Source organism: Takifugu flavidus, chromosome 22 (genome assembly GCF_003711565.1).
Source record: "Takifugu flavidus isolate HTHZ2018 chromosome 22, ASM371156v2, whole genome shotgun sequence".
NCBI lineage: Eukaryota > Metazoa > Chordata > Actinopteri > Tetraodontiformes > Tetraodontidae > Takifugu > Takifugu flavidus.
This window is the reverse complement of record NC_079541.1, coordinates 9,838,626-9,905,519: the sequence shown is the minus strand read 5'-3', so window position 1 is coordinate 9,905,519 and position 66,894 is coordinate 9,838,626. Positions and strand designations below refer to the sequence as shown.

Sequence of the window (66,894 nt, the reverse complement as noted above, 5' to 3'; positions counted from 1 at the left end):
TTGTGGCTGCCTGTTTTTGCTGTGGGAGAAAATAAGTGTTGTAAGGAAAAGCGCAATTAAAAATTAATCAGCTTAAAACAGGAGCACATTTCATTAACGTCAAGGTAGAATTTCAAGCCGATTTCAAGTACTTTTGAGTCAAAAATGAAAGTGGCTCACGAAAGCAGCAGATTTCGTGTCTCACAAAATTAAACGACTTGAGACAAACACTTTTAGACACAAGTGTTGAAGTATCAGCTCGTTCTCAGGACTGTCAGGGCTCCTTTAACATGGACCACAGTAATGAAGCTCTGGTCCATGTCTGGTCCTGCTCAAGTGTTCAGGAAGTACAGGTTGCTCTGAACCTTCAGCTCCTGTCGTTTTCCCTCATCTTCCTCTTCACCACGGGCTCTCAAGGGTTCAGGTTGGACCAGCTCACCAGTCAAATTCAGGGATCCTGCTGGCAGTGTGGCCAGGAACCAAGCCCTCAAGTCTACTGCTGGAGGGTGAAACCAGAGTCTGACGCTGCTCTGCAATCGGAAACAAAGCGCTCCACAATCTCCTGACAGACTGTGCTGACCTATGACCTGATGAAACACTGGCTCCAAACTATCACTGACTGGAACCTTCAGAATGGAGCTCCAGCAGCTTGAACTCTTCTCCCTTCTCCAGGCTGAGACCTCAATCTGTCATTTGTCCCGAGGCCCATGACTTAATTGCCGGTCGATGCCAAGGTTGTGACAATTATATCCAGGTCCTGGAGTCTGCTGAAGCGCCGACTTGGGCTGGTGTCCAGTCCTAGTGGATCTTGGTTTCTGGATATTCTGCAGGTTATGCAGAACATCTTCCCTTCCATCCATTCCTCCATGACGCTTCTTGGATTCCACAACCTTTGCAGATGTTGAGCTATTTAGAGTCCAACAGCAGGTCCCCAAATGACATTTACCAGGATTATGTTTCAAGACAAAGTTTGATTAATTAGCTTTAATAATCATGACAACTCAAAGAAGAAAAAAAACAACATTTGAAGCATATGAGTCTGTGGAATGAATTGAAATGGTATGATCTAGTACAATTTGAATTTACAGTGGCAGCAATGGATTATTTTAGTATGCTGATAATTCCTTTAATCAAGTGATTGGATAAAACCGTTCCGAGTTTGTGAAAAAGGGGACCTGTCAAGCAGGTGCAGCTCTGGTAAACAAACGCAACACAAATCACCTCCGTTTGCAGGGGTGACAAAATAATGTCCTTTGATCTTCAAGTTTCAATAAACAATTACTCAAGACAGAGAAAATTCCTCATTCATTTGTAATTCTGGTACTCAAATTAGTCAAGGAATTGTTTCACCCCGGTTTGAATTACCGAATGACTCTTTGGTAGTGGAGCATCTCAATACTGAAGATATTGAGATGCTCCTCTATTAAGGCTGTCATGGGACTAAAACTGACCCAGTTCAGTTTCCCTCCAGACTCACTATAACCCAGATTATGAGTCTTAATATGCTGAACGCGTACTGCGTGCAATACAGTCAGAGGAAAATCACTTGCATGTTTGAAGGGCGCCGGTTGTTTCTTGGAATTGCCTCTAGGAACTAAAGTTGCGGCCCCTCTCCATGTTTTGGATACTGTAGCATTATGCGAGGTGGATCCATTTGAAAGCTTCATATCCCAGCAGTCAGGCGGCTCTTGCTCTGTCGTTTCCAGAACATTCAGCGTCCAGTTCTTAGTGGGAGACACTTTTCTTTCAGTCTGCTGGCATCTGTAAGTAACAGTGGGCCAGGCAGAGGGCTGCTCTGAAACAGAGCTCAAAGACAACTTACCTTCTTGGAAATGTCTTTTGAAGGGGCTGTTAAAAGAATACATCTTTATTTCACCAAAATAAACTCATTTCACTGATTTTATTAAGAGTAAAATTTGTACATGAATGCATCATCTTACTTCTGTGGCAGGTGGAGCTCAACAAATCCAGATACTTGGTAAATGGAGGTGAAAGACAGTTGAAATACTTGAAGTTTAGCAAGCCCATAAGCTCCTCTTTCAGACACTTAACTGAAACAACATGAATTGTTAAAAATCCACATTCACCAAGGAGAGATGTAGAACACAGTCCTTTTGGCTGCAGTGTTAAAAATACATTTTATATAAAAGCCAGCACATCAGTAGCTTATACAAACATTAATTCATGTAATTAGATACAATTAATTAATGTTGCCTTTAGTGGGTGCAAGCTAGTACCCTCCTTGGGCCACTCCCAAGCCTGAATAAATGTAAAGGACCAGGGTCCAGGGGCATCTGGCATGACCTACAAGAGTAATTGATTCCATGACTCAAAACCCAGACAGGCCTAGGCCCTGCCTCAACAATCTCCACCGGTGCCATTGACCTACAGGGTGCTGTGGAAATTGTGCTACTTTGGGGAAAAATGTGTCTGTAGGCACAGAGGAGGAAAGCCATTCTAAAATAGAGGGTGGGGACTAACTGTTGGAATCATCTTGGGTGGAGCCACTGCAGATACCTTCAGGAGGCAGGAAACCCAATGCACTAGTCAATACTGAGCAACAGAACATTGGGAACCAAACAGAGGAGACCAGAAGAAACGTTGCCTGTCCTGAAACATGCAGAGTTGTGGCAACTACATTTGATGGGCCACTTAATGAAGTAATCATAATGAGTAGATGAGGCCAGAAGTGAGCATTTGAGTACAGCAGCAGTAAGGAAGGGGTCTACCAATGCAGATGTGTATTCACTCCCTGAATTATCAGGGCATACTCATGATAAAACCAGGGAGCTCCTCCTGTTGACATGCCATTTCACACAACATTTCAGCTTAATTTGAATTTCACCTTATTAGAATATATTGCGGTAAGGCAGCAATACTTACATGTTGACCCAACCACTGGTTTGTCTTTGCCCTCGAGCAGGTCAGAATAGGCCAGAGCTGCTTCTTCCATCTGCTCCTTTAGACTAAATCATGAAGACAGGGTGTTGGTTTGACAGGCTATGCCAACACTGTAATCCTAACAAATGAGGACTTGACCAGTTGCACTTTAGGAACTAAACCATTTCCATTGTGTGGTTTTAGGATTTCAGAACTTTTTCCATCAAAAGATTCCATCACAATAAAGACTCTCATGTGTCCAATTCATTATATGAACAGCTGAAAGATCAGTTTTTCTTCATGTTACCAATAATCAATGACCACAAATGCTTTAAACAACTTTAAAAGTATCTTCAACCTTTTTTCTAAGGCAGCATATAATTTCAGTGTTTCCAAGACTCCTCTGGTTTAACCTGCGTTCCATAAACATGTGTCTATTAAGGTAGCTGAAAGAAACATGTTCATAGACATTTACCCAGTATTGTTAGCCAACAAGCTAACCAACTTATCCTGTGGGAAACACTGAAAGTTACAAGGTGAATTTTATACAAAAATATTTCAGGCTTGTCAATAGTGACAAACTTTACCACCTAAAAATTCTGACCGTTCCGACACCCCAAACAAGTCATCTCAACCCCAGAGCTGTAAGAAATGAAGGTTGAGAGGTAATCACTGTAAATCAGTAGTACTGGTGACTTGTTAAACCCATCATTACTCTGACCCTGAGGCCCTTTCCGTTCATGCAAGTCCATTTTCCCAGTTTTCAGGGAGCACCTTTAAAACACGACATTAGGGAGGACAGGGATGGGCACAAGGCTGGCCAAGTCCTTTCTGTCCTTGCACACCAAGAGTTAATAAAGTGCACTACTGAAACTTCCCAGTCAGCAATAACCCAAGAGAAGCAGTTGTTTCCATTTTCACCCCCCCATCGTGGTTCTCTGTCCAAACCTATATAGCAAACCGTCAGCAAGTGGACGATATGCATAATCTCCACTTGACAAGAGCTTGCAGGGCCCACCAGCTCATCTGCAGGGCAGGCAAGCACCAACCGCTAGAGTGGCACTCACCTTAGTCTGGGATCCCGCTCAACTCCCAACAAATTGGCCAGTTGATTTAGGTTGTGGAGCTTTTCAGCTGAAAGTTGAGGTGCCTGGTTTTTTCCAGCCAGCAGGTCTCTCTTCACATGCTCCTGCCGCAGACCTTGAAGAAGGTGCTGAACCTGGAGCACGAGGCTTAGATGCTTCCTCTCCAGCTCCACTTTTGCCAGCTGTTCCTTCTTTGCTGCCTTCTTCTGGGCTCTGAGTAACTGCAGCAGAAGGATAAACCGAACCTTTAAACTGTGCAGAAAAACACCAATCATCTCAGAAAGGTGAACCATAATCAAAGAACTTCAGCACACAGACTGGCTCCTCCTCCTGGAACTGCACTGCACTTCCAACCCAACCACTTGTGTTTGTAACTGAAGTTAATCTGATCAATGGTGAAGAGTAAACAAAAATGCTGCAGCCTATATTTCAATCCTACTGCTCATTTCATTTTAACGCATTAGCTTTTAATACAGTTCCCTTATGACCAATGAAAGGCCTCTGGGGGTTTGACCCGAGCACTTTGGTGTTGATACAGTTACGGTTCAACCACAAAAAGCTGCCTCTAGCAGGTGGAAGTGGCCAGAACATTAGAGTACGTATAGACCAGGGGTCGGTAACCCAAAATGTTGAAAGAGCCATTTTGGACCAAAAAAAAATCTGTCTGGAGCCGCAAAAAAAATAAAGCCTTATAAGCCTTATTATAAAGGCAACACATGCTGCAGGTGTCTATATTAGCCTACTTTCAAAATTATCAGTAGGCTACAAATACATAATGAGTATTCATGATTAAATGTTTGTTCCCTGCAGCGCATCCTGGAGAGAATGACGCATCACATGACTACTCTGTTGTACGATGGTCCTTTAAGTTTAACTTACATTGTAATGAGATGTTAAAATTAAATATTTATTAGACACATTTTTACAGCATTGGAAAACTTTAAGAATGTTTGTCATGTTTTTCTTCCTACAGAAATTACATTTAAAAAATATATATATTCACACCATCTTTTTCCATTTTCATATTTTTGAAAAAGCTCCAGGGAGCCACTAGGGTGGAGCCACGGGTTGCCGACCCCTGGTATGGACTCTTAATGCAAGGATGATATGGACACGACAGCGGTGCTTCCATGCCAAGTGTTGCTCATCTTCAATCCAAGGTTGCAGTCATAGATCCACAACCATTTTGTGTTTGATGCGCACACACACGCACCTCAGTCTGGCTCCTTTTGATTAGGGTGGCAAAAGGTTTAGAAACCAGGTGAAAAGCTACTGTCAAAGGCTTACATTCATGGTCAACCCATCAAGGGTTTTGCACAACTCCTGAGCAAACTGGAGATGATGCAGGACCTCCTCATACTTCTCCACCGCCACCTGGAAAAATCAAAAAGACATTTATGAGACGAGAACAAGCACAGACAAGGAACATTTTCACGAGTTCCATGGCATTACAAGGCCGTACCATCTGATCGGGGTTCAGGGTCTCGCCCCTCCTTAGCCTGTTCTTGTAGCCTTCTAGTTTCAGCTGTGGGAGGACAACTAGTGACTGGCTGCAGCTCTGCTTCTACAACCATATGTCTTCATCTCCTTACCTTTTTCTTCTCTAGGTTTCTGACTTTGTGCTTGAGACAGATGAGCCCATTTTCGATATAGGCGTCATAGCCGTGATAGATGGTGGAGGTTTCCAGATGGAGGGGCTGGATAATCGTTTCAGAGGAGCCCACCTTTGGGCTGTCCACCAGCACTAATCCATTCTCCATGGTTTCATATGATCCCTCAGAAAGAGGGCTAACGTCCAGATTAGTGGAAGGAAACAGTTGTACCATTTTGATCTCCTTGCTGGAAAAATGACTGTTTAAGAAAAATTTTAAAAGGAAAACAAAACAAAGGTAGACAGAGCAGCTGTAACCCATGTTGATATCCATTGTATGCAACTATAAATGCATGTATGCCTTTAGAGTGATTTGGCAGTCCTTTAAGATTTTGTTTGTGTTTGTTAATTTCTGAAGAAGTGATTCAAGTAAAGAGCTGTTCTCTCAGCATGAGGAGAGTTCTGCTTCTCAGACCCACAGAAACATGGAGGAACCAAACAATACACAAAGCCAACAAATCCTGATTTTAAGAATGCGATGATGAAACCACAGCATCCATGCTGGCTGTTGAAATCCCATTCTGTACTGGTCCAGCTCTTACCGTGGCGCTGGTAGATTACCTGCTGTAACGTCCTCTGGGAGTCCTCTTCAGAGAGCCGCCACGTCCGCTGTCAGGCCACGATCTTACCGTCCGAAGGGAAAGGCCGGGCCCCGCTCCCGCCATTATATATGCTGGCGCTCTTTAAGGGGCCAATCCCGACCAAACCTGGCACCTGGTGCCGCCCCTCCCTGATACCTGTGCTTGATTTTCTTTTTCACAGTCAAGAAACGTCCAGCGCCCAGTTGACGGACTGAAATGTTTGCCACTTTGAGGACAATCTGGGAAAAGGTGATGGTAAAGGAATCGGACTTTTGTCCCGTGGACCTTCCAAGACACCTTGTCCAGGACTCTTTAGTCATTTGAAATGGCGCCACGGACACTTGGTCACTTTTGACCTGGAAAAGCCTCAAATGAGCCGCTTTTCATATTTCAGTGCGCGAATAGTCTGTGCAGTACGGTAGGATCGCTGAGCTCACTCCTATAACTGAAGATATATTAAAATCTTTTGGGCAATGGACCAAAAGTTGCTGATGTAATCTGTATAGAGTAGATCACTACCACAAATACTGTGAAGGACTTTTACTGTGGATTTTTTGAGGAATCCTCTCTTGACTTAAAAAAAAAAAGCTTCTGCTTTATTTCAAGAGAGATTAAGAAAATGTTATTTACCCTGAGTTCCAGACCAAACTGATGTAGGTATAATCAGTACATGGTACGCTACCACCACCAATGCTAACCCTCAGTATATAGCATGAGTGTGAGTCTTCTGCTTAATATAAAGTTGAATAAAAATCTTTTTTTTTCATAAACTCCAGCCCAAACTGCTGGTCTAATCGATACGTAGTAACCTAGGACTACATAGGACTTTTACTCTGTAGTTGTTCAGTTTTCTGCTTTTAAAGTACCTTCCCAGCCAACGTGCACACGTTTGCTCCTGCCCAGCTGGATCCTCAGGCCAGCTCTGGCTCATATAGTGTTGCTAAGCTGCGTTCAGCAGCAAATGTTTAGGCACAAGCAGTTCCATATTAAACACCAAAGAAAAATCCCCCATGAACCACACAGAGCAGCACATTAACGCTGACTCCAACATGATAGACTGCAAGAAAAATGAAGCCTCTAAATTTAAACACTTCACGTTTCCTCATCAAGAACAGAGTGAAACCTAGGATCAACTGGAATCAATGAAAACGTTGTGAGGCAGCATATAAATAAGAGTGCAAGAATAGACGAGATGAAGTAGTGCAAGAAAGGCAAGGTCCCACATGACAAGGAAATGACAACCTGTGTGTGTGTGTGTGTGTGTGTGTGTGTGTGTGTGTGTGTGTGAGGTGGCAGCTTTCAAGTTCAACGGTGTATTTATAGATAAAGTCAGAGTGGACAGGGGACTCCATCTCTGAGAGCAGAGCCTGGAACCTCTAATGGCATGGAAATACTTGCACAGTAACACAAGAAATATAGCTTCGGTTGTAAGCGGCAACAAGGTGTGTTGTACTTCCACTTTAGATAGCATGTTTTGCCAAGTTTCCATAAATGGCAAATATGGGAATGTCTGATCCATCACAAATGATGAGACAGAAGATTACTGTGCAACTTTTAACCTCTCAATACTTTTGATGATTGTACAATATTCAGGGCAGTGGAAAATACACTTCTGGCCATCATTCTGTCTTCTAATCACATTGTGTCCTATTTTAATCAGCCATATCTTCAATAATCAGGGACTTCTCCACAGTAATGCAGAATTTTTCAAGTATAAAAGTAATTATTGTGACAATAATGTGCAATGTTTGGGATATAAACCCTGAAACCCTGAATAAAGAAACCTCAAACCTTGAAACTAACATTTCTTTTGCATATCAACTTAATTATCTATTTTCTTTTAATTATTTATTTTGTCAAGTTTATGTTTTTTACTTTGTAAATATATAATCTCAATATTCTTTGATGTGTTTTGTCTTACTCATTGTTTTGATAAAAGAAACTATCTAAACTATCTGAAAAACTCTGTGGAGACACAAACCCCCGAGAACAGTGGTCGGCAACCAAAATTGTTTTAATATAATTTCTGAAGGAGGAAAAACGTGACAAACATTCTTAAAGTTTTCCAATACTGTATAAATGTGTATAATAGTGTATTTTTGTGTGTGTTTCTGTGCCTCTCCTCTCCTTCTCCTTCTCCTCCCCTCCTCTTCCCCCTCCTTCTCCTCTCCTCTCTCTTTACCCAGCAGGTCATCAGCAGGAGGTTCCCCCTACATGAGCCTGGTCCTGCTCAAGGTTTCTTCCTGTTAAAGGGGAGTTTTTCCTTGCCACTGTTGCTTGTCTGGGGTTAGGCCCTGGGTTTCTGGAAAGCGCCTTGAAACAATTTTGATTGTATAAGACGCTATATAAATAAAGATTGATTTGATTTGATTTATAATAAATATTTAATTTTAACATCTCATTATAATGGAAGTTAAACTTAAAGCGCCATCGTACAGCAGAGTGGCCACGTAGTGCGTCATTCTCTCCAGGATGCGCTGCAGGGAAAATAAACATTTCATCATGAATGCTCATTATGTATTTGTAGCCTACTGATCATTTGGAAAGTAGGCTAATATAGACACTTACAGCATGTGTTGCCTTCATTATAAGCCCTATATAAGGCTTTTAATCTTTTGCGGCTCCAGACAGATTTTCTTCTTGTTTTTTCGGTCCAATATGACTCTTCCAACATTTTGGGTTGCCGACCCCTGCCCTAGAATAATTCTGGCTTTTTCTAGGGGGTTTGTGTCTACAAAGATGGGGTAAGTAAAAAGTTGTTTTGAAACAAACCCAAAAATCCCCAAACACTTTTCTTTAAGGAAGATTTTGAACATTGTGCCTCTCAATATGATTAAACCTTCTTTTGGCATCGAATGCAAGTATATCAAGATCAGCGGCTGTTAGCCAGTACTTGTTATCGCTTCACTTTCCCAGCAACATTCTTGAGCAATGGCACTTACAGTACTTCCTGTGGGCTTTCTTGTGAATTTTTCTCATTTCTACATAATTCTCCATGAAGTCCATCATGACCTGCTTTCATTGAGGTGATGGCAGTCTAAAGCTTCACCCTCTACCTTGTGTATTATCCTGATCTTTCCCTTTTTCTAAACCCGCTGAGGTACCTTTATGTGGCTTATCTCCAATCTAAAAGGAGCTCCTTCTGGTCTACAGGAATGCTTTACTTAGACTTGCAGACATAATTCAATTGTGTAAATTCATTGTTGCTATTTTCTGTGTGGCAATGTAGAGGATGAAGAGGATTGAGCTTTTTCATTATTTCCTTAAGTGCTTTCCACAGCAAACCTGTTGAGAACAAACCACCTTTGACAGCTTGCTGAAGTTCTCTAGCACGGAGAAGAAAGCCTCCAAGGAAACCAGAAGCTTCCAAGGAAACTCAATTCCTTTGGAGTAGACGGGACCGTCGCTTGGACATTCTACTGCCCCTTTATTGAAGCATTCTCACCTTCTGTGTCTCCTGCTGGTTTCATTTAATTACCCTCCAGAACAGAAACTACCAGCTGAGCACTGCCTCTCAGACCTCTGACAGCACTCTGCGAACACCTGATACAAACATGAGCTCAGCGGATCATTGAAGGCCCCTCACAGTGTCAGCTCTGCATTCCAATGGCTTCAGTTGTCCTGTTGACCCTGTCCTGCATGCAGGTCGCAGAGAGGAGGGACTGTTTTGGAACAGGTGAATCACATGAGGGTTATGACCGGTGGGGGGGGCAGGACAAAGCACAGAGCAGACGGATCCTCACAGAAATGTCCTCATGGTTGTCAGAGTTTCCCCTGCAGCTGTGATAATGGGACAGACTCTCTTGAGGAAATAATGACAATGAGAAGAAAAAAGATATTAGTATATGAGTTTTTTTGACATCATTGTTTTATTTTTTCTGACAAAGCATGAAGAAACTGTGTAGCATGATTGTACATTGAATGATATGGATCATGAAAGGTGTTTTCTGGGTGGTCAAGCGTGCTTCGTGCTCAGACATAACTTTAACATAACATACTAAGTTTTGTATGAATATTAAGTGCGAGCATGTGGAACAGCCATAATGAAATGATTTTTGGGACCTTTTTTCAGAGGTCTGATTTGTCATCAGCCAGTGAAGCCCCTGGGTTGTCTGCTTCAGAACAGGAGGTCACAGTGACCTCCTGCTTGGGCTGGAAAGACAACGAGGCTGAGTTAATGCAGTAGCGACTTCCTGTGGGCTTGGGTCCATCATCAAACAGGTGGCCCAGATGAGCTCCACACTGAAACACAGTGGAAAATGTGAGCATCTTTTAACTCAGTGGACACAACTACACAACAGTTACACTATATGACTGTACATGGAGTCATATAGGGGCAAGAGTGCAGATGTAAACACAAATGCTTCCCAATAAACACAGGGTCTTATTTGATGAAATGGAATCATTGAAAAGGAGAAAAAGATGTATTGAGAGTGTTGGTTTTGGTTCCCCAGCCGAATTATAGGTGCAATAAATGAGGAGGAGCAGAGAATAAATCTCACAGTGAATGTAACTATAGGAAGGAATAAAGCATCTTAATGTTATAGTTTACCCGGCTACATGCAACCTCCAGTCTGTGCATCCCGGCGGAGAAATCGTCAGATTCGGTGATGGAGTCCTCCTTCATTAGGTCAAAGAAAGATGGCCAGCCTAAACATACGGCAGAATTGTGTTATCTTTCATACTCCAGAGATTACTTGTAAAAGATGGAACATCAACTGCTGTGCAATAACATGAGGGTAAGGGGTAAGAGAAGGGTTAGTGTTGGAAGAAGCAGTAGGGTTGGAAGAAGGGTTAGGGTTAGGAGTAGATTTAGGGTTGAGGTTAGAGAAAGAGGATTAGTGTTAGGGTTAGGAGTGGACTTAGGGTTAGGGCTAGGGTTAGGGGTGAGAGAAGGGCTAGGGTTAGGGTTGGAAGAAGCAGTAGGGTTGGAAGAAGGGTTAGGAGTGGATTTAGGGTTAGAGAAAGAGGTTGGGTTAGGGTTAAGATTAGGAGTGGAATGGAGTTATGGTTAGAGTTAGGAATAAAGATTGGATTGCGGATTGTGGGGTTGGGGTGAAGAGGGTCAAGAGGTTCAGGATGTTTGAGGGCGAGTCCCAGTCCAGATCTTTACTTGGGACTGGTTTTGTTTTAGGGGGGTGTAATAGATTCAGTTGTGCACACCAGTTGTCAAAGGTAAGTTTTGCTGTTGTGAGGCTCCAATGGATGTATGGTTAGGGTTAGGGCTAAGGGGTCAGGGTTTGGGGTAGGGGTTAGGGTTAGGTTTACAATTAGGGTTATGGTTAGGGTTAGTGTTGGGTGTGACGCTGTCGAATCAGGGTTGGGTTAAGGTTAGGGTAAGGGTTAGGGGTTAGGTTTAGTTTAGTTTTAGGGTCAGGGTTAGGGGATAGGGTTACAGTTAGGTTTAGGGGTTAGGGTTAGGGCACGTTGGCGAGCACCTGGTGGCCGGACCTCTGTCCATGGAGTCCGGCCAGGCACAGCCCGAAGAGGCAACATGGGACCCCCTTCCCGTGGAGAGTGCTCCTTCTGGGGGCTCCCTCGTCCTCCTGGGTGACTTCAATGCTCACGTTGGCAGCGACAGTGTGACCTGGAGAGGTGTGATTGGGAAGAACGGCCCCCATGATCTGAACCCGAGTGGTGTTTTGTTATTGGACTTCTGTGCTCGTCTCAGATTGTCAATAACAAACACCTTGTTCAGGCATAAAGGGGTCCACATGTGCACTTGGCACCAGGACACCCTAGGCCACAGATCGATGATCGACTTTGTGGTTGTGTCATCGGATTTGCAGCCGCATGTTCTGGACACTCGGGTGAAGAGAGGGGCGGAGCTGTCAACTGATCACCACCTGGTGGTGAGTTGGCTCCGATGGTGGGGAAGGATGCCGGACAGACCCGGCAGACCCAAACATATTGTGAGGGTCAGCTGGGAACGCCTGGCAGAGTCTCCTGTCAGAAGGAGCTTCAACTCACACCTCCGGGAGAGCTTTGACCATGTCCCGGGGGAGGCGGGGGACATTGAGTCCGAGTGGACCATGTTCTGTGCCTCCATTGTTGAGGCGGCTGACTGGTGCTGTGGCCGCAAGGTGGTTGGTGCCTGTCGTGGCGGCAATGCCCAAACCCGCTGGTGGACACCAGCAGTGAGGGATGCCGTCAGGCTGAAGAAGGAGTCGTATCGGGCCTTATTGGCCTGTGGGACTCCTGAGGCAGCAGATAGGTACCGGCAGGCCAAGCGGAGCTCAGCCACGGCGGTTGCCGAGGCAAAGACCCGGCCTGGGAAGAGTTCGGTGAGGCCATGGAGAACGACTTCTGGATGGCTTCGAAAAGGTTCTGGACCACCATCTGGCGTCTGAGGAAGGGGAAGCAGTGCACTGTCAACACTGTGTATAGTGGCGATGGTGTGCTGCTGACCTCAACTCGGGATGTTGTGGATCGGTGGAAGGAATACTTCGAAGACCTCCTTCGAAGGCCCCCGGGAAGACCCAGGACACGTTGGAGAGACTATGTCTCTCCAATGGTCTGGGAACACCTGGGGATCCCCCCAAACGAGCTGGAAGAAGTAGCTGGGGAGAGGGAAGTCTGGGCCTCTTTGCTTATGCTGCTGCCCCCGCGACCCGACCCCGGATAAGCGGTAGAGGATGGATGGATGGTTAGGGTTAGGTTTGGATTAGGGGTTGGAGTTTGGGTTTTGGTTAGGGTTGCGTGTGATGCTGTCGTATCAGGGTTAGGGTTAGGGGTTATGGGTTATGGGTTGAGGTTAGGGTTACGTTTACGGTTAGGGGTTAGGGTTGGGTGTGAAGCTGTCGTATCAGGTTTAGGGTTAGAGTCAGGATCAGGGTTAGGTTTAGGATTAGGGTTGTGTGTGACACTATCATATCAGGGTTAGGATTTAGGGTTAGAGTGAGGGTTGGTTAAGGTTAGGGTTGGCGTTTTGCACACGGGCAGCACATCTGGACAGATACACACACACACAGCACATCTGGAGTGCACACAGTCAGCACATCTTACCTGATCCAGAGTCAAATTTAGCATTTGAGCTGAAAGGAAATGAAAACAAAGACCAACATGTTATGTTTACTTCATATTTGTTGAGCCTCATTTTCATCTCTGAAGCAAAAAACACGATGAAGATGTGAGCAGACGTGAGAGGCTAAAGGGAAGCGGTCATTTGTGCAAAAGAACCGCCTCAGTTCTTCAGCCATTACTCTTCTAAGGATGACCCCTGCTGAAACTGAATTTAATTACTTCAAATATAAAAAGTATCTTCATGGTCTTTGGCCATGAAGATACTTGGCAAGGAAGATACTTGGTGAGGAAGCAGCTGGTGGAAGACTTAAGCACAATCTTGCCATCCCAGGTGTTCCCACCTGTCTAATGCTGCTTCAGTTCTGCAGTGTTCTGGAGGAACATTCATGTGATTCATGTGATTTGGCCTGATGCTGGTCCTGACCTGAACAAAGGATCCCCACAGACAACGCAGGTATAGGTGCCTTCATCTCTGTGATGAGTGAATTCCCCGGAGAATGCACTGTGTGGAGAAGTTCTCATGATCAAGCAGTTAGAGTCACCAATTCATTTACAAATTCCAAATAATTGCAACTTTTTCCCCTGTGGAAGCACATTATTTGGATTATCTTGACTCAAGGCTCACAAGCCCAAGAGGCTCATTTGAGGAGATGATGATAGCTAGTTCTCTAAAAGCTACACTTGAAAGCAGCGTTTACTTGAAGAAGTTTCAGATATTTTGTTGTGAAAAAAGGGGCAACCTCTCCTGGGCTTGCTTCTTTAGGTGTTCTTCAGGGAACCTTGTAGGTGACTGCCTGACACCACCTCATAAGGAATATCACTGGTTGGGTCTGAGCTGATCAGTTCTAGCCTGGGCCATGAGTCACACAGATGGAATCTTCTGGGTCCAACTATGCTCCATAAACAAGCTTTTCACATGGCACAAACCAGGAGATGTATGAGAACCTTAACAGACATGAGGTGGTGATCCGGTTGCCTGACCTCTCGGTTCCTTTCTCCTGTGTAACTCGGTACTGCAGTGGTGTGAGGCGCTTCTTCAATTCCTCCTGAGAGAAGTTCTTCACCTGTGTCTTCTTCGTCCCACTACCTCCTACAGAGTAGAGCATGGAGGACAAAATGTGTCAAAAACATTAAACACACACACATGCAATATCTCATACCTCACCATATAGAGTGGCGATCAGAACATCTGACATGAAAACCCTAAAAAGGTTTCTGTCCTAAAATACACTGAATTGTATAAGAGGGAGAGAGAGTTAGTTTGGACACAACACACAGTTGTGTGTGTGTGTGTAAGTGAGTGTGTTTCCACTTGAAGGACTGACGTCCTCTTTGGTAAAACTATGGGAAGAAATGTGAAACCTATGTGAAGATGTCCACAGCACGTGGAAAGGCTGTCAACATCCTGGTCCTCCTTTGTTCAAATCAGTTCCAATTCTACGGTTGGGGATTGTCCCAGACCGAGATGATTGGCCAGTAGAACTCCAGCTGTAAAGTGTCCAACTGTTGGTGGGCCAAAACAAATGTCCCCACAGGACCATGACACTGTCTTCTATTCTGTCTACTAACCCCCACCCACCCCACCTAGCACGTATCTATAAACATAATAGATAAAGGAATAAAGGAACTTGTTCAGTGGGGCTTGGAACTGGTGTCTGTGCAAAAGGAAGTGAACCCTCGGCTGCATTAGTTGGTAGTAGAGTGAGACAGGTGACAGGTGAGAGACACAGGTGAACCATGCTGAAATAGTCATCTATGACCCATGAAGCCAGAGGTCCTCAGGGTTAGAAAACAGAGAAGGAAGAGAGGCAGCTGCAGTAGATCCATCCATCCCTCATCCATCCTTCATCCACCAATCCTTTATCATCCACCTCTCCCTCATTCATCCATCCCACATCCATCCATCATCTATCCACCGCTCATCCCTCCTTCATCCATCAACATCTCCCTCATCCATCCACCTATCCTTCATCCATCCACCTCTCCCTCATCCATCCATCCCTTCTGTACATCAATCTACCCATTTTGTTGTTTGTTGTTACAAGTCATCTCTTCTATCCCTATTAACATCATTATTATTATTACTACATAATAATTCTACTATTGTTCATGTTTGCACTTTTTTGTTGTTAGTTTATATTTGTCATTGGATTTGATTGTGTTTGCCCAGTTCCTCCTTCTCCAGTCAGGACCAGCATGGCCCTCAAAACAAACAAGCAAGCAATGACAGCAAGTGAGAGATTTGAGGACATGAGGAAGAGTGTAGTGACAGTCCATCAGTCTGAGGAGGACTGTCCAAAGGAACCCCCAAGACTGCAGCTCCATCTGTCCACCCTCTGTAAGACTCATCATCTCTTGAATGATCTTCAACGGGACTCTGTCATCAGACCCATCAGCCCCGAGGCACCAGAAGATCTCAGGTGAAGGCCAAGCTACACACCACCCTCGTTGAAGCGTCTGGGACAAATGTGCACACGTCTACAGTCAGGAGAGAACTGAAGATCCATAACGTTCATGGGGGAGTTGCTGGAGGGAAACCTCTGGCAGAACAAAGCTGCCCATTTCTGAGAACTTCTGGAAGTCCACTCTTGGGACAGATGTGTCCAAAATGGAATTAACTGGTCCCAACAGTGAAGCTTTTGGACCTGGACCTGGACCACTCCATATTATCAGGGGAACCCGGAACTGCAAGCCTATCAACGCATTCTTGAGCAAAATCTCCTGCTATCAGTCAGGGAGTCGAAGCTGGCGTGAGCCAAAGTGTTCCAGCATAGGTCCAGGGGACTGGTACTGCGAAGTGGTCCAGTCAGTCCACACCCCAAGTCAGAGACCTGAACCAGTTGGTACAAGTGTTCCTCCAAGAGCTGTGCAGGGAGGAGTGAGCAGAAAAGCCCATGAAGAGAGGTGTGGGTCTGGTGAGAGGCTCCAGAAGATGTTTGACTGCTGTCATGACTGCTACCTGTAAGGCTTCACTTGCTCGTTTCTGTTGTGGAATAAATCACTTCTTTTTGGATATTCCCATTCAATCTGCTGTACAAACTGGGATTTTAATGTTTAATTATCTTCCATTCATGTTTTCCATTTGTTCCTGTAAAACACACCTAGTTCTCCACTGGAGCAGAACCACTGAAACCATTTTGGATAACATCTTTGAAGTCTGACTTCAAAATGAAACCTGAGGTCTTATTATATTACCCATTTATCCCAAAGGCATCATGTTTCCAAGTGCTGATCTAACTGAGATAAAACTGGTAGTACTAGTACTGGTGGTGTCTGGAAGAAGAGATGTGGGTGCAAAAGACTCACAAGTTCACAGTCACACTGGTTTCACTCAAAATGAGCAGTGTTAGCAAGGAGGCTTGTACAGTTTCTCCAAGTGTTCTTAACAAACCGAGTCAGTTTCTTGTCAGCTTACAGAAACTGGAGTTAAGTGTTCTTTGCAGTCACCGCACAAAGAATCTAAAGGAGAAAGCAGCAGAAGTCATGCTGACACAGCAGCAACACTCCAGGCGGGGCCAGAGACCTGAAGGACGCCCGCAGGGCCTCAGAGCTCCAGGCTGGCTCCTGGAGACAAGGTGCAGCAGACTGAAGCCCGACATGACTGCAGAGAGACGTTCTTCATCCACATCAACAGTCCTCAGCAGAGCAGCTGGAGCAGCAGCACGATGGAGAGAAGCACAGGAAAAGTCAGCATGAGAAGACCTGGGACGACTTGCTGCTGACGGGGAGCACAGCCGAGGGCCGCCCTGGCCCTGGAGTGATCCTGGACCTGGTTCCACCATGGAGCCGCCATGGTCCTAGAGGGGCCCTGGAGCCGTCCTAGAGCCGCCCTGGCCCTAGAGGGGCCCTAGCCCTGGAGCGGCTGAGCTACAGATCCTACAACATCAGCGCGTGAACACATAAGCACATGAATCCATGAATGCATGAATCCAACAGTGCATGCTGTTGGAGCCTAGAACGTAAATGTAAGAGAAAAAACATGAATGCATGAACATATGAATACCGTCCCGGCTGTTGTGGTGATGACACATCTGCTGCTGGAGTCTAGAACATGGACACATGAAAGCATGAACACATGAATACCGTCCCAGCTGTTGTGATGATGACACATCTGCTGCTGGAGTCTAGAACATGAACACATGAACGTATGAACACATGAACTCCACCCCAGCTGTTGTGGTAATGACACATCAGCTGCTGGAGTCTAGAACATGAACACATGAACTCACAGGAGCATCAACATCTTGCTGAACTCCAATCCATGGTAGAAAGTCTGACACAGCTACTAAATAGCAGTTCATTCATACATTCATAAGTCCAGCCGAAGAAGGCTTAAATACAGATACGTGATATTTTCCTCCGACGAACATGCGCGTCTGCTCGTCTACCTGCTGATCTCCTCCCAGTTTCCAGCCCATGACTGCTCGTGATCAATAATAACCTCCAGAAGCACAGACGTAGCACAGAACCCATCAACCCGCGTGGTTTCGGAGTAAAAGGAAACGTGACATAGGCAGGACTACAGATGCCTCCCATGCAGGGCCTCTGGACCGCTGCAGCTCAGTTCCAGTATGGACCGAATATCCCAGGTACACGTCCTTAAAAAAGGCCTTACACCAGAACATCTAGTCAGGGCACCAAAAACGACGCCAGGTGTCCCTGGTTACCGCCAACAGTGAGACGCGCCTCATTTAACCAGTTTAAACCAGCAAACTGCCCCGAATCAAGGATTAAAGTGCTTCCATACCTGAGAGCAGAACCGTTTTCTGAGTTGAAACTGGTCCCGGACAGGAGCAACACGGCCCAGAACCCCGGCTGAGTGCCTGTGTGCGTGTGTGTTGGGGGCAGCGACAGCCACATCTCCTATTACGGACAAGAGTGTCGGACGTTGCGCGTCACCGTCTAATCCTCAGCACGGGCGCGCACAGCAGAGGCGGCGTCCGCGCACTTTAAAGCTCCAACTCATTCTTTAGTTTTCACAGTTATTTCTCTCTAAGACCTGGTTCCTTTTGACCACATCCTGTCATGGAGGAAGAAGTCCAGTTAGCCGTCCTTCCGGTTCCACTTCCACAGGTGGTGGTCTGGGGAGGTATGCACAACTGGGGCAGGACTAGGGCAGAACTGGGACTGAAGCCAGGACCCTCACTGTTGCCCTGATCCAGGTGTGAGAGGAAGCTCCCAGGAAGGGACCCAGTTGTTACCAGCAGTGAGACAGCCATGCCACCTGCTGCTTGGATCCTACTGATCCAAGGACCCCACACCCGGACCATGTAGTCCATCCAGATGTGGAGAGGTTTCATGAAATGCCCTTGTTTGGAGCAGGGTCCATTGAGGGCACCTGACAGAGCAGCAACTCCACCCACTCATCGTCTCACACACACCAGAGGACAAAGGACAGGACATGTCTGTTTGAAAACCCCTTATAAACCTTTAATTATAGCGTTTGTACAATAGACAAATTACATTACAATCCATACTGTTTGAAGAGTCTGATATTGTCCAAGTCCTGCCTTCAGCTGGCAGGTCAGGGACACCGACCACTCCAAACGCACACGGCAGAGGAAGTCAAGCTACATAAAATTCTACATGAGTGTCATCAGTGTACAGTGTTTACAGAAAATACATGAGGGGAACACCAACATTGATCATGTCACAACAGTCAGATGACATGTAACAGCTGTCAGCAATTGTTAAAAAGTCAAATATTTGGTATATCACAAAGTAAAAGCATTACAAAATACCTAATTTTAACATTACTGGCTGTAAAACCACATCTCTGCTCCCTCTCACTGTTTCCACTGGCAGAAAATAATAAATAAAGGACTATAAGGCACAGTTGAACTCTCGGTTAAAGCAGGCTCCACACGTCTGAACTGGGAAAATACTGAGTGCAAAGTTAACATTTAAGGGTTTCTCCATCTGGAAGAAACGATTCAAATAAATGCAACCTCTTTACTGTCCAACAGACCCCCAACACACACACACCCCCCCACACACGACAATGAGTGACATGATCTCAGCGGAGACTTTAACCTCCTCGTTAAAGCCGTTTCATGCTGAAAGGCTGCCTGCTTCTACTGGTCCCAACACTCTTGAACTGCTGTGGCAATAACTTGAGCTATGAACAATAATAACAACAATAATAAGGATGATTATAACCACCTCTGAGGGCTGGTGGCTGAGCCGTTAGACGGATGCTGGCCTGCTGAGGACCCTCCTCGGGGGTTCAGACCGCTCAAGAATGGGACTCCTTTAGTTCTCCTCAGCATGACGTCCCGTCCAGGTACTGGGAGAGGGCGTCAGGAACCTGGGTGGGCCCTGTGATCACATCTGCCCCGTATGGTTAACGCTAACATGGCTGGAGTGACAGTGGAGCGCGGGGACACAGCATGACCTGGACACGTCTGGTGATCGCTGCTCACCGACAAAGACGAGTGTGGACACCCGTCTACAGCAAAAGCAACAGGGACAGGCTGATGGACAGTGGGACCTGTCCTTTTTAGAGCAGGAAGTGTGCTGTGGTGGATTCCTGTCGTCCAACTGAAGAAATGATGAGGAGCCAGGAGGCCAAAAACCTGCACGTGTCCCAGAGCAAGGCAGCCCTAAGCACTCACAGGTGGTCGGTGCCAAAGACATTATACGTGTAGCCGCGTGGTGTCGTGCTACATGTAACAAAACATTAAAATCAACACATTTTGTTTTAAGACAAAACTTGTCGCCTGGTCTGGATTAGGATGGAGGAGTACACAGACATGTTAATATTGTCATGTGAAGCCTGAACTGCTGCTTAGTCACACTGTGGATGGAAGGGTGGGGGGGGTGTTGGGGCAGGGGTGTGAAGCCCTCAGGGGTGTACTACAAGCATGGGCTTGTGGAAAGCGCTGGTGGTACCGGTCCAGTCTCAGGTACTTCACTGTCACCAGCTTACCTGTCAAACACACAGGAGGAGCAGGTCACCTGGGAAGGCTCTGGACAGGGCTGAGCAATACAAGCAGTTACCCTTGAATATTACTGATGGAGCTCAATCACTGTTGCTATAGCAGCTGAAGCAGGGGGGTGGGGGACTAGGGGAAACTTTCTGCTCTGTGAGAGAGAGCCACGCGAGGAGAGGAGCTGCGTGAGCGTGAATGCATATTTTACCATCAAACCAGGATCCGTGCAGGGCCTTGAAGGCTTTTCCTGAAGACTCTGCAGACAGACACTTCACGTAGACACAGCCCTGCAGAGACAGCCAAGGGTTAACCAGCACATCTGTGGTGGACGGCTCGCCCCAGTCTGTGCACCTCCCCCCCCCCCAGACACACCAACACCCCTCCCACAGACGCTACCTCTCGGGAGTTCTTGTCCACGGCAATGTGAACGATGCCATCATTGTCACTGCACTTTTCCAGAATGGCCTCATGGATAGCCAGATCCCAGTTCTCCCCAACCTCCCTAAGAAGTTGAGGGTAGGACAGTTAAAGCAGGAACACAATTCAATCAAGGACAGTAAAGAGATTTACTCACATGACCGGATCAAACATGTTCCGGATCTTTAGACAAGGTGTCAGACTGTTGGGAGGTGAATTTCGGCGATCTAAAGGGAACGCTGCGGAGAAACAACTCATCAACTGAAGGTCACAACACAACGAAGCGAGTCTTCCGTGAGAACTTGACAACTTGAGAACTTGAACTCACCTTTACCCTGCCACACTTTTGAGGGAACTGAGGAGCTCTTTTCACAACTGAGAGTAGGCTGGATCCACCTCCACACCAAGAAGTCAGCTCCACCTATCCTCTGAGTCTCTGTCTGAATCCTGGACTCGTTGGCCGACAGGAAGCTGACAGCGTGATCCCAAATCTTCTTCATCTTCTTCCTAGAAGGGATGGACTTTCCTCAGCACATTCTTCAGGGAACAACCTTACATCCAACACCACAAACACACTCGGTGTTCCATAATCATCTAGCTCCATGTCTATTGGGATAGGCAGGTTTTACTGATGTAGGCACTAAATAATCAATCATAATAATCATCATAAAGACCTGTAGAGGCAGAACCAACCTAAAGGAAGTAAACCAGCAGGTCGCACCCTCTGACACGGTCATAAGACCAATTGGATGAGCCGAGAAAGGCCAAACCAAAAGGTCCGTTTGCTCGGTAGCACAGCTCATTTGTACGTGCAAACACAGTTTGCCTCCCTTTACGAGCTAACGCACACATATGTAAACTAAGCAAGCATCCTGGTTGCTCGCACTTTGCAGCCTCTATGGCATCACAATCAACCCTCAGTTTGTCCTGAAGGCGCAGGGAGCAGCCGTATGGACTCCACTGGTGTGATGCAAGACAATGGCCTGGGGAATAAATTCCAAAAATATTTGATGTACCAATAAAGGCTGGAGGTCCAACATCTGGGGTTTGGATACGCCCGTTGATCCCATAATGGATCCCAACTGGAGACAGTTGTATGGCCCAGACCTAGTGTTAAAGTCAGAACCTCTCGCCCCCCCCTGAACTCTCTCATCTCAGCCTGAGCCGGTGCGGAGGCTCCTAATGCTACCGGAGATCTGAAGATATCGTTTACACTGTCCTGTCCACCAGAGGACTTTCTGGGTGTGGAAATGAAGCGTGTGGTAGACATTCCCGTCTTTTTCGTAGCACAGGTGAGAGAACGCTGGCGTCTGACTGAAATGGCATGCTTGGTTTGTGAGTACTCACCGGTCCTGAGGCTGAACCAGGGAGTCTCTGACGTGGGGGATGGGCAGGTACGGTTGCAGGTCCTGGTTCTCCTGACAAGCCTCACTGTGGCTCTTCAACACGTCTGCTCAAAGGGAGGACATACAGGACTTTCAGGGACTGTTTCAGCTGGTGCGTACTGAGGTCACGGACTCCTCGTTGGATGCTCCTGCTACCATCTAGTGGACCCTTTTCATGACATTTCTTCATATGCCCCATACATCTTTTCACATTCAGCTGTCTTCAAAATGAATGCCAATAAAGAGTGAATGAATACAAACTGCTGCGTGATATCCTAGTCACTTTATGGTGAGGGTAAATGCTTTAAAGTCACAACAGTTTTGGTACACCTCCATATTTCAGGTCATTTTTCTCCATAAACGAGACAGCGGATTTAAAATAAAACAATGCAGGTGTGTTAGCTTGAGTTCCATTTTTTTATTCTATACTACAGAAACCTACGGTAATCATAAACACATTGTGTACAGGGCAGAAACTATTTCCTCTGTTTCTGCGGTTGGCTCCAGGCCCTGCAGATGCACCTGTGTGTGGGGTGTCCTGACAATCACAGCCTGATCTCAGAGCATTACTGGACTCCTCCTCCACCTCCTGCTGCTCCTCCTTCAGCCTTCATTAGGGAAAGGCCTCTGCCCTCCTTCTATCCTATGCATTTGTTAACAGTTGGATCATTATCCATGAGTGCTCTATTTTCTGCTGTCAACCAAACCAAAGGGTTCTTGATTTATGCTGATCTCTCCCAGGACTGCCCCCCCCCCCCCCAGTTTTCCATTGGTCTTGAGGTAATGAGCAAAGGCATCGCACTCATCTATCAACTTTGACCCCATGAAAACAAACCAAATGAGCTAAAGGTCAAATCCATTCTGGTGTAGAAGAGAGACAAAACAGCATCTTACCAACAATGCTCTCCACCATGTCGTACATCTGCCTGGTTTCCTCCTCCTCTTTTCTCCATCGATATTTCATGTAGTAGACCCCGATCCATACGGAGCAGACAACTGCACACAGAAGGTCTTCACAGTTTAGAAGCAAACTAGAAAGAGCTCCTAATTGGTGTGTTTAAGCAGACACATGAGTACCCTGCATAACTGTTAGTAGAGTTGCATCCCTTTTGATGCCCGTCACCTCTGAGGCTTCAGAACGCCATGGAAGGCGTTCCTTCATTTTCAGGATTGACTGGAGTTTTGAGAACGAGTGTGAACAACCAAAGGGAGTAAGCTACCAAAAGCTCCTGTTAGAGCCCAATGAGACCTCACCATTATGCTAGAACCATAACAACACAGCTGACGAGCTGCTCTCTGCTCGAGATGGTAAAGCAGTATTGAGCAGAGCGACATCTGGCATTTCATTTTTGCCTCAACTCGTGGCATCTCCTTATCATCCGCTAGCTGTCGGCACCCTGAATAGAGTGAGAAAAAGCCCAGTCTCTGGAGACAACAAGGGGGTCCGAAACATCTAAAAACAGTAGTGTGACAGGGTGTCCACCAACACACAGCCAATCGGACAAGATGGTTGGAGGAAGGGGTGGGGTCGGTGAGGTGCAGATATATACGAGCTCACCAAACGGTGGGAGTTAGCACAGCCACCTTAGCGATGTTAGCGTAACACAGATCCACGTTCATGAACGTTACGTAAGCATTTGGGGGAGGGCCACCCCCAAAACTGTTCCCACAAAGTTGGGAGCATGAAATTATCCAAAATGCCTTCGTTAACAAAACAAAGAATAATTTTGTCTCAATGCATTCCCTAATGCAGACACCTAAGACAGCAATCAGACAGCAGTCTGTTGATACGTGGGCACGTCTGGGTTGTTTATCTCACCTACTGTGATGAGAAACATTCTGCTCATAACGGTGAGAATGGCTCGTTGAAAGCGGCAGGTGAAGGACATCCTGGGATGGCTGGATTCCAGAAGGAAGATCTCCGAAACATCCGTCACTGGTTCATCGGCAACATGCCCGGTCAGTCTGAGCACACAGCGAGGATTACCACTGAGGTACCAATTCCTTTACAGAAAGGCTGTAGTCAGAATTGACGCATATTACCTGATCCCAACATCCTGTCCGGTTCTGATGATCCACTCCAGTGAGGTCAAAATGAAGTCTTCAAACTTCTCATTCTGAGCCTAAGAGCACACAAGGCACCGATGAGAGGGTGATTTCAACTGTCAAGAAACTCATTGAAATGAGTTACACAGGGGCAGGACATGTGGTGGCACAAGTATTCCTTATTTTGGACCAACATGCAAGAGAATGTGTGTTTGGCATGGATGGCGCATGCTTTATCTCTGCCAGGTGAGAACGAATGCCCCTGCAGGATGGCTCTCACATGACGACCGAGCTAGCTTCACCTGCGCTGTGGTTTTGTTATGGCAGGTCTCCATGCTGCCTGCGTCACTAGGCATGACAGAATACCTCCATTGCTAAGATCTCCCGGTTATCTAAAGCTCGATCTCAGTGAGCAACTGGGCTGTTTCAGGTTCCTCAACAAGGTTTGTCTCCACGGGTGAAAGATTGAATGTGTGCACGTATTGTGTTCCTGAACCAAACGCTCTGGGAGGAACTAATAGCTACAATGACTAACTGGGCCACAGGAAAGTCCCCCGTCTCCATCTCCGCTGCATGGAGCCACGCAGGATCCTTCCTATGGCACATACTTCTTTTCTATTTTTAGCCCATGCCGATGGATTAGACTGGGCAAATGGGAATATTTTGCCATGAAACCAGAGCTGTAGAATCGAATGCAGCACTTAATGCTGGCCTTGTCCACCAGAAAGGCCGGGTCATGCCAGCCAGCGGCAATAACGGTACAACGGCACCTTCCTGTGTGCCTAGCTCTCATCCGCCTACAGCATCACACCGCAACACTTTTTCTAGTAACTGCCCCCCATTCCGGCCTTGTTTGTGTTGAGGGATTTTTCTTTTAGGAATGTCTGTACAGTGAATTCTTACACACCTCATCTTCAATTACTGAAAGTCTGTTTTCATAGGTGGAGTTTCCTGAGAAGATTTAAGTCGGTGAAAGCTGAAAGCCGCTGAGTGGAGCTGATATCAGGGGCTGGCTATGAACCGGCCTTGGCCATGATATACTCTGGGTATAGCCTAGACTGGCGGGTCTGGTCCCACCCATTACAGGTTCTAACAACCTAGGTTTTTATTGCCGAGGCTCCCATCGGCAGCAGCCTGAACGAGAGACCCGAGCATGTTTCCCTGATGACATAAAGCCAGCGGACCCAAGTGACGCTACTAAACGTGCTGCGAGCAGAGGAACACACCCGGCTGGCAATGAGCAGGAACCACAACGGTTGTGAAGGCGCTAGTGGGTTTACACTCATCGTCACGCCGTGCGTTGGCCGCTGAATTTCTGGTGCATCCCTACTGGTGACCCTTCTTTAGTCCCCAGTAACCCTCCCAGTAATCTCGAGTCCACCTGGATCCCTGAACTGAGGAATGGAGGACCTGAAAACAGTTGCTATCTTCTTAGTCTTCTGCTTACCGGGCATAAATCCTTTTCAGAGTTGCAGACCACTTCCTAGAGGATTGATGGGACAAGACTGGAGGAGTCTGGATATTTGTTAGGCTTTGATCAGAAAGACCGGGACTTTGTTAATGAGGACTGTACACAAGCCATGAGGCTAACAGGCTAATGATGGCCTCATCGGTTGGTCAATGTGATCCACATCTCCTCAGATTCTCATTTACTTTTTTCCCAATCTAAAACTACTAAAACCATTAATACAAAGATGTTGCTTAAAATGCTGAAAGAGCATTTCATGTGTAACTCAGACTTTTGGAAGATCATTTCATCCACTTGGTTAATTGTTGCAGAGTAATGTCATTTTAAAGTCTATGAGGCTTCCTCATTTATCGACGTACTTTGCCACAAAATGACCTGAAGTGTTTGAGGAGAACAAAACAGTGAAACAAATCTGCATTTTTTGCAACGCTTTTCAATGATTTCTTATTGCCCTTGTTTCAACAACCCCTAAAAAGGACACTATGTAGACATACCCTTAAATATGCTGAGGCCTCATGTATGGTCAGGCTCCTGTTGGGATGCTGCGGGTCTCCACAGTCAAACTGGCCTACAATTACAAGAATAGAAGAAGAGGACCGTGGTCATGTATGGATGCCCTTTCATCAGCGATTTCTCAAGGTCAAGCCATGAAGACAAGTGTTGCCTCACCGTCTGTCTCCTCAGTTGTGCGACCCTGAACTTAAATATTTTTGGAGTGTGCAGTGTTAATAGCTACCAGCAATATGGGCCAGGTGGTTGTGCAGACTGTGCAGCAGGTTTAGAATCAAGTCCTTCTCCATCTTGCCCTGAAAACAAATACTCGGTCAACAGGTCTCTGTTGATAGCACATTTTCATTTGAGCTGTATATCCATTACAATGCATCTGTAAGGGGGAACAGAATTCAAAGTATTATAGATACTCCTGGAACGCGTCATCAAACAAACACTTAAAAAGAATAAATCGAATTCAAATCTGATCGTACGCAGCCAACATCAGTCGGCTTTCCAAACCTTGGTTAAGGCCTGTGGACATGTGTTGGAAAGTAAATTCAGCAGCTAAAGATGTGAGTCCACACATTTACCGCATATATCTAGTCCCGGTACACACCAGTGAAGCTAGGCTAGCTGGCTGTTAGCATGCTAACTATCGATCAGGCAGCAACGGGGTCGGGATGGGGGCTACTAGGCCTGTAAACAATTCCCCCAGTTACTAATAGACAGAGGTCTCATTTACCTTATATATTCTAGTTATCCTGGTGCGACAAAGACAACTGCTTAGCTTGTACTTAAACATGTGTGGATATACAGGTGAATGCAAGTTCATCTGGAACATGTTTTAAAGGAATTGTCAATCAAAGTCATGGTACAACCTTTAAGGATGTGGAATTAAAACCAACAGTGACAATAGAAAAGACTTTTTTGTCTTGCTGATTATGTTAATGAATAACTCTGCTGTTCATCATTTAGCAGCTGCCGCTTGGAGAGACAGACAAATATCATTTTTGCACCACTGCGACATTCACAAGGAGGACCTGATGACTGTCAAGTGGTGTGGGTCTGAGCAGTGACAAACTATCGTTTGATTTGAGAAAGCGCTCTTGTTTTTCCACCTGTAATCCCGAGACATCCTGTAGAAATCATGTCCAGCTGAGAACAAAAGGCCCCCAGCGATCGTCAAGTCATGAACAGTTCAAAGAAAGCTAACATACATCTGAACCTCGATGAATTATTGATGTCCACAATAACTCGATCAGAGAGAAACATGGTCGAGGGACTGGACTGATGTTGTGTTGAGCACTCGGAGCACTTCCCAGCTTCGCTAAGTGACTAATTAGAAGCTCTAATTATGATTACGCTGAATGACTGTAGCCCTGCTTACATGGAAAATAATTATTGTTCAGTATCCATCACAGACAAGACTCTAATCTTAACCATATTTAAATAAATTAGATTTATATGGTGATTTATGCCTTCTTTTACCGCTTAAATGTCCGATAAGTGTGCACTCCATCTTTCACACACACCCTCATTTTGTATCCCAATATTGCCAAACTTAGCAATGTTACAAAACTATTTAGTACACAATAAATTGAAAATAAACTTGGATAAGGTACTTACGTAAGAGTCAAACTCTGTGCCAAATGGGTGGCTTTTGACTGCAAGAAAGTTGAAAAGAAGACATTCAACTGGTCAGAGGACACACACAGTGGGATGATTTCAGCCCTCAATTAGCAAACAATCTGTGCGTCACAAAACATCAGAACTGTAAAACTATTGGAGTTTCTGCACATTACATTATCACGTTATCATGGCCCTCATAAAAAGGCCTAGCTAAATTATTTTAGTTATTTTAGTCCAAAGGTTTGACTATTGGGAGGATAATGAAGGGTTAAAACTGTTAAAAGGCCTTAAATAAAGCAGCATTTAGCCTTGTTTGGAATAAGAACGTGATGAGTGCTTATTTATTAGCCCATTTTTAACAGTACACGGCAACTATTTGGCCGTAGCTGCAATGAAAAAGTCTCTGATGGTTTCCTGAGGCCGATCGCAGCTCCCATCGCATACGTACCCGCTGCGTCCGTGTCTGCAGAGCCGGAACCTCTCATTCGCAGGTACATGAGGCCCAGCAGCAGAAAGAAGAGGCAGGCGGCGGTCAGCAGAGACATGGACAGGTAGTGGGCGCTGAAGCGAGCAGACGAGGCCACCTCTTCCCTTTTGAACTGCTGGAGTAAGGCGTCCTCTGGGACAGCTGCTGTCTGCCCGGGCAGTGCTTGGCTGTAGGAGTGGTTTGGGACGCTGTGGTTGGAGTGGTTTCCTCTGCAGGTGTGGGAAGGACTGCTGTAGGTGGAGAAGCGGGGTCTCAAGCCAATGCTAACCCGACTGCTGTTGCTGCTTCTGAGTGCCCCGTGATTCCCTTCAATGTGGTTATTTTGGTCTGCGTCGTCACACATTTCAGCGGAGGATACGTTGATGGACTTCCTGGACAACCTGTGACCCAGGTTCATCTTCTTTAGGTCACCGTCTCCCCCCTGCCTCTCGCCCCCCACCACCTTCTGATTAGCGTTAACGCCTCTGTCTGCCGCTGCGGACCGGTACCCAGGCACGACTGCGGGCGACAGGAAGGGAACCTGGAGGTCACCGGGTCTGGTGTGCGAAGTACCTCGCTGTGGGGCTCCGGCACCGAGCCCCTCATACCCCTCTTCGTCCGAATCTGAATAGTCGCCTGGAACCCTGGTAGCGTTTAACTGTGACGAACCACAACCGTTGAAAGAGCGCGGTTTCTTCACCGGTTTTCCTTTCAGCCGACAGTCGTTCTCAGGTGCGTCCCAATCATCGGTTTTAGGCTCCTGACTGGATCTGGCATGAATTCGGGACGAGACACTTTTCTGTCCGTCGCCATCCGGGGAATTGTCGCTGTTTACCGCACAAGCTAGGCTAACGCTATACTGACTCCTGTTAGCCGTGTTAGCCGCTTTTGAAACGGACCTACTTTTTGACTGGATTTGAAATTTAGGGCTCCGATCCACCCTGTTGTTGTGACCGTGAGCCTTTGTTTTCAACGTATTTTCTGCGTCAGATTCATCCGAACTAAAGCTGAGAACCGATGACTTCCGGCCCGGTCTGCTGCTGGAGCCTGGGTGCGTGACGTCATAACAGTCTGGCCTAGAACCCATATAGTTGCTGCCGCCAATATAGCAATTTTTCGCCCCGCTACTGCGCCTTTTACCAGACCTGGAGCCGTGCTGCTCTTGCTCCTCTCGAAGTTTCTTCAATTTCTTAAGATAAACTGGACGGGTGTTTTCTGTTACCGGTCCTGGGGTGAAGCCAAAACGCTTTAATTCGGAGAAAAGCTCCTCATCCGTAAACTGCGCTGACGCCATCTTGGGATGAAAACTCTTTGGGAAGGTTGTTCAGCGGAAATGACGCAAGGACGGAGGAACCAGGAAGAAGAGTGCAACCTATTCTGTAGTTCCGCTAAAGAAACGATTACGGTATGTTCGATTACATTACATTAGTTTACATTACATTAGAAGAGACGTTTGTCTTTCAGATATACGCTGATGCATTCATTGATTGTATTAAAAATCGGACAGGAACAGATGGAATACATTTTAAAGAAAACGTTTTGCGTTCTTTTTAAACAGTTCTAAACATGTTACCGTTTTGTTACAGTTTTAGTTTAAGCACAAGTACTGTTGTCTGTGTAGATTCTCAACCATCCAGGTCATTGTATCCAAGGTAGTTTTCTATGTCAACTGGACTGGGTTTCTTCTCTTGAAGAAGTTTTCGCCTTCTATCCAGAACTGAAGAAGCCTTCTGGATAGAAGGCGAAACGTCTTCAAGAGAAGAAACCTAGTCCAGTTGACATAGAAAACTACCTTATACACAAGTACTGTTCGTTTTAAATTTGGTTATAACAAATTCCATCGCTATGTCTGCTATTTAAATAAGTCTTCTTCAGATCACCGCAGATAAAGAACTACTAGATGATTACCTTAAATGTTTGAGACTGATGTTTGAGTTTAATCTTTAAATTATTAGACAATCTCACAACAAACCTTTTTCTTGGGTTTCTATAAAAACTTTTTCAAGAGTTTGGTTTAAAGAATGTGTTGCATCAGCCTCACCATAGCTTGGGCACTCAAAATGGAAAAGGCTGATTTGACCTCCCACAGCAGACGGTAGCATAATATAAATTGCATCTGTAGTATAGTATAAAATATATACATATTATGTAGGCAGTAGTAAGACAAGGTTTCTAAGTAGGCTGCTTCATTAGCTTTGATCTTCACTTTGATTTTTGGATTATGAAAGGCCAAAGTTCCTCCTGAATCCAAAACATCGCTAAAATGCAATCATGTGTTCCTTCGCTCATTATCAAAATGTCGTTTTTGCTTACATTTTGGAGTTATTTTGCTAATAGTCGTCACATAACCCCCTCCCTTGGTGGAGGTTAAAAAACACCGTATATGACCCCCAGTATCGATCAAAATATAAGTGTTTTTATAAGAAATTTCCTGGAACAGAATTAAATGATAACCCAAAAAAGTTTGTTAAAACTAACTACAAATACCATGTGCCATATTTACCTATATCATACAAAAGGAAAGACTGCAATTTAAAAGGATTTTTTTTATCTTTAAAGTTTTTATGTTCAAAATAGGTTTAATGTTAATTGTTGAATGAAAATGACAGAACAAGTTTTCTTCTTATGCACTTCAGGCAACAAGGGCAGACAGCCAAGATAGAGTTAACCAAAGATCACGCCGTAGCCAGCTCTGCTCTCCAGAGAGGGAAATATCTTTGGTGTAATGTGAAGGCAAAATGAGGAATTTTCTCTTTGCACTAGTCATAATTTGAAGTTAAGTCGCAAACTCTTTACTTTTATGAAACCCATTTTTCCAGCAGATGTCGCTGTAGGTTCAGCAGGTCAGTGCTGCGCCTATTTGTTTCAGGGCCATGTTGAATACGCATGTGGAGTGTGGGGTTTTTAAAAGTCTCTCTCTCTCTCTCTCTCTCGCACACACACAGATAAGACTTCTAGTACATCCATTCATGCCTGACATTCCATACTTCTTCATATATTGTCATCGTGTCTGTTATTAGGTCAGTTTTAAGCCACCCCTTATACTTTTCTGAGTTGATTTCAACTGTATTAAACCATTAAAAGTAGCAAAGGCTATATGAAGCCTTTAAAAAGTTGAACTGAACTAAAAAATTTAAAATGGAAGGGAAAAAGAAACTGCCCTGGTAGTTGTTCACACTTTTTGGCGGGCCACACACTGCCCCTAGTGGTCAACTGCCACTCTAGCAGTTACTGTAGATTGTTACTTTCATTTTCCTCAGAAAAGCAGTTGTGTCGTTACTGTAATAACCTGTCATAACAAACGATTCAGATCCAACACTTGTGGACTTCTGAAGAACCTTTTGTGCCATTTTTTGAAAATAACAAATAATAAAAATAAAAGGACTGTGCTTGTGCGATGTATATGTGGGATCCAGGAACCGCAGCTAGACCGCAGTGCTTCCATGATAATACAATTTGGCAAGACCTCAGCCAGATGTTGCTCGGCCTCAGAGTTGCTGCAATCCTCTTAAAATAATAAAAAAGATGGTGTCATATGTGCTGTTTCAGGCTGCAGTCTTAAGGTTTATTATTATAAAAGGCCACATTTCCAGAAATTAGCATTTTAACCATCTTATATCCCATCATAATTAGTTTTCTGTCATCACTTAACCCTTTAATGGTGCAGGAAACATATTTAAAAAAACATTTGTGGATGACAATGGTAAAGTGTTCCCAAGCAGTGAAACTTGAGCAAGAGAAATTGGAGTGGAATTATTCCTTTTTGTCTAAAATCAAACAATCAAAATACTAAAACAAAAAAAAGCATTCGAATGACTGGGGCCATTTAGGAGAAATCAAACAGTCCAAATGTCTGATGGCAATTGTTTGTGTGTGTGTGTGTGTGTGTGTGTGTGTGTGGTGTGTGTGTGTGTGTGTGTGTGTGTGTGTGTGTGTGTGTGTGTGAGGGAGAGGGGGAATTTCCACGGTGCTTCCGTGTGAGCTGTAAGAACTGTTTCTGTGCTAATTTACCTAGCAGCAGAGTGTTAAAATAGCTGATTGGCTGGCTTTACTGTTGAGGGCGGCACAGCACTATTTATTCTCTGCCTACAAAGCTTTCGCTTTATTTTTCAGGAAGCTGAAGTCGGCTCTCGACTTGGTTCTGTGGCTTGTGATCGCCGAACTTTGATGCAAATGAAAATGAAGCTTTTTCTCTTGTCCTGCCTGGCGCTGGTGTGTTACGCCGAGAACACCAAACACAGTAAGTAATATACTTAATCTCAATTATTTGGGAGGAAAAGGCTGCGAGTCGTACTAAATCAACTGGAGGGCGTTATTGTAATATTGTCTTCAATCTTTTCTAACCTTAGTATTCAGGCTACTACCACATCTGAGAAAATAAAAAGGAAATCTTACTAGTAAAGCCGAGATATTTTCTAAAGGAATATGTCGTCATAATAAAACTGCGTTTTACTTTCGATTTCTTGTCCCGCGACAGCATCCGCCACTAGATGGCGCACTAGAGTAGCGCTGCCTTCCTCCGCAAACGTTTTCTTTCACAAAATTTACAAATACATGAACGATGAGGGAAAAGGAATGACACAATTTGCATTCTTTGTTCAAAATATAGATGAAAACAGACTCACCTGTAGTCCTTACCTTTGTAATGATTTGTGAGGGCAAGACAAATCGTTCAAAGTATTTGACTGTAACAGAAATTATGTGATAAATTGAGCCGTTTGCAAGATCAGAACTAGTGAATGTGCTAGATTTTGCTGTTGCGGCCCGAGTGATATCTGCCTCTTGTTAAAGCTGAGTACTGCACTAAAATGCCTCACTGACTCGTCACGTCTTCATTTGATTCTAGCACCGCCCAAGGTTCAGGTGTACAGCCGTAATCCAGGAGAATTTGGTCAAAAAAATGTCCTGATTTGTCATGTGAGTGGCTTCCACCCCCCTGACATCACCATCCAGCTGATGAAGGGCGAAGAGGAGCTGAAGGATGCCAACCAGACAGATCTGGCTTTCAAAGAGGATTGGCACTTCCATCTGACCAAGAGTGTGTTCTTCACACCCCAGCATGAGGAAGCCTACATCTGCAAGGTCACACATGGAAACAAAGTCAGCAAATACACCTGGGGTGAGTTACGCAAAGGGCATATGTACATTTGTAATAAACTGTTGTTTTATTTAGGGTTTATCTAACAATTCTTCTTGTCTCTTTTACAGAAACAAACATGTAAATCACAACTTCATTTCTCCAACCAACTGGATCACCGTTTCGCTAAAATTTGTCTTTAAATTTGAATGATTCCTTGGACGGGTAGCCGGTGATCCTAGTGATTGCATTCCTGTTTCTAAAGATGTAGCAGTTATTCACCCTGTATCACAATGGCTTCAAATAGTTTGGGGTTCTTTTAGCTTTTGAAATCAACAGAGCCATTATTATATTCTGTTTTACATAAGGCTTCTGAATCATTTGAACTCACTGCAAACATTGATTCATCTACATCTCTTCTTTGGCAGACAAATGTGCCTATTTCTGTAGTAATAACATCTTGAAGGATAATCTAAATATAGTGGTTACACTCACTTTCACTTTTTCCAAGTCTACTGGAATATTGGCCAGTTTTATTTGAATTAAGGCTAATCTCCTTATTAAATAAAAACTTGTGTGTCCTATATGTGTCTGCCTTTTTGGAATACCACTCAATACTCTGGACATTTGTAAAGGTAAACGACCATGTGGACCACGTGTCTTGGAGTTAAACGTGCATGTAGTTGATTCTTGATTCTAATTAATAAAGAGCTTAAATAGTACTCTGTATATAGGGCCTCGATGACAACATGTATAGCTACTGCATGTGCATGCTGAGTGAGTTAAACCATTACACCTTCCACATTTTGTCCGCACTGGGGCTCAAACCAAGAAACCTCCGCTTCTCAGCCTAATCAGACTGAGCCAGGCGGAGGTTTCTTGGTTTGAGCCCCAGTGCGGACAAAATGTGGAAGGTGTAATGGTGTAACTCACTCAGCATGCACATGCAGTAGCTATACATGTTAAATTCAGTGCTGGAGTCCCTATCATTGCTAACTGCTACATATCCCTTTATAATGAAATCCAACGGTGGTTTTAACCACTTGACTTGAATACATGTTATTTTAATTTATGTCATAAATCTCTTGAATGCATATCCAATATCCTTTGAAGATCCAACTTTAGACACAACCAGGACATGCGCCACACTGCCATCAGGTGATTAGGTCAACGGTCTTGTTTGTCTTTAACCACGTGATATTCTAAGTGCTGTCGCCACCCAATTTGCACTGAGCATGCGCGAGCGAGCCGCCATCTTGGAGAACTTCCTACGGAAATTCCACGTAGACAAACTACATTCTTTAAAGCACAGGTGTCAAACTCTGTCAAACCTGCCCGCAATGTAATTATATTTGGCCCGCGAAGCCATACCAATTGACAGAGCTGGCCCGCCGGTATTATTGCTTAAAGTGCATGTGCTAATACTACAAAAACCAGAATGCTCTGCTTGTGTTTTGGTGTGAAAATTCACACTCCACATCAGTTGGTGGTGGTAATGCACCAATTTGTGGCTTGCCAACCACCAAGAGAAAGGAAGTAGTTGTAGCGACCTTATCTGCTAATGCTAATTCTGGCAGTACCCCTCTGAAAAATGATTAAAGGAAAGGCAGAAAATAGGACCTTTCTGAAGAGGTAGGAGGTAGAATATCTGTTTAGATATATAAAAGACGGACCTGTCTGTCTGGTATGTAGAGTCAATGTTCATTACAAGGAGGACAACAGCAGATGACACTATAAAATTAGATTAGATTAGATTAGATTCAACTTTATTGTCATGTCATATACACATGTCACAAGTACAAGGCAATGAAATGCAGTTAGCATCTAACCAGAAGTGCTTAAGTAGCGAATAAAACTGATGCAAAACGCAAATGCAACACCAAGACAAGCACACACACCTGGAAATGACTCAAAGGCGCCAGAAAGTAGAGGAAATGAAAAGGCATTACATTTACATTACATTAACTTACAATGGCAAAAGATTACTGTTGAAATTTAATTCAGAAGCCTGCAAATAAAAATAGAATAAATTAATACCAGTGATGTGGGGTTTTTTTAATTTGAATTTTGATTTTGCATGTCTGCAATAATAAATTATATATTGTATTGTGTTAAGCTTTGCTTGTTCCATGTTTAGTTGTTGAGTAAAACTAGTATGGGTCCATATCAAAAGGTTCCACGTTGTAGCTGGAGGAAGATTTTTTCAATAAATATCAATGTTGGCCCGTGACTTTGTCCCAGTTTTGAATTTTGGCCCACTGGGTATTTGAGTTTGACACCTCTGCTTTAAAGCATGTTGAGTCCTGAAAATCAGGTCTCGACATGGCTCTTTTAAGAAAGCTGGATTCAGGAAGCGCTCTGGTATAAGGCAAAATAGAGCCTGTTGGTCAAACCGCGGTACTGCAAAAATGGCGTCAATCACGCGTTCCGTTGGGCCCAAAACGTTTTTTCGATAGGTCGTCATGTGAAAAGAACGCCTATAACTCATCCGATAAATAGTAGTGATAGATAAATAAATCGTCAAGACTTTTTAATTACCCTTATTTAAATCATTGTGTTCAGTTCTTCAGTCAATTAAGTTTATCCGAATTCTGTGAATCTCCATCAGCACAACAGGTCTGAGTCTGGCTGTACTACATGTGTGACACATCCAGTCGTGGATCGAGGCTCGTGACAATGTGCAAGTAGGTGCAAGTCTCAAGGGCGGCTTTGAAATCGCATGACTTGTCAGGCGTTTTGGGTTCAGTCCCCAGGACTTGATGGGATGTTAAATCAAAAATGTTATTTTATATTTCACTTCAGCATATTGCTTAGAAGGGTTTCGGCTGCAAAAATGAAACTGAAAGCGTTGGAAATTGTTGAGATTGTGACTCATTGAGGGATATCTGAGAGGACTCAGGCCAAATCTAGAAAAGAGGGTGAACATAAAGAATAGTATCAGCAGATGGAGCCCCCAGGTAGAGGTCCAAATCTGATGGGTGTCTGATGACCAGGGCTCTTCCTCATGAACTGAGACCCAGTGCTCATGGACTTGTTGCAAGACCCTGGAAGCTTCTGGAAGTAATTCTAGTATTCTGTTAGAAATAAAAATCACATTTTTGTTTCATTCATTCATTCAATAGACAATGCAGCAGACCTCATGCTGCTTCATCTACCTGCATCTGTTGGAAATCTTTGGATTCCTGGAATTTCTTCCTGTCCAACCCACAACGTTAGTCTCGCATGAATCCAGAATGAGATGAGGAAGAATAATCAAGGAGAGAATTAAATTTTTTGATCCAACAACATAAGACGTCCAGGATCTCATTGATTATGCTAGTTACTGTCTAAACAACAGTTTTATTCTATTTCTGGACTTCTCTAAAGCGTTTCATAGAATAAACACCAATTTATGTTGCAGGCATTACAGGAATTTGGTTTTGGTAAATTTTTCGGTTCAGCAATTGAAGCCATGTCTAAAAAAGCCAACTGTGTGATTAAAATGCAGACAGGTGCTTCTCCCTGTTTTGACTATAGCTGCAGAATCAGGCAGAGCCTCCATATTTCCCTGTATTTATTCCTGATATGTGTCCAGCTGCTCTCTGACATCCAAGCAGACAGGGAAGTCTTCATCAGTCACTTAATAGATGAGGCCTCCTTTGTTTCAAAATTAGGCCTTAAAAGTTTCTAGCTGCTATCAACAAAATTTCAGTCTTTGATACTGGTTCTGCTGGACCTCAGTGCTGCTTTTGATACAGTTGATCACAGCATCCTGTTACATAGATTGGAACATATGATTGGGATTAAAGGGACAGCACTAGCCTGGTTTAGATCGTATTTATCTGATAGATACCAGTTTGTTCATGTCCATGGCGTTCCCTCTTCATACAGTAGGGATAGCCATGGAGTTCCACAAGGTTCTGTACTTGGACCAATCCTTTTCACCTTGTACCTTAGGAAACATTATTCGGCAGCATGGGATAAATTTTCCTTGTTATGCTGATGACACTCAGCTATATTCATCCATGAAACCAGAGGAGACAGAGCAGATACTGAAGCTCAGACCTGTCTTAAAGACATAAAGTCTTGGATGTCTTCAAATTTCCTCCTCCTTAACTCAGGAAAAACTGAAGTCATGGTGTTTGGCCCTGAACCTCTCAGGGATAGATTAGATCACATTATCACTCTAGATGGTATCGCCTTAGCATCTAATCTCTCTGTGAGGAATCTTGGAGTAACTTTTGACCAAAATCTGTCCTTTAATTCACACATTAAAATAGTCTCTAGAAGTGCCTTTTTTCACCTGAGAAACATCGCGAAGATCAGGAAACTACTGACGTGGCATGATGCTGAAAGGTTAGTCCAGGGGTGGGCAAACATTTTGATTCGTGGGCCACAATGGGTTCTAACATTTGACAAAGGGGCCGGACCAGGAGCAGATGGATGGGTGGAGTGCTTTGGTAACCTCACCTCATTGGAGAAAAAATACACATCTTGGGATATGGAGAAAACATGTGCTTTAATTTCAAATGAAAATGAAGAGAAGCATTACAACAAAATATCTGACTTTGGAATGAGTCTTAAAACACTTAAAATCAAATGAATAAAATGTGCCTTTTTAAAAAAAAAAATTAATAACCATTTCTATTTTAAAGCACTGAAAGTTCTGTTATCCTTCAGGATATCACCATCACTCTCCTCCTGACTGTCTTTTTTCTAGTGGGAAAACACCAGAATTGCAGTGAAAATTTAACATTAACAAGGTTTATTCATTTAATTTTTCAAGTTTGGCGGGCCGGATTAAAACGTTTAACGGGCCGCATGTGGCCCCCGGGCCTTAGTTTGCCCATGCCTGGGTTAGTCCATGCATTTGTTACTTTCAGGCTTGGCTACTGCAATTCTTTATGATCAGGGTGTCCAAACAACTCTTTTAGAAGCCTCCAGCTGATCCAAAATGCTGCAGCTAGACTGACAGGTATTGACAAAAGAGATCACATAACTCCTGAACTGGTGTCTCTTCATTGGCTGCCCGTTAAATTTAGAATAATTTTTAAAATTCTTCTTCTGACCTACAAGGTCCTCAGAGGCCTAGCTCCAACCTACTTGGAGGAGCTAGTGACACCTTATTAGCCCAATAGACCGCTCCGCTCTCAGAATGCTGGTTTACTTGTGGTCCCCAGAGTCTCTAGGGATAGAATGGGGGGGCAGAGCATTTAGTTTCCTGCTATAGAACAAGCTCCCAGTCCAGGTATGGGAGGTTGACTCCATCTCTACTTTTAAGATTTGACTTAAAACCTACCTCTTTGAAAAAGCTTATTGTCACTAATTCTGTAGTTCCAGTTACGATCCTAGACAGACAAATCATCATACTTAGGGCGTCGTCTAATTATTAGGTTAACATTTTAGTTATTCTGCTAGAGGCCGAGGCTGCCGGGTGACAGAACTCACTCAGAGGACTCGAGCGCAGAGTTCCAGGAAGTAATAGTCTTTATTAGATTAGATTAGATTCAACTTTATCATTATTGCACATGTACAGGTACAGTCGTTTACCAGGTTGTTGTTACGAGCGGTTGTGTTAGGACCCGAAAGCAGGCAGGACACAGTGGCGTATCGTCTTCCGTGAAGCTTTATTTCTGTTCACACAAAATCGCGCAACTCAAAATGCGTGTTGACCACGACTCCGTTCTTCACCCAAACAGAAAAATGAAAACTTACAACAAAAATTCCGAGCGGAGTCAAAAGCAGACCACGAAGGAAATAGATAAACGAACAGTCCGAGGAACGGGTTCAAAAGTAATCCACGAAGGAAAAAGTTTTACAATAGTCCAAGTGAGTGTAGCTGGGGTCTTCCGAAACAGACAAGACATGCCAACGCTGGCCACCCGTGAGAACAGTCCATAAATAGGTGGCTTGATTGCCGATAGTCTGCAGGTGCACCAGTCCCCGGCACCACCTGTGGCTGAGGCATGGCTCCACCACGCCCCCCGCAGGAGAAACCCTGCAAAAGAGTTCCCAGAAACTGGGAACCTGACAGTTGTGCTATAAACATATTTTACAGATGGTGTTTACATTAAATGCCTTAGACTATAAGTGCAGGAGCTATTTAGCTATTTACATAAGATAGAGGAGATGTGCAAATCATAAACTCAAGACGCCTCCAAGGAGGGATGAAACAAAAAACTACAAGAAATCTAGAAAAGGGGCAAAGCCAACAAAAAACACTCTCTTACGAGGAACCGGAAAAACTAAGGCTGTGAAAGTTTCTAAACAATGGCACGGTAAGCACAGATTTACAAGGACTAGATTCTCGTGACTATGGAGTACAGGCTGGTGATCAAGACAAAAGACTTGATACACTGGCACAGGACCAAGGGAGACACAGACTGTAAGCACATGGGGGGGGGGGGGGGGGGTAATGGGGAACAGCTGGAAACAATCAGGAATCAGGGAAGACAATCGGACTGGTGACACATGAGGAAGGGCGAGTGGCCTGAAGCGAGAGGAGAGTTAGTTTCAAAACAAAACAGGAAGTCACAAAACCAACATGGAGACAGGACAAAAAAGGGCCAACTTAACCTACAAGTGTGACACCGGGTCCAGAAACATGATCACCTGACAGGCCTCTGTCACCCCACTGGGTCATGGTCTCCTCTCCTCTCTCTCCTCTCCTCTCTCTCCTCTCCTCTCCTCTCCTCTCCTCTCCTCTCCTCTCCTCTCCTCTCCCCTCACCAAGTAGACCAGTGATGTTATTTTTGTGTAGTTTTTCCCCCTCTGTATCCGTCTATGGTATCGCCACCTTCATAGCTGTATGCTGACCTACTGACCTCCGACTCTGCTGACCCACTCAAACTTGACTCTACCAGCAGTAGAGTCAAGTAAGCAATATAATGTATTTCTATGTTCTCTACCTATTCTATCCTCTACCTGTCCTCCCCCTTCACCTCTCTCTCTACCCAGCCGGCCATCAGCAGGTGGGTCCCCCTACATGAGCCTGGTCCTGCTCAAGGTTTCTTCCTGTTAAAGGGGAGTTTTTCCTTGCCACTGATGCATGTTGGGGGTCAGGTCCTGGGATTCTGGAAAAAAAAACCAAATTTAATTGTAACAGATGCTATTTAAATAAAGATTGATTGATTGATTGATTGATTGATTGATTGATTGATTGATTGATTGATTGATTGATCAAAATCAAAATCCAAAGATATAAAGAAATGTGGGTAATTCTGGGTGGTTACATGAACAATGGGCCTATGATACTATAGTATAGTATGTCACATGTATTTCACATATGGAGAAGCGAGCTGCTTGGCGGAGCTGTGAGCTCTTCCTGATCTCGAGCCGGTATCTCTCCTCCTTGGTCTGCCAGACAAGAACAGTTGACACTTTCCTTCATTCTGGCAGAGAGGTCAGTGGGGAAATGTTACTTTTCCTGGTTACAAGTGGGAAAAATAACTGGTCTGCTTTTTGAATCATCTCAATCTCCGTGTTCTATTATTTCTCAGAAGTCGTTTGCTGAAACTTGTTTTGGCTTCAACTTTCTCCACCCCTGACGTCACTCAGCCGTTCGGCTCCGTTTCCGGTTATGGATGGCACCGCTCCTCACCAGATGGTGGCGCTGTAGGGAAGGAGGCGCAGATAAGAGCAGAAGAAGAAAAGCGGAAGTAGTGCAGCGTAATGTTGGAAGCAGCGTGTTTTTAAACATGACAGCGATCGGAGTTCATTTGGGCTGCAGCAGCGCGTGCGTCGCGGTGTTTAAGGTCAGATGTTCTCCGTTTTCCTAACGTTCTCATACAGATGCTCCTTATAAATCTGGATCGGTCTGGTAGAATGTCCACAGGTCCGAGTCTTTACATTTGCCCGATCGCTCCTCTCATCATCATCATCCATCCATCTATCATTCATTCATTCAATGTGTGTGTCTGTGTCTAAAGATCTCAGGTGTGTGTGTTTGTTTGTTTGTGTGTCTGTGTCTAAATATCTCAGGTGTGTGCGTTTGTGTGTCTGCAGGACGGCCGGGCAGAGGTGGTTGCTAATGATGCCGGGGACAGAATCACTCCAGCTGTGGTGGCCTACAGAGACAATGAGCAGGTCCTTCTGTCCTGACTGTCCTCTTCTGTCCTGACTATCGTCTTCTGTCCTGACTGTCCTCTTCTGTCCTGACTATCGTCTTCTGTCCTGACTGTTCTCTTCTGTCCAGATTGTCGGTGTTGCGGCTAGACAAGGACGGGTTTGGAACTCTGCCAACACAGTGGTGAAAGTCAAACAGCTGCTGGGGAGGAGGTCAGGCTTCTGGTTAGCTGGGTGACTGGTCTGCTGGGTGACTGGGACAGATGTTCCATTAGGTCTGTGTTTGTGTTTTTAGGTTCAATCATCCAGAGACACAACTCCACAGAAGTCAGACCAAATGTCCGGTGAGTCTTACCGACTGCATCTGCTGACAATCGTCTGGTTTTCTGGAGCTGGAAGCAGCATTTTCAATTTGCTCAGCTCCATCAAGACGTGTGCATTAATGTCTCACTGGCCTTTTGTAGCTTTGTGTCATGTGTCCTTTTGGATAACGTCTCCAGCGTCTGCAGTCACAAACAGACCTGGAATTTAGTTGACAGCAGCTGTGTGTGCTCAGGTGATCAACAGAGAAGAGCGGCCGTTTTACGAAATAACCACGGGAGAACACATCAAGTATGTCGCTCCAGAGGACGCTGCAAAGGTCATCTTCAAGAAAATGAGAGGTAGTTTTTGAAAAACGCTGATCAATGGAAAAAATGTTGAAATCTGTAGAGTGAACAAGGCTGTTTTGTCAGAAACGGCTCAGTCAGCTCTGGGCTCGAACGTCACCGAGGTGGTCGTCGCTGTGCCTGTTGAGTTTGCTCCTGCTCAGAAGAAAGCTATGAGGTAACGTCAGTTGGGCCGGCTCTCTGTCTGTGAGGCAGTCATGCTACCAAACCGACCGCTCTGTCTTTGCTGCTGTGCAGGGATGCTGCCCAAGGTGCAGGTCTCAATGTTCTCAGGGTGATCCATGAACCTGCTGCTGCTCTCCTGGCTTATAACATCGGCCAGAACAGTTCATCTGGGAGAAGGTAGAGCACTGTTGTGACATGCTAACATTTATTAACAATAAACACTGGGTTCGCTACGCGGTGAAAATCGCAATGGCTGCACGGCGCGCGCCAATCGTGAACCCGACGTGAACCTGGCGCAAGCGTCTTTACTGTCTGAGCTGCACCAAGACGAGAAATCTTGGTGTGATTTAACCTGTGGAGGGGAAAAACCTAACCCCAGTGTCAGGGGTGAAACGGGTGTTGAGTGTGGAGGCCTCTTGACCCTTGGGTGACCAGGACCTGGGGTTTGGTGTCGTGTACCCATATGGCTCATATGTGCACTGTGTTGCAGCCATGTCCTAGTCTACAAGCTCGGTGGGGCCTCTTTGAGTGTGACAGTGATGCAGGTCAATGGAGGAATCTACAGAGTCCTGAACACGCACACGGACCCCAGTGTGGGAGGAGAGAGCTTCACGGAGGCCTTGGCCCAGCACCTCGCCACAGAGTTCAAGCGGTAAGGTTCATTCGAAGCTGTGCCATCACCAGGAGGTTCCTGCTTGGGCAGGGTTCTCCAGAAGGCATGAGCTTTCTCCATGTCCACCTTCGTCCTGAATTGACCTGAGCACCAACATGTCTGAGAGCTTGGCGTGGTTTCTGTGTTTACTGTACAGCACCTTCAAGCACGACGTGAGCAGCAACGCTCGGGCTATGTTGAAGCTGATGAACGGGGCAGACATGGCCAAACATTCTCTGTCCCTGTTGGGATCAGCCAATTGTTTTGTGGACTCTCTACACAACGGCATTGACTTTGAATGCACCGTGTCCAGGTAATTTTTTTCTTCTCCCAGAATTCCACAGGGTTGTCCCGACAACACACTGCTTCTTGCTTTCATTGGAGCTGGTGAGCGTGATGATCCCTGGTGGTCCTGGCGTGGTGGTTCCCCTACTGGCTGTTTTATTGCTGTGGTTTCAACTGGATTTAGTATTCTATCTATGATAATATGTAGTGGTCCAGGTTCAGAAACAGTAAAAGCACCCCAGACATTCACTGCGTGGCTCTAAGACTTCATCTCCAGACCCAGTCCGCCGGGGCCACAGTCCAGCCAGGTTTTCTATCCCACTGAATGTAGTTTCAACCTGTTTAGACATAAAACCCAGCTGGATTGTGACCCCTGAGAGCCGGGTTTGGGCATGCCTGGACTAGTTCATCTAAAAAGCAGAATTTCTTCTTCTTCTTTTTTTTATAGAGCTCGATTTGAGTCACTTTGCTCGTCGCTCTTCAGCAAGAGCGTCCAGCCAATCAGAGGTTTGCTGGAGAGTGTGGGACTGTCCACCAGCGACATTAACCAGGTACACTGTGTCTCTATGCGTGTGTTTGTGTGTGTGTTTGTAAGAGAGAAACAGAATCATTGTTTTTGTGTTAGAGTCATGCTATGTTCTAGGGTTTGATCTCTACCTGATACCTCCCTGTGCTTTAGGTGGTTCTTTGTGGAGGCTCCACCAGGATCCCTCGTCTTCAAACGATGATCCGGGACATATTTCCTCATGTGGACCTTCTCAGCTCAGCGCCCCCTGATGAGCTCATTGCTGTCGGAGCAGCGCTGGAAGCAGGTTTGCTGGTTGGCCACGATGGTTTGGGCTGTGAGGAAGAGCCCATGACGGTGGATGTTTCTGCCACTGACATCTTGGTGAAGGTGCGCACCGCTGACACTTGAATGGACGTTATCAAACACAGTCTTGTGTTCAGACAGCATGAGCAGGTTGGATGTTTGCAGGAGGTGGACGAGTCGGGAGCGGAAGTCTTCACCACTCTGCTGCCATCTGGAACGCCGCTGCCAGCTCGTAGACATCATATACTCACTGGACAGGGGACGCTGTCTTCCGTTTCCATAGACGTTTACCAGAGATGGGTCACGCGACCGCCAGAAAAGCTTGCCAAGGTGTGGAATTCTGTCCTGCATTCAAACTTGTCCAGAGCTGAGATAGTAGAAAGTGCAAAATTCCAAGAGCCCAAAGCTCCATTTCTCTCCATGGCAATGCGACCTGTGATGTAAACGTGAAAGGTTTGAAGCGCGACGCATGGCTGACGTGCACTTGTGCAACCTATAGATCGTTTTGAGGGACCTGCAGCTGAAAGAGGAGAAGCACAGCATCAGCACGGTGTTGACCATGAAGAGGTAGGTGGACCTTCCCCATCTTCTCAGGCATCCTTTGAAGGCTTCACATGAATGCTTCCTTGGTCTGCTGCAGGGACGGATCCATCCATGTTTCCTGTGTAGAGCAGAGCGGCGGAAGGCCGGAGGTGGTGGCCATAGCCTCCAAGAAATGACGACTGTACTCATCTGCGCTTCTTAAATGTGTGTTTTCTCAGAAATAAAGAGGAGTTGTTACTCCACCGTGGTCCTGCATGGTGAGGGAGGTTCAGTACATGAGGAGAGGGGCCTGGATGTTGGGTTTATGATGACCCCTCCAGCTGAGCACTGTATGCTAACATCTGCCTTTCTAACTCTCTGAGTCTGGAAAGGTTGTGAGAGGAATGACAAAGACACGCTGGTTTATTCAAACATTTTAGAGGAGGAGAAGATTTGATCATCACATTGAAGAGGGTCCCAGTTCTTCTTCCCTCAGCTCAGGTCTGTCCACTCAGACGGAGCCCCGGAACAGCCGGCGGGCGGGCGGCTTTATGCTCGGTCAAAGTCCTAAAGAGAAAACAGGCACCCGAGTGAGCCAAAGATTTGCCCATCCCTTTTAAAGCAGCCTTCTCTGCTCCTACCTTTAACATTCGTGTTCCGGGACGATGCGACACTTCAGAAGCTTCAAGTAGTTGTGGATTTTGTTGGAATCCCGACGAAAGCAGTAGAGAAGGTCATAGTCCTTCATCAGGTGCCACCGAGCACTGTCGGCCAGCTGCACGGCCTCGGGAGGAGCCGGCTTACTGATGGAGGTCTTTATAATCCCCAACTTCTGCATCTAGAGGAGAGGAGACGGCAGACCTGCCCTTTACTGGAGTCAGGCTGGTCGAGTGGCTCCAGCTCTGATGACATCATCACTTATTCTGCCTGTATTCTAACAACAAACACAATAGGTGGTCGGCGCTCAAACATCTGCCAGAGTAGTAGCACAGTTACCTTCTCTGCCACCTTTTCCACACCCTTCCGCAGCTCGTGGACCATATCGCTCATCTGAAGGGCTTTGTTGGAGCTGAAGTTGTTGAAGTCGTGTTGATGAGACATGCTTTGATGGAAGTGCCATAAAGGGTCCCTCCAGGCCACCAAGAGCATCAGGATCACCCTGGTCAGCTCCTCTCTCTGCTGACAGCACAGGCACTGCTCAGCCTTCACTCTTTTCATACATCACACTTTCACACATTCACTAGCGTCTCTTTTTGGTTTGCACATTTGTCACTCCAATGTTTTGGATCAGGGCGGGCCAGTAACTTCAAAAAGCACCTTTTAAATGTTGTAGGGGCCCCCTGATCTCACAGAATATCCCTGTGAGACCTTCAAGAGCAGGTAAAGATCAAAGAGATGGTGATCTATCAGTGTTCCGGAGCCGGTGAACCTCCATCCCAAATGGAGAGGACTGGAAATCCAAAAACTGCTCCAAGGCACAAAAACCCAGACACGTACTTGTGACTGCACCTTCCTTAGCTAAGGTCAGAGGTCATGGATAACAAACAGTAGGCAGAAATGGCATTATGGAATAGTTCCTGGGCTAACACCACTTCCGTGCAAAAAGAGCATGAGGCTCAGAGAACCATCCCAATGGTCTCCAGAACTTTTACAGGTGACAAATATGCAACCAAAAAGTGAGCTGAAGGCAGGGAAAGCAGCGTTTACAGGGCTGGAAACGTGAGGACACATTCACATGAGTTGATGAGACCGAATGAAGGTGAACAGACGAGTTCTCGCACGTTGGAGTCTTAATTGTCTCGTGAAGCATCCACCGCTCACACAGCACCCCCACACATACATTTCACAACAGTAATAGCAGTAGTAATAATTAAATGATAATCCCATCATCCTCTGGGTTTCTCCTTTTTACTGATGTAATCTTTAATTTAGCAGATCTTTATGATTTACATTAAGTATAATGGCAGATTCCAGAGGGAAAATATTCAAGAGAATAGGTTCAAGGCTTTGCTGCAACGGCATTATTTCTAGATTAAATCTACAACAGGCTAGTAATAATAGTGTAATAAAAAGTGTTCCGTGTGGGGGGTGAATAAACATGTCTTGGAATTGGAGCCTAAGATAAAGTCATTAGGATTCAAGCTGCCGAGCCCAACTGATCTGGAATCGCTAACAACGCTCATCCTGCAGCGTCGGCAGTTCCAGACTGACCACAGCCGCCAGAGGTCACCTGTACCTGCGCACCTCCACTCCTGTAACAGCAGCAGTGAGTCACCTGTGCGCAGCCTGGAGGAGAACGCTAATGCAAGAAGGCGTCAGATGAAGAGGTGAGGACAACATTAATCAAGCACTACAGTGGGAAACGTCACCGTCGGTGGAGCGGAGAAGGTTGTGAGTGGAGGTTAATAACGTTCAGCTGAGATGACTTGAACACGGACGCATGCAGGGGGGGCAGGAGCAGGGACAAGCGTGGACGCATCCACAGAGACGGGGAGAAGGGGAGTGATTCACCGCCAGTCTCTGAGCGTTCCCTTTGCCATTTGGGGTGATGATGGTGGAGGTGTGGCAGTTGTGACTGACCCGGCCAACGTGGTTCTGACTGGGCAGGAAGTATTGCTCCTGACAGACAAAACATTGACGTAAGAAAGAAATGCCAGAGGTCACCTGGGGTCCAAAGGTCAACTGAGGTCACAGCACACAACGATGAGTAAGAGGAGTTGCTATTTCTAGCAAAAGGAAGGGTTCTTATCACAAAGCTTTCAGCCAGTTAACGGTTGGGTGCACATGTCACATGTACATCGGGCTTTCTGCTGGTTTTGCTACGCTTACATATAAGTCTAAACACTTCCCGTGGTGTCCTATTGCAGGAGGACTGTTGAGCGCTACACTACTGTTGTCTTTTAAAATTATTGTAACAGTATTTAGTGTGAACTCAAGCACCAGGGCTCTCCTCACCGACCTGCTCCCACATCCACATTCCGTTCAAATGCCACTTACAAACTCGGAGTGAAGGTCGTTGGTGATGCTGTGCATCCGGGTGGAATGCTGGATGACCCGATCAAACAGGTTGGCTAAGGACAGGACGTGGCAGCCGGCGTGGGCGTTGGTGCAGATGGACACTGCTCTCACACCGGCCAGCCTGCTACAGAACAACACCGAGACCAGCAGCAGCCACACAACACAAACTGGGACAGACACAGACATACAGGTCGCATGTTCAGTGACTCAGACAGGTTCTCAAAGAAGATGCAGACAAAGTCCAAACAAATACAACCTGGAGGACAGGACACAATAAAGAAGGCAGCACAGACGTGTGTGTGTGTGTGTGTGTGTGTGTGTGTGTGTGTGTGTGTGTGTGTTTCATTCTTACTTTTAAAGTGTGATTTTTACCTGATTTGATGGTTCCAGGCATCCTGCAGGATGTTGAGGACGTCCTGACCCACAGTGAAGCGTAGAAGCTGCTCTGGACCCCTGCAGGAGGCTTTCAGACCGTTTCTCTGCTACACTTTAATACCACCGGGGTGGGGGAGGGGGGGCAATGTGGTGAGGGATGCATGACTCAGAAAAATAAAAAAACATGTCACCTTTAAGATATAAACAGGGAGCCCTCAGCGTGTGACCCATGTAGAGAGCTATGCACCTGTGTGTGTGTGTGTGTGTGTGTGTGTGTGTGTGTGTGTGTGTGTAGGAGTTCTCTCCAGACTGATGAACAAAATTGCAATTGGGAGTAAAGTTGTTCACATCAAATGCAAAAATCACAGCCGTCATACTGTTGATATTTGATTCTGAGTTCAAACCTGTGAATTTGGGAGGTGGAGCACCGCCAACAGCAGAATTTAGCCCAAGAAATAAAAGTATTTCTGGTCCTGATCCAACAAATGCTCCTGCTAACAGACTGCGTTGTTGCTTCATCATCACTGGTGTGAAACATCTGAACCGCGGAGTGGTTGGGGATTAAAGGAAGAGAGTGAGAGAAGCAGCGAGCGTTAGGGCTATAGGGGAGGAGTCCGTCAGTCCGTCCCAGGGAGACGGATCCCTCATCTGTGGATCTCCTTCAGCGTTCTTCTTTCCCCTAATTTTTTTTTTACCTGACCCAGTTTGAGGGTCCAAGGACAGAGGAGGTCAAACCTGTGTAGATTGAAAAGCCCCCCGAGTCAACAATGTTTGTGATTTTGGGCTCTAAATTCCTGAACTTGAACCACTACCTAAGGGGGCATGTCGCCCTTCTGCTCTGAGACCATCTCCCTGCTGAGGTAAAGCTGGATTATGCTGCAGTCAGGGGGAGACCTGGAGCTGCGTTTGGATAGAGGCAGTGATGAGACACTGCTGTGGCCCTGCGTCAGGGTGGTGCACGGTGCGCCAGGGTCGTCACTTTGAAGCGGAGGTGATTTGGAATCTCGGTCAGTGCCTGGCAATTAGGAAGATGCACGCCACTACCGCTGGTTTCTTGGGGGCTGTGGTGGGGGCACTTCAGTAAAGTAGGTTGCATTTGCACATAACAACTCCAAACATGTTAGTGCTCGGTTCACCTCATGCATAGGCATGAGGCACATGTTCCTGCTGATGTGCTGATGCCTACTGGTAGAATATGAATTGGCTCTAGCAGAGGGGATGGCGCCTGCCTTCAGCTCAGCCTGTCTTTGCTCTGCAGAGGGAGAAGCTGAACTACGACGAGGGTTTCTCCCACTATCTCTATGGTGTAGGTGCCCTAGTGTGGCTGGATATCCCCAGGAAGAGCCATATGAAGCTGGCACCACACTGGAAGGGCTGGTATCAAGTTGTACAGGTGCTTGTTTCAGGTGGACAAGCTGCACTGACTTATCGCATCGTCCACTCTCAGACTTTTTCTGCCACGCCTTTCTCTGTTATGTCTCCTGTGGCGTCGCATTTTCAGCACTTTGTTATGATTAGAAGGTTTTTGTTTCACAAGAAAAAGAGTTTTCTTCTCGTCAGATTTTAGATGTATATCATGGAGTTGTTGCTTGGGTGTGATCGATTTGGGGGACTTGGAATGGAGCATTCTTCCTATCTGTTTTGAATTTGGTTTTGATGGTTTTTTTATTTCCTTGTTTCTGTCTTGGATAAAATGAGAAGATTTGTTGTTAAGGAGGAAGTGTGAAACAGACTCTGTTGTGCATAAGAACAACAATTAATATGAAGTTGTCGGCCTCTCTCAATTGCTGTTGGGCTGCTGTGACGTTTTGCTCTGCGTTGGGTGTTGGGAATTAAAGCAGCCCGAGCTCTGCTCCTGCCATCCTGTCTCCCATCTTGTCAAATATATTTACTTCCTATCAGTGAACCCAGGATGCTCAGCTACATTGCTTTCACATCACCTGAGGTTGTTGCTGGAGATGAAGTGTGTGAGTTGTGGAATATTCTGAATCTAAATAAACAATATTCTCATCGGTCCACCTGCGTGTATAAGTGTGTGTGTGTGTGTGTGTGTGGTGTGTGTGTGTGTGTGTGTGTAGTTGTGTGGTTGTTGGGCAGATTGTCTCGGATTGTCATGTTGGGGCTGACCTGCTGAGTAATGGGGTGACGTGTGCTGGAAGCCTGGGGCCAGAAAACTTGCCTTCCTCATGTTCAGCAGCAGGTAACTCTCTGGACTTGTTAATGTCGTAAAAATCCATCAACTATAACTTTTAATGAAGGAGATTAATCATAACCATTTTTTCACCTTTGAAGAATGTGTTGTTAAAATGAAAAACAACTAGATAAACACCATATCCAGAGCGGTGGGCAGTCAGAGAATTCTGTGTTCCTCAAAGACCGACAAATTACCGACAAGAACAGTGTGTCCTTCGCCATCCAGTAAAAATGACTGATCCAGACAGGAACAGTGTGTCCTTCGCCATCCTGTAAAAAGGACTGACCCAGACAGGAACAGTATATCCTTCGCCATCCTGTAAAAAAGACTGACCCAGACAGGAACAGTCTGTCCTTTGCCATCATGTAAAAAGGACTGATCCAGACAGGAACAGTTTGTCCTTCGCTATCCTTTAAAAAGGACTGATCCAGACAGGAACAGTTTGTCCTTCGCTATCCTTTAAAAAGGACTGATCCAGACAGGAACAGTCTGTCCTTCGCCATCCTGTAAAAAGGACTGACCCAGACAGGAACAGTATATCCTTCGCCATCCTGTAAAAAGGACTGACCCAGACAGGAACAGTCTGTCCTTTGCCATCCTGTAAAAAGGACTGATCCAGACAGGAACAGTCTGTCATTCGCTATTCTGTAAAAAGGACTGATCCAGACAGGAACAGTGTGTCCTTTGCCATCCTGTAAAAAGGACTGATCGAGACAGAAACGGTCTGTCCTTCGCCATCCTGTTCAAAGGACTGACCGACAAGAACAGTCTGTCCTTCGCCATCCTGCAAAAGGTGTGCGCGCGGGCGCAGCACGGCGGCGGTGATGACGTGTTGGAGAAGATGGCGGCGCCCTCAGACGAGCCGAGGCAGAAAAGTCTCCCTGAACATGTCGACGATGAGAGCGGCGCTTTGTGGGAGGATGAGCGCGGTTTGCAACAACACGTCGTGGATTTCCTTACGAATAAAGCTGGCGACGACCTGAAGTCTCACAAGAATATTGGCGACATTTTGGAGAGTTTGAAAGAGGAAAACAACGTTCTGAGTGAGCAGGTGAATCTACTGATTAGAAATGGAAAAAACCTAACCGTTTTGTTGTTGTCGTAGTCGTTCTTGTTGTTGTTGTTGTTGTTGTTAGCAGCAGCAGGACCTAACATAGACCTTATAACAGAGATATAGTGCTTTCTTATATTATATTATACTGACTTTCCAGCCTCTCCTCACGTTTCAACATATGCTGACGTAAAAGGCCAGTATTGTATAGTGTCAACATCATATTGTCCTGACTTGACCTTTAATTGAACGATACATCACGCTGCTCTGATCTCTGTTATAATTCAGCCCTTATCATCAGTGTTTCGCTTCTATCTGACTTTCTTTCTTTGCCATTGCTCAGGTTCTGGCCGTGTCCGACTCGGTGCCCCTGAAAGTGTCTGCGGCTCTGTGTGCTGCTGAGAATGCTGCCTGTTCTCTCCAGGACCTGTTACACAGAGAGGAGATGATGGCAAACTTACTGGAGCAGGTTAAGACCATAGCAATCCAACGCTGATTTCATCACCAGCACCAACACCGGTTAAATATTTGTTCTGGAGGAATATTAGCCTGTTCTAACTCTGAAACTAGTTTCATTTAAGAAAAGTGGACTTGTCCTAAATATACATATATATTTTCTACAGTATGTTTAACATGCCAGCTCTGGCATAAATCCTTCACCTAACTCTTCCTGGCAGGTTTTGTGGTTACTTTATCCATTTTGTAGCATTTACAGGGCGTCCAGCCTTCAAAGGATCATCTTGGCAGGATGCTGAACCAAATCCAAACTATAGAGCGACACATGAAATACCTCAGCTGTCTTCAGCTTATAGAGGAATGCAGGTACTTGAAGGGTGAAAGAGCTTGCACGCATGGAGAGACACAACAGATGTGGAGCAGTGTGTGATTTCATGAGATGAGGAAGTCAAGTCAAACCAAACCTGTCATTCAATTAAATGAGGATTATCACAATTTGCCAATTGAATCGATTGTCTGAAATGTTAGAATGAATGCAAAATTTAATATTAACTAAAGAATATTGAAGAGAATTGTACCAAATGGATGCCTGCAGTTCATCAATCCAGCAGTGTCTGATGACCGGGAGCGTGTGGGAGGCCATCAGGGCGATCGACAGCATGGGCGCGGTCCACGCTGGCCTAAAAACCTCCGGCTGCTCGTCCCTGAAGGCGTTTCTCCAGGAAACACTCTCTTTCTGGCACAGGATTATCAAAGACCGACTGAGCGGGTACGAGAATGATGTTCGTTCCACATACTATGGTGTGGCTGTGTGGTGTTGTGTGCTCACCTTCACCTTCTTTTGTAGTGATTTTGAAAAGATTTTAGCTCAACTTCATTGGCCAAACATCTCCCCAACTGCTCAGTCGCTTGCACCCGTGGGGAACCACCAGGAGCTGAGCGTGCAACTGGAGCTGCTCGTCACACAGCTGCTGGCACTTCAGACCACGTATCCTTCCGCTCCTCGTTCACAACTTTAAACCTAAACCTGCCACAACCCGCTAACCAACTAGTGACCTGTGTTCTGTTTGACGTCTTTGACTCGCCTGACAGTGATAACCTCTTATTCCACTCCACATCTCCCCTTCTGCCCACCCAGGCTGACTCCTCAGCCACAGCAGTGTCTCAGTCTCCCATCTGCCTTCCCATCCAGATCATGTTGGTTCCATTCAGAAAGAGGTTTAGGTACCATTTCTGTGGAAACCGGCAGACCAGCTCCCTCAGCAAGGTGGGTCAATTCAAACCACTCTAATTTTCTTTTTTCCCTTGTCCTGTCCAGCAGCACTTTTGTTCTGTTGGCTGAAAGAACCCATCCTGTAGCGCCATGAACATTAAAAATTTAGTTTAGAAATTAATGTTGGACTCGAGTGCTGGGAAGCCACAAACTAACAATCAATGCACAAGACAGACAAGCAGAAGAAAAATAGGAGAAATAGCAAGGCAATAAAGAACACATTTTTATGCATCAATTCAGGCCTATTTAATCTTATACACATAATTTTTTGGTTTGGTGTTTTGAACAGCTGAAAATTATGTGGCAGCCTCCCCCTCTTCTAAACGGTGTGCCTTTACAGGTCTGAATACAAGGTTGCCTCTAAATCTTCCCTGGGGATATAAAATGACTTCAGGAGGGTAAACAAGAGTCAGCAGCTGAGAGGAGGAATGAATGAATGAATGTTTGGACGATGACAGAAAGCTGGAGAGCTGGTGGACACGATGGAGAGGAGAAAGGACACCAGGACACAAGGTGGCTAGATGGTCAGGAGCAGAGAGAGAGGTGGTCAGAGAGATTTAAAAATACCTTTATTTGCACGGACTATTTACACATTTCACAAGGGAGACATTGGAGACCTGTCAAAAATTCAAAATCAAATAATTCTCCCTAACTGAACACAGATGTCTCTCACTCCCCAGATGTCTCTAAATGTATTCATTTGTTCTGTCAGTTTATAAATATGAAATTCCACCCTGAGCCGAGCTGCCAGCAGTCCAGTCATCATGGCCACCACGTCCTCTGACCTCTCACCGGGCTCTTCCTGGTCTTCCATATGGCTAACGAGATGACATTAACCAACTGGTGTACAGCCTTCCTCCTTGCATGGTAGTGGGGACCAAAGATAAACAACCTGAAAGAAAAACCCTCGCCTAACCCAAGAAACCACTTCTGTGGCTGTACACACAGCCCCTCCAGTCTGGGACACTGGACAAAGAGGTGGTAGATGGTTTCTGACTGGGAGCAGCCATCCCCTTTGCTAGGGTCAAGGTGCACCAGATATCTGTTCGTCGCTATGGCCCCATGTACAATCCTCCACTGGAGGTCTTTTTGTATAGGGACTGCCAACAACCCACCGGGGAAGAGCCTGCGCCAAAAAAAACTAGTCCAGCTCGACGCCTTCAGCACTTCCAGGGAGTGCAAGTTGGTGACCTTCACAGCTAAGAGGTAGAGATCCTTCCTCCCGACAGCTTCGAAGTCCACTGACACTGAGAACTTCAGGGACAGCAGGTCATCCTCCTCAGGCTGCCATTGTCCAACAGATGGACAGACAACCAAGGAGGGAAAAACATACTCACAATCGTCCCACAAATCGGACACGGAAGGATCCGACACAAAAAGTCTTAGGGCCTCTGGCAGGGAAGCACAGTCCCTGTGGCTTAACCGAGGAAGTCTCTGCAGTAGCTCGCCCTCCCTGCTAAAGTCCTCTGTAGAGGGCGCTGTAGAAGTCCACAGCGTGCCTCCTCATCTCACCCTGGTCAGTTGTTACTGTCCCATCAGGCAGGCGGAGACAGAGCATTTGGCGTGTGAAACAGACCTCTCCAGATTAAAAAAGGAGGTGGGAGCGTCCACCTGGTGGTCAGAGAGAGGGAGAAGTGGCCAGAGAGAGAGAGGTGGTCAGTGGAAGTTTTAACACCCATGTTGGTAATGAGGAAGTGATGGACAGATTTGGTGTCCTGGAGAGAAACCCAGAAGGTCAGATTATGGTTGACTTCACTGAAAGGATGGAAGGGAGCAGGAGTGAGCATTTGTGGGCAGCAGTACGGCTCCATGGAAGGATGCAGTATTTGGTTTGGGAGCGTCAACAGAGAAGGTCAGAGAAAGCACTTGACAGGGTGCTGAGAGTGGTCGAGGACACCTGGGAGCTAGAGGAAAGTGGTGAGGGGTAGGAGAGGAGGTCAAGGTGGAGGAGAACCCAGAGAGGTGGAGCTCTGTCCTGGAGAGGAAGGAAGGTTAGTCCAAATGAAACCTGTGAAAGAGGAACCAGCTGCAGAAGCTATAGAACCCCATTGAATGGATGAGGCAGAAGATCAGAAGGGAGTGTTTGCTGGTCGTGAGTGTACTGCAAGCATCCGAGGCCGTGATGGAGCGGTTTAGGGGGGACGTCCTGCCCTCTGTGAGCCCAGGAAGTGTGTCTGGCCCTGAACCTGAAGCAGCTGTCAACAGAGGGGTTGTGTTGCTGCCCTCCTGCAAGCCGGGGGCGCTCTCTGGAGACCTTTGGTGCCTTTTACTGAGGAGGACGGATTGTGATGGGATGTGTCCCCCGAACTCTTTACAGGGCAATACACACACAGCATAAAGTCTTTCTTTCTTTGCAGCCAGAGTGGTACCTGACCCAGGTCCTGTTGTGGATGAGTAACAACTCCACCTTCATGGAGGAAAAGATCCAACCTATTCTTGAAGGAGCTGAGACACACCTCAGTGCCAGGGTAGGACAGTACGGGTCAAGCATGTCAGAAACGATGTATTTACATGCTTCTGAAGATTTTTCCTAGAATTCCCCCTTGGTGTTCACCTGTGTGTGTGTGTGTGTGTGTGTGTGTGTGTGTGTGTGTGTGTGTGTGGTGTGTGTGTGTGTGTGTGTGTGTGTGGTGTGTGTGTGTGTGTGTGTGTGTGTGTGTGTGTGTAGGTGGAACTCTGCAGAGGCCTGCTGGCTCTGGTTCAGGAGAAGGTTGCCAGTGATGCCCTTCGGCTTCTGTATGATGACGCTCTTTTCTGTCACTTGGTGGAGGAGGTGCTGCAGTTTGAGAAGGAGCTGCGCAGCAAACTGTCCTATCCCCCAGCCCTGCCTGGTCTCCTCCACCTCCTGCTGGAGAACACAGTCCTTCAGAAGTGGCTCACTGTGGAGAAGAAGAGTAAGCTACCTAGTAGATCCATCAGAGTTCCATTTATAATTTGATGTACGGTATATTCATTCATACACAGCTACTCACACATGCTGACTGTGTGTAGTGGCAGTGGAGAAGATGGATGCCATGCTGTCGTCAGAAGGAGCCTGGAGCTGCCAGTACAAAGAGATGTGTGACATGGATGAGCTGAGGGCTCCAGACTGTGCTGAAACCTTCATGATGCTGCTGCAGGTCATCACCGGTGAGGTTCTGCTCATTGTGCCGGTGCCGTAGCCTCGCTTTCCCGTGTGTGTGTGTGTGTCTGTATGATGGCTACCACAGAGGTGCACACCATGGTGCTACTGCTGTCCCTGGTGTTCGGACGAGGAGCTTTTCTTTTCGTCCCACTCACTTCAACTCAAACCCTGATTGGTCAATGTGCCCATCACTCCACACTAGCAGCTTGACCTGAACCAGATGAACAACGTCCTGACATGACCTTGAGCACAAACTTAACAGTAGAACACTGATGAGAATCTGGGGAGATCCTGTAGGACGATATCTTGTCCCACTCCTAGTTTTAAGTTACTTATATCACTTGAATTTGTTGGATATGATGGTAAATATCCACAAGAGTGTGTCCCACCATGACCGTGTGTCAGCAGCCGCCTTCTTCTTCATGAAATCCTGAAAGTGGCGTTTGCTTCCTGACCATAACCACCCAACCAACCGAAAGAAATCACTCATCTCTTTTAAAGTGTGAGAAACCTGAAATACAGATATGCTCTTTGTGGTTCCTCAGAGCGCTACCGCTACTTAACGTGTCCTTCCGCACAACTGAAGTTTCTTGGGCTGCAGAAGGAGCTGCTGGATGACTTCCGCATACGGCTTACTCAGGTAATCATCCATGTGTCCCTCCGTCCGTCCGTCCGTCATGTCATGCAATATTTCATTCACCTCCGTTGTCCCTCATGCCATCTTTGAAGAGCAACAATCATTGATTGCTTTGTCCCATGAGGACCGGTTGTGCTGCAGTTTGGCACCAACATTTACTTCTGACACGAGCAGGAGAAAGTCTGGAATTTGATGATTTTATGAGGCATGAAATTGTGATCCGATTGTCATCTGAGTCCGGCATATTGCCAAATATTATGGGTCTACAGCGAGTGAGCACGAGACTCCAGGTAGCTTTTGTGAGGCCACTAGTTCAGCTAACCTCAGGAAGACCTTGAGATGACTAGCTGAAGAAACAACAGTTTATGCGTCTGCAGTAAAGCAGGGAACCAGCAGGATGCCCCAGGAACCTGCTGCTGCTGAAGCTGCTGCTGCTGTTGAGATAAATCTCAGACATTTATCATTCTTCCTGGAGTTCATCACATCCCGACTACAAATCCCAGACTACACACATCTCGCTCATTCACTCTCGCTATCTCACTCACTCACTCACTCACACTCACTCACTCACTCTCACTCGCTCACTCACACACTCTCGCTCTCTCTCTCACTCACTAACACACTAACAATAAGGGATCTTTCTTTCAAAGTGACTTCAATATACTGATACTGATAGTAATATCAGTCATGATCAAATGGTTTGTTGCACCCTTGGCTATGCTAACAATGATAACTACATTGCCAATGTTTGATGTGTTTCCTTCAGGTGATGAAGGAGGACTCGCGATATCCACTGAGTGCTCGTTACTGCGCCATCCTCAACGCTGTCAATTACATCAGCACCATCCTGAGAGACTGGGGAGACAATGTGGTTTGTGCTGTTCCTCACTTTGTTACTGGAGTTTATTAGAAATCTGGGCTCTCTTCTTGTTTTTCAAAGGTCCACTTCCACAGAACCCACTGGGCTGTGGGAGGAGCCCACAGGTACAACCATCAGGCTTTGGTCTTAAACTCAAAGGTGTTGCCCAGACCAGAGCAGACTGGGACTGGGCATGTGTTGGAGCGGGCATGCAGAGCCGTCTCGACCATGAGCTGTACTCATGGGTCCTCTTTTGTAGGACCTCTCTGCAACATGAACAGTCAGTTAGCATCAGTTAACAGCTCTGAACTGTATTTTTCAGTTTTTCCTCCAGCTTCAGCAGGCAGCCGTTTCCCTTAATGATGAAGTGCTACTGGGAGGGCTCGGGCAGATGGAACTGGGTCAGCTGGCTGCCCTGGAAGGCTCTCTGTTTGACAGTCTGCTGGCGTTGCTGGACCGACTGAAAGGAGATATGATGGGGAGACTACTGGATTGGACCATGAGAGAATTTAAAGAAAAAGCCAAACCGTACTCTCAAAACAGGTACAACAGGAACCTGAATGGTGCATTTGGTCCGCTCTGCTGGGCCCTTGGGTGCAAGAGTCTAGATGTTTGCGGGTCAGGAGGCCTTGTGGCTTCCACTGTTCACTGTGGTCCCGCTAGGTTGTGTTTACAGCCACCTTCAGGTACTGTCGCGTTCAACAGGTTGAGAATATACATCACTTTTTTCTCATTTTTGGTAGGTGGCTGTCTTTTCCATCCCAGCAGGACCAGTCCAGCATGTCACTGTCCAGTTCGGCATGTCCAATGATGCTGTGTCTCAGGGACAGATTGTTGAGCCTTCATCAGCTCCTGGGGCTTTCTCTGTTCCAGCTCACCTGGCAGGGTCTGGCAGAGAGACTGGACCACTTCCTGTACCAGGATGTAAGTTGTGAATTTAGCCTCGATACACACCTGCCATAATCACGTTGTGAGTACGAACACAGGAATTAGTGGTGCTGTTGGTAGTAGCTGTTGACCCGCCTGTCCCGCCCATGTGTGGCTGCCAGGTGATCCTGGCTAATCATTTCAGTGATGGAGGAGCAGCACAACTCCACTTTGACATGTCCAGGAACCTCTTCCCTCTATTTGGTCAATACTGCAAAAGACCCGAGAATTTCTTCAAGCAGTAAGTGTGTGAGCGTGCATGGGTGCGCACGTGTGATCATCCCTAATGGCTCCTGCCCTGTTTGTTCACAGTGTCAAGGAGGCTTGTATCATCTTGCGCCTCAGTGTGGGCTCTGCCATTTTACTGAGGAATGTCCTTGAAGAAGCCGAGGAGGAGACCGATGCAGGAGACCACGAGCGTCCGACACTGATGTCTACGCTGCACGAGCTGGGAGTTTACTGCCTGGCGCCTTGCGATGTGCTGTATGTGCTGAGGCTCCGAGTGTCCTGGCCCGGCCAGTAATGGTTCCCTGCATATGAAAGCCTCGGCCCACCACATTCTTGGACAATGGGAAAACATTGGTTAATTAGTTGTAGTAGTAACCACTAGTAACCACTTTATTCCGAGACAATAAACACATTGAGTATAATGTTGCGTTCATTTGAATGCCATTGCTGTTATTTATGTGATCGCTGCACCGAAGCGTGATATCCCGGCAGCCATTTCCCCTTCTCGCCCGCCGACACAGCAGGGGGCGCTGGTGCAGCCTCAGCCACACCCACGAAGAAGAAGCGTGACAAGTTGAACATTCGTCCGAACTTTTGGTGGTTTTAGCGGACTGAAGAGCTCCGACATGAGTGCCAGGAACCCCGGGATCAGCCTCGGTAACCAACACATCTCACTTCCGAGATCAGCAATTTTAGCGATCGGAGCTTTTCCTGTGGGCCACTGACCTGCGTGCGCGCGTGTCTGTGTGCGCGCGCGCGAGGGACCTGTTCTAATTAAGAACTCGTGATAGTGACTCTTTCTTTGTCTAGTTTAATTCTGGTTTCTGATCCAATCGTAGTTCTGTTGCGTGTTTCGGTTTTTCTACAGTCGATAATGAAGTGATTAATTTGTGCGCCTTGAAAGTGGTTTTGGGAGGTTCTAAATGCAGCCATGTCTCCTCTCGGGGCTTCTGCTCCACGCCAGATCTGGAATGGGTCTCTCAGGTGAGGGTCAATACGCAGGCAGTCCTCAGGAGAGCTCAACACTACCAAGCTCTAAAGGTCCCCAAGGAGCGCTGGCAGGTACAAACGGCTTTATGGCCAGGGAGCCAGCCCTAACGGAGGGAGCGGAGCGGAGCAGCCGTCTGTCCTGTGTCACCACCTGCCGTCTGTCTTGCAGGCTGCTTGGCTGTTGAAGGCCGTCACTTTTATTGACCTGACCACGCTGAGTGGAGATGATACACCCTCCAACGTCCACCGACTGTGTCTGAAGGCCATCCAGCCAGTCCGGCGGGATCTCCTGCACAAGATGAATGTGCAAAGGGAAGGTCTGAGGTTTAAATACTCGCTTGTACAAATCTATAGCTTCCATTTTCATCTCCCACTTTGTTCTTAGTTGCGCTTTGAAGTGTTTCCTGCTGAGGGTTAGGTAGCTAGGTTAGGGTTAGATGTTGGGTTAGGGTTAGTTAGAGGAGGTTAGATGTCAGGGTTTGTTAGGGTAGGTTTAGGGTTAGTTAAGGGAGGTTTAGGGTTGGTTAGGGGGAGGTTTGGGTTAGATGTTGGGCTGTCAGGGTTTGTTACACTTAGTTAGGTTAGGGTTAGTTAGGATAGGTTTAAGGTTTATTAGGGTAAGTGAGGGTTAGATATTGTAGGTTTAGGGCTAGTTAGGGTTAGATGTTGGGGTAGGTTAGGGTTAGTTAGGGTAGGTTAGGGTTACAGAAGCAGTGTCGTTAATCATGACACTTTAGTCAAAGTATTTCAACTGGCCGTATTTTGTATTAAATATATAGAGTGACACCTTCTATGCTGCCCCTTGACCTTTGACGCTTGGCTCATGCTGCCTTGTGACCTTCAAACCGTGACTATTGCTGTCTCGTGACCTTTGACCCCCGACTGGTGCCTCGTGACCTTTGACCCCCGACGGCTTCTGCCTCGTAACCATTGACCCCGAGATGACTGCTGTCTCGTGATCTTTGACCCGGCCTGCTGCTGCTGCTGTCTTGTGTGCAGAGGTGACCACGGCGGCGGTGTGTGTGTATCCAGCTCGTGTGGCCGATGCCGTCGCGGCCATCAAAGCAGCCAATGCCTGCCTCCCAGTTGCTTCAGGTTAGAGCTGCATCAGAATCCAGTTTGCGACAGGACTGAACTGGGATCTAAGAGTCTTCTCTTTGCAGTGGCTACTGGTTTCCCAGCTGGTCAGACGCCTCTGGAGACGCGTGTGGAGGAGGTTGTCCAGGCCGTGGCTGATGGGGCCACGGAGATTGACATTGTGATCAACAGGAACCTCGCCCTGACGGGACAGTGGGAAGGTACAACCGCTGATGGTTTTGGCCGAGTGTTCCTGCTCTCCATGTTGACTCGGCGGCACATGCTGATCTTGTTGGTGTCTGTCATAAATGTGTCCCGAGTTTCCACTTGATTAAACTTCCATGAAGGAACTGTTAAAGAGGCCTGACCAGCCCCATGTCCTGTCTCACTGTCCAGCCTTGTACCAGGAACTCTGCCAGTTCCGCTCAGCTTGTGCTGATGCCCACATGAAGACCATCCTGGCTGTTGGAGATCTGGATACCTTCACCACCGTCTACAAAGCCAGCTTGGTATCCATGATGGCCGGTCAGTCCCATGATTCTCTCTCATTTCTGTCAACATTTACGGTGTGTGTGTGTGTGGGGGGGGGGGGTTCAATAATGAACCCTTAATCACTCATGAGCCACCTTGATATTAAATATGTCATTGCAAATGCTAAAGTTCTCTATTTACTAGTGCTGTCAGTTAACCTTGAAAAAAACAAACAAACCTTGGTTTAATTAGTCCAATCACAGAGCGGCAGCATCGCTTAGTGTGGATCACTAACTATTGTTAATGTTTAGTCGAATTTAATCGTTTTACTTTATACGAGCAAACACAGAAAGGAGGGAGGGTGGTTTGTTGCTAGCTGGCGCTACGTTAGCCCAAGCGCTAACAGAGCCCAGAGGAACGTCTGCTGGGCATTAATGTGGTTCCTTTTAAAGTAAGGAAGCAGAGGAGCAAGCTGCTGGGTATTCCATCTCCATGGGCTCCTTCTGAGACCTGCTTCTACTGGATCACCTGCCTAGACTGGCATGTGTGACTGGGACAGACAGCCCAGAGACGTTCTGTGCTGCAGATGAGTTCACCGGGTTAAATCATGAACCAGATGAATCATGATGATGGATTCATCCACATGACCAACAATGCTGATGCAGTTATAGAAGATAGAGAATATAATCCTGCCTTGTTTGACTTCACAGGTTCCGACTTTATCAAGACCTCCACTGGAAAAGAGGCTGTGAACGCAACCTTCCCTGTTGCCATAGTGATGGCGCGGGCCATCAGAGACTACTACCTGAGTACAGGCCACAGGGTGAGGAACCACCGGATCAGTGTTCCGTCTGTCTTCAAGTTCTAGTTGGAGGGAAAGAGAGACTCAACCTCGAATGAGAACCTCCCCCCTTCTCTCTCCTTCTTCCTCTCTCTCTCCCCCTCTCTCTCTGTCCTCTCTCCCTTTTTCCACTCTCTCTCTTGCTGACCGCGTGCTGGGAATTTGCTGGAGAGCGTGCTGCTATTTCTGTAAGTTTTTCCCGACTAACTTCCCCTTCTTGGCGGTGTGTCTGCACTATCATCGGGGTGGTGGTTGTCGGGTGGTTTGGTGCAGTTTGGCGGAGGGTTCATCGTGTTTTACGGCGGGGATGGCGTCCTCGGTGACGCTGTCTCTTTCAATCCGACACGGGGTGCGGGTTCAACCTGACCCGTCTGTCGGTGGAGGAGGCTCTGGAGACCAGGTGGGACACTCACCCAGGGGTGTCAAACTCAATTACACAGGGGGCCAAAACTCAAACCACACTTCAGGTCACGTGCCGAACAGGATAGACTAAAACTAAACGTTTTTTGAACATAAATATGAATAAAAACTTACAGGAATATTATTCCAGAACAAATAAAGTTCAACTTAAAATAACTTAAAATACTTTGCTCTCCATAAAAATATCTCCCGTCAAAATTATACAAATTCAAAATAAGAAAAAAAGTAAATATAAATAAAACGTGTGCTTTTCACCAAAAGTTAAAATAACAAAAAATCAAAACTTTCAGTTTTCTTTGATCTTAGGGCAGGCCATGTCATTTTGTCCGAGCTGGATGCATGGCATCTTTTTTTAGCCACAAGCTCGTTTATGTTTGGTGTGATGTCCTGTGTGGACCATCTGCATGCTAATGATCTGGGTGGTCACCTGAGAGTCGTTGGCAGGGTCGTTGGTCGGGTCGTTCACCTAGTTTCTGTTGAGGTGTCTCCCCTTTGTCTGCTGGATCACATGGTGGTGAGTCACTGGGTCTCCTGGAATGGAGACACATAGATATGTGCTTCCAAACATGCACAAGGTTCGAGCCACATGTAGACGGAGCTGGGGCATTGCTTCAGGAATGGAGCGAAAAAACTGTGCGGGCCCTGCAGTCATATTTTGCCTTTAGTGTCCCATTACACTGCAGCTCAATCAGCTCCATCTGCATCTGTACAGGTGCAGTTTCCACATCGACGACGCATTTTTTTTTTGTGCTTCAAAGTCACCAAAGTGTTGTGCGAACTCAGTGCGCAGTGCGCTTAGTTTGTCAGCAAAGTGAGCATTTGGGAACACCGTTGTGCCGACTTGGTTTAACATTACTTGGCAACAGGGAAAGTGAGGCAAGTTGCACCGGCGCATTTGTGTCTCCCATAATGACAGCTTTACTTGAAAAGCCTTCACCGCATCATACATCAAATCAAATCAATCTTTATTTATATAGCATGTTTTACAATCAAAATTGTTTCAAGGCGCTTTCCAGAATCCCAGGGCCTGACCCCAGACAAGCAACAGTGGCAAGGAAAAACTCCCCTTTAACAGGAAGAAACCTTGAGCAGGACCAGGCTCATGTAGGGGGACCCTCCTGCTGATGGCCATACATGTCAGTGACCATGCGGTCACGTCCCTGGAGCTGCAGGTTTAAGACGTTGAGATGAGCTGTTATGTCAGCAAGAAACGCCAATTCACATTTCCACTTTTCGTCCCGCAAAAATGTGGAATCTTTTCCCTTACTGTCCATGAATTGACAGATTTCCTTGCAGAGCTCAAAAACTATGTTGAGAACTTTTCCCCGACTCAGCCAGCGCACCTCTGTATGATAAGGAACGTTGGCAAATTCTGAATCCATTTCGCGCAGAAAAGATTGAAATTGGCGGTGATTTAATCCCTTGGCTCGGATAAAGTTTACGGTCTGCGTTACAGTGCTCATCACATGCTCCATTTTTAGGACTTTACCACACAGCGTTTCTTGGAATGATGCAGTGATATGCGGTTAACTCACCAGCACAGTTCTCCTCCTGCATCTTTACTCGCTCCACCTGTTGGAAGTCCAACAAGTTTTGTGCTTTCATCCACAGCAAGAGAGTCCGCAACAAAATCTTTGCTTCTTTCACTCAACTGTGTTCTCAAATCTATTGCTTTTTGTCTGGACTTAAGACGTCGCACACCTTCATCATGCAGCTTTTCAGAAACTCTCCCTCAGTAAATGGCCGGCCTGATTTGGCGATCTCCTCTGCCATGGTGAAACTTGCTTTCACAGCGGCTTCACTTTGGGATTTTGCTCTGGTGAAAAACGTCTGCTGGAACGTCATATTTTTCTTTCTCTTCTACTTTCTGTAGCTTTTGCTCTGCATTCAGGTTTTTCAGCTTATCCTGATGTTTTGTCCCGTAGTGCCCTTTTACATTATATTCCTTAATTATGGCCACAGTTGCCCCACAAAGAAGACACACGGGTTTACCACAGACTTTTATAAACATTTCTACAGTCAGAGAGGTGATTTCTTGGGTTGGGGGAGGGTTTTTCTTTCAGGCTGTCACCTCGGGGACAGCTAAGTTATCCGTATGGAAGATCGTGGAATTTTTATTTAATTTCTATGAACTGACAGAACAAATTAGTACATTTGAAGACATCTGGGGAGTGAGAGATGTCCTGTGTTTGGTTAGGAAAATTGTTTGATTTTGACTTATTGAAGGTCTCCAATGACTCCCTCTGAAATGTGTAAATGTAAATAATACATGTAAATAAAGGTGTGTTAAAAATCTACCTCTCTCTCCTCTCCCCCTTCTCTCTCGTCCTCAACCTCCCCCTCTTTCTCTCCTCTCTCCCCCCGCTCCCCCCTTCTCTCGTCCTCTCCTCTCCCCTCTCTATCTCTCTCCTCCCCTCTCTTTTTCTACCTCCCTCCTCTTTCTCCTCTCTCCTCCTTTTCCCTCTCCTCTCCCCCCTCTCTCTTCTCTCCCCCTCTTTCTATCCTCTCTTTCTCCCTTTCTTTTCTCTCCCCCCTCTTTCTCTCCCTCTTTCTCCTCTCTCCTCCTTTTCCCTCTCCTCTCCCCCTCTCTCTCCTCTCCCCCTCTCTCTCCTCTCTATCTCTCCCTCCCTCTCTGTCTCTCTTTTTGCTTTCCTCAGGTTGCCTTTGAACCCTTTTCTGCACTTAAACAGGAGCTGATGAGACAATATTAGCTTCATTAACCTTTGGTCCTGAAAGGTTCTTCTGAGTCCTCCAGAAGGCCCAGAGGTGGACGAGATTCAACAGTTCTCTGGTTATAAACATAAAAACAAGTAATTGATGTAAAGAAGGACAATAAGGATGAAAACAATGCTTAAAAATATAAAATGTTGACCTCTGAGAAAATACAATCAGGACTCTGTTGCTTCCAGTTTGAGGGCGAGACCAGCAGCTCCAGGGTTTTCAGATGTTCCTCGGAGGTTATCTTCTCCAGCTCTTTCACCTTGGCTGCAGAGCATCGGGGAATTTTCTGTGGTCCGAGCCGTAGTGGCTCGGAGTGTCTCTGGACTTTAGCTTTTTCTAAACCCTGTTCAGGCACCAAACTTTGGAAGCAACCATGACATCAGCTGTCAAAATGCTTAAAAGAAGAAGAAAAGCTTCTATGGATGGGTGATGATCCACCCTGGACCACCTCCAGGGGCTCTGGTTTCTCTATGACATCCCAGAATCTGACAGAACTAAAGAGCTTAGGGAGGAAGAGTGGAGGAGAATCCCTCAAAGGAGAGCTGAAGGATACTTGGCTGCTACAGAAGCTTTTACAGGCTATGGCCACAGGGTGCGCTGTTGTTTAGACGGTATTGCCACTCATGTGGGCAGCAGACAGCTGGTTTGTATTGGCTCAGCACAGAATTAAAGTGTAATTCAAATATACATCATAACTGTCTGTATGTACAGTATAGAACCATGTATCTGATGCTGCCTTAAAATCAGCATGTTCCCTCAGGTGGGCTTTAAGCCAGCGGGGGGGATCCGCACGGCCCAGGAGTCTCTGCTATGGCTGGCCCTGATCAAAGAAGAGCTGGGCTCTGATTGGCTCTGTCCCCACCTGTTCCGCATAGGAGCCAGCAGCCTATTGGCTGACATTGAGAGGCAGGTGGGTGAGGCTCCTTCTCTAAACAATACTTGGAGTTCTGCAGGTGAGTGTATTTAATTGATTTCCTGCTCTTCACAGATCTACCATCATGTTACTGGACACTACGCGAGCTACCAAGAGCTGCCCATGGCCTGAAGCTGGCGGCTGAGGCTGGCGGCTGAGGCTGGCGGCTGAGGCTGGCGGCTGAGGCTGGCGGCTGAGGCTGGCGGCTGAGGCTGGCGGCTGAGGCTGGCGGCTGAAGCTGGTTCCCAGTGAAGTCCGCCCACCCTTCCTTCACCTTCCTAACATGGTTAAGCCTCAGAGGAGCCTGACTGATGGCTGATGCGAGCAGGTTTTGTCTGTCTGAAGGTGGCTTGCTGGCATTTTTACTGAAGCTTTCTTCTAGATCAGAAATTTTTAAAAAAAGATAAAGACTTCGAAAGTGAAATGATATAAGAAAAATGATAATTAAACCATATAAGTATACTAATACTATTCTGATTCCCCGATACTGTACGACTGCTTCCCTGGATTATGGGGCCGTAACTTCCATCTGGTCCAGTCAGCACAGCGCTGTATTTGAGTGTTTGGAGGAGAAATTAATGCCAATATTAGCCTTGATGTCTTTGGGGCCCAACCTGCTGTTCTGATACAGTTAAATAAAAGAACGTTTCATCCGTCATAATTGCATTTTTAGCTAGAGGAGAGAAGGATCATTCTGGACTCACTGGTAATGATGGTCTGGACTCAATGGCAGCAGTTTAAATGAATATTTCCTAAAATGTGATTTGAGTCTATTGACAAATATGATGTGAGAAATAAAATTGTTTTTTTCTTCCTGAGAATAAGAGCGAACTGGAGTCATGTGCCGAACGACCGCTGAACAACCAAATTAGCCGTTAGGACGTTAGTAAGGAAAAACTGATGCACCACCACCACCCCATTACCCAAATGGGGGACCATAGCAACAAACCCTGATCAAAACTAGCCAGCTCCTGCAAGGTGTGAGCATATCTCGAATCTTGTTGAGTCGAGAGATGGGTTTGGAGCTACTTTGGCTACTCGGTCACCTGTGCAACAGCAAAC

The 66,894-nt window shown here is 46.1% G+C and overlaps 8 protein-coding genes and 1 long non-coding RNA gene across 19 annotated transcripts in view; 4 read left to right on the top strand and 5 right to left on the bottom strand.

The window, feature by feature from the left end:
* caprin2 (caprin family member 2) overlaps nt 1-6,738 on the bottom strand; it is a 10,635-nt gene extending 3,897 nt beyond the window's left edge. Inside the window, exons 1-10 of one of the 5 annotated variants that reach the window (XM_057021827.1) lie at nt 6,157-6,738; nt 5,537-5,795; nt 5,407-5,469; nt 5,232-5,318; nt 3,927-4,165; nt 2,863-2,945; nt 1,920-2,030; nt 1,802-1,827; nt 1,530-1,703; nt 1-19 (exon numbers count right to left, since the gene is read on the bottom strand). The exon at nt 1-19 is cut by the window's left edge and continues 20 nt beyond it. In XM_057021827.1, coding sequence (XP_056877807.1) covers nt 1-19; nt 1,530-1,703; nt 1,802-1,827; nt 1,920-2,030; nt 2,863-2,945; nt 3,927-4,165; nt 5,232-5,318; nt 5,407-5,469; nt 5,537-5,795; nt 6,157-6,260 — 1,165 coding nt within the window. In that variant the 5' untranslated portion in view covers nt 6,261-6,738. The remainder of the gene's footprint in view (nt 20-1,529; nt 1,704-1,801; nt 1,828-1,919; nt 2,031-2,862; nt 2,946-3,926; nt 4,166-5,231; nt 5,319-5,406; nt 5,470-5,536; nt 5,796-6,156) is intronic. The other 4 variants (XM_057021825.1, XM_057021824.1, XM_057021826.1 and 1 more) reach the window with 4 other exon arrangements.
* Nucleotides 6,739-10,022: 3,284 nt separating this feature from the next.
* msrb3 (methionine sulfoxide reductase B3) lies at nt 10,023-18,108 on the bottom strand. Its single transcript, XM_057021831.1, has 7 exons — nt 17,947-18,108; nt 16,723-16,848; nt 14,181-14,289; nt 13,624-13,701; nt 13,182-13,210; nt 10,729-10,826; nt 10,023-10,418 (listed from the first exon to the last, which is right to left on the bottom strand). The coding sequence occupies exons 2-7, from the start codon at nt 16,796-16,798 to the stop codon at nt 10,245-10,247; spliced, it is 564 nt and encodes a 187-aa protein (XP_056877811.1). The 5' UTR covers nt 16,799-16,848; nt 17,947-18,108; the 3' UTR covers nt 10,023-10,244.
* A 497-nt stretch (nt 18,109-18,605) lies between these two features.
* Nucleotides 18,606-29,328, bottom strand: lemd3 (LEM domain containing 3). Its single transcript, XM_057021830.1, has 13 exons — nt 28,017-29,328; nt 27,566-27,603; nt 26,184-26,253; nt 25,942-26,015; nt 23,977-24,056; nt 23,753-23,898; nt 22,828-22,929; nt 21,896-21,998; nt 20,877-21,055; nt 20,706-20,787; nt 20,528-20,633; nt 20,340-20,418; nt 18,606-20,127 (listed from the first exon to the last, which is right to left on the bottom strand). The coding sequence occupies exons 1-13, from the start codon at nt 29,326-29,328 to the stop codon at nt 19,991-19,993; spliced, it is 2,508 nt and encodes an 835-aa protein (XP_056877810.1). The 3' UTR covers nt 18,606-19,990.
* Nucleotides 29,329-29,352: 24 nt separating this feature from the next.
* Nucleotides 29,353-33,695, top strand: b2m (beta-2-microglobulin). 2 transcript variants are annotated; one of them, XM_057021833.1, is made up of 4 exons: nt 29,353-29,439; nt 32,148-32,274; nt 32,881-33,153; nt 33,243-33,695. In XM_057021833.1, the coding sequence occupies exons 1-4, from the start codon at nt 29,368-29,370 to the stop codon at nt 33,254-33,256; spliced, it is 486 nt and encodes a 161-aa protein (XP_056877813.1). In that variant the 5' UTR covers nt 29,353-29,367; the 3' UTR covers nt 33,257-33,695. The 2 variants fall into 2 exon arrangements, with proteins under 2 accessions (XP_056877813.1, XP_056877812.1); XM_057021832.1 differs by having other exon boundaries at nt 32,127-32,274.
* Nucleotides 33,696-40,606: 6,911 nt separating this feature from the next.
* Nucleotides 40,607-44,518, top strand: hspa14 (heat shock protein 14). Its single transcript, XM_057021821.1, has 14 exons — nt 40,607-40,844; nt 41,095-41,175; nt 41,285-41,367; nt 41,450-41,498; nt 41,711-41,816; nt 41,889-41,979; nt 42,060-42,164; nt 42,478-42,639; nt 42,797-42,952; nt 43,373-43,475; nt 43,604-43,819; nt 43,901-44,065; nt 44,235-44,302; nt 44,376-44,518. The coding sequence occupies exons 1-14, from the start codon at nt 40,674-40,676 to the stop codon at nt 44,452-44,454; spliced, it is 1,635 nt and encodes a 544-aa protein (XP_056877801.1). The 5' UTR covers nt 40,607-40,673; the 3' UTR covers nt 44,455-44,518.
* A 145-nt stretch (nt 44,519-44,663) lies between these two features.
* Nucleotides 44,664-49,698, bottom strand: prl2 (prolactin 2). 2 transcript variants are annotated; one of them, XM_057021822.1, is made up of 6 exons: nt 47,648-49,698; nt 47,255-47,442; nt 46,769-46,876; nt 45,254-45,433; nt 44,899-45,095; nt 44,664-44,824 (listed from the first exon to the last, which is right to left on the bottom strand). In XM_057021822.1, exons 1-5 carry the CDS (start codon nt 47,667-47,669, stop codon nt 44,901-44,903), a joined length of 693 nt encoding a protein of 230 aa, XP_056877802.1. In that variant the 5' UTR covers nt 47,670-49,698; the 3' UTR covers nt 44,664-44,824; nt 44,899-44,900. The 2 variants fall into 2 exon arrangements, with proteins under 2 accessions (XP_056877802.1, XP_056877803.1); XM_057021823.1 differs by lacking the exon at nt 46,769-46,876 and having other exon boundaries at nt 45,254-45,436.
* Nucleotides 49,699-50,513: 815 nt separating this feature from the next.
* Nucleotides 50,514-58,821, top strand: rint1 (RAD50 interactor 1). 2 transcript variants are annotated; one of them, XM_057021810.1, is made up of 15 exons: nt 50,514-50,895; nt 51,239-51,364; nt 51,602-51,717; nt 51,947-52,120; nt 52,199-52,339; nt 52,444-52,618; nt 54,982-55,092; nt 55,293-55,518; nt 55,616-55,753; nt 56,294-56,388; nt 57,152-57,256; nt 57,567-57,787; nt 57,988-58,168; nt 58,294-58,412; nt 58,484-58,821. In XM_057021810.1, the coding sequence occupies exons 1-15, from the start codon at nt 50,686-50,688 to the stop codon at nt 58,692-58,694; spliced, it is 2,349 nt and encodes a 782-aa protein (XP_056877790.1). In that variant the 5' UTR covers nt 50,514-50,685; the 3' UTR covers nt 58,695-58,821. The 2 variants fall into 2 exon arrangements, with proteins under 2 accessions (XP_056877790.1, XP_056877789.1); XM_057021809.1 differs by having other exon boundaries at nt 50,741-50,887.
* Nucleotides 53,177-54,986, bottom strand: LOC130518906 (uncharacterized). Its single transcript, XR_008948171.1, has 2 exons — nt 53,736-54,986; nt 53,177-53,530 (listed from the first exon to the last, which is right to left on the bottom strand). It is a non-coding gene; the product is annotated as an uncharacterized LOC130518906 (long non-coding RNA).
* Nucleotides 58,822-58,882: 61 nt separating the features above from the next.
* On the top strand, nt 58,883-66,656 carry dera (deoxyribose-phosphate aldolase (putative)). 4 transcript variants are annotated; one of them, XR_008948167.1, is made up of 10 exons: nt 58,883-59,056; nt 59,364-59,461; nt 59,559-59,706; nt 60,389-60,484; nt 60,553-60,687; nt 60,863-60,991; nt 61,648-61,760; nt 64,856-65,008; nt 65,108-65,829; nt 65,908-66,656. XR_008948167.1 is itself a non-coding variant. In XM_057021816.1 (9 exons), exons 1-9 carry the CDS (start codon nt 59,026-59,028, stop codon nt 65,962-65,964), a joined length of 957 nt encoding a protein of 318 aa, XP_056877796.1. In that variant the 5' UTR covers nt 58,883-59,025; the 3' UTR covers nt 65,965-66,656. The 4 variants fall into 4 exon arrangements, 1 of the variants encoding a protein (XP_056877796.1); XR_008948168.1 differs by lacking the exon at nt 65,908-66,656 and having other exon boundaries at nt 64,856-65,562; nt 65,680-65,829; XR_008948169.1 differs by lacking the exon at nt 65,908-66,656 and having other exon boundaries at nt 65,680-65,804.
* Nucleotides 66,657-66,894: the final 238 nt, after the last annotated feature.

Coding starts and splice junctions, on each gene's coding strand:
- msrb3 (XM_057021831.1), bottom strand. CDS start 16,798: ATGTCGGGCTTCAGTCTGCTGCACCTTGTCTCCAGGAGCCAGCCTGGA. Junction 10,827..13,181: donor TAAATTTGACTCTGGATCAG/GTAAGATGTGCT, acceptor CCGTATGTTTAG/GCTGGCCATCTTTCTTTGAC. Junction 10,419..10,728: donor TGGAGGTTGCATGTAGCCGG/GTAAACTATAAC, acceptor ACTGTGTTTCAG/TGTGGAGCTCATCTGGGCCA.
- lemd3 (XM_057021830.1), bottom strand. CDS start 29,328: ATGGCGTCAGCGCAGTTTACGGATGAGGAGCTTTTCTCCGAATTAAAG. Junction 24,057..25,941: donor AGGCCTCAGCATATTTAAGG/GTATGTCTACAT, acceptor GTGTGCTCTTAG/GCTCAGAATGAGAAGTTTGA. Junction 22,930..23,752: donor AATGTTTCTCATCACAGTAG/GTGAGATAAACA, acceptor TTCTGTGTGCAG/TTGTCTGCTCCGTATGGATC.
- b2m (XM_057021832.1), top strand. CDS start 29,368: ATGACGCAAGGACGGAGGAACCAGGAAGAAGAGTGCAACCTATTCTGT. Junction 29,440..32,126: donor CCGCTAAAGAAACGATTACG/GTATGTTCGATT, acceptor CTCTGCCTACAA/AGCTTTCGCTTTATTTTTCA. Junction 32,275..32,880: donor CGCCGAGAACACCAAACACA/GTAAGTAATATA, acceptor ATTTGATTCTAG/CACCGCCCAAGGTTCAGGTG.
- hspa14 (XM_057021821.1), top strand. CDS start 40,674: ATGGCACCGCTCCTCACCAGATGGTGGCGCTGTAGGGAAGGAGGCGCA. Junction 41,980..42,059: donor GCTCAGAAGAAAGCTATGAG/GTAACGTCAGTT, acceptor GCTGCTGTGCAG/GGATGCTGCCCAAGGTGCAG. Junction 42,640..42,796: donor CTCGCCACAGAGTTCAAGCG/GTAAGGTTCATT, acceptor TTTACTGTACAG/CACCTTCAAGCACGACGTGA.
- prl2 (XM_057021822.1), bottom strand. CDS start 47,669: ATGCCTGGAACCATCAAATCAG. Junction 47,443..47,647: donor GCCTGGAACCATCAAATCAG/GTAAAAATCACA, acceptor TGTCTGTCCCAG/TTTGTGTTGTGTGGCTGCTG. Junction 46,877..47,254: donor ACGACCTTCACTCCGAGTTT/GTAAGTGGCATT, acceptor TTTGTCTGTCAG/GAGCAATACTTCCTGCCCAG.
- rint1 (XM_057021810.1), top strand. CDS start 50,686: ATGGCGGCGCCCTCAGACGAGCCGAGGCAGAAAAGTCTCCCTGAACAT. Junction 52,619..54,981: donor AGACCAGCTCCCTCAGCAAG/GTGGGTCAATTC, acceptor CTTTCTTTGCAG/CCAGAGTGGTACCTGACCCA. Junction 57,257..57,566: donor GAGACTGGGGAGACAATGTG/GTTTGTGCTGTT, acceptor TGTATTTTTCAG/TTTTTCCTCCAGCTTCAGCA.
- dera (XM_057021816.1), top strand. CDS start 59,026: ATGAGTGCCAGGAACCCCGGGATCAGCCTCG. Junction 60,485..60,552: donor CTGCCTCCCAGTTGCTTCAG/GTTAGAGCTGCA, acceptor TTCTCTTTGCAG/TGGCTACTGGTTTCCCAGCT. Junction 60,992..61,647: donor CTTGGTATCCATGATGGCCG/GTCAGTCCCATG, acceptor TTGACTTCACAG/GTTCCGACTTTATCAAGACC.